At 43.3% G+C, this 70,031-nt stretch overlaps 3 protein-coding genes across 6 annotated transcripts; 1 reads left to right on the top strand and 2 right to left on the bottom strand.

The window, feature by feature from the left end:
- Window positions 1-4,709: 4,709 nt before the first annotated feature.
- On the bottom strand, window positions 4,710-5,962 carry EXOSC6 (exosome component 6). The gene has a single exon (XM_031949987.1). It carries the CDS (start codon window positions 5,823-5,825, stop codon window positions 4,872-4,874), a length of 954 nt encoding a protein of 317 aa, XP_031805847.1. The 5' UTR covers window positions 5,826-5,962; the 3' UTR covers window positions 4,710-4,871.
- A 4,059-nt stretch (window positions 5,963-10,021) lies between these two features.
- AARS1 (alanyl-tRNA synthetase 1) lies at window positions 10,022-29,720 on the bottom strand. Of its 2 annotated transcripts, none has more exons than XM_031949982.1 (21): window positions 29,643-29,720; window positions 28,330-28,493; window positions 26,563-26,751; window positions 26,130-26,275; window positions 23,278-23,469; window positions 22,299-22,443; window positions 21,270-21,415; window positions 20,481-20,589; window positions 20,231-20,381; window positions 19,785-19,909; window positions 19,477-19,621; window positions 18,786-18,964; window positions 18,458-18,571; window positions 15,578-15,784; window positions 15,124-15,308; window positions 13,069-13,177; window positions 11,766-11,879; window positions 11,534-11,653; window positions 11,362-11,448; window positions 10,781-10,894; window positions 10,022-10,566 (listed from the first exon to the last, which is right to left on the bottom strand). In XM_031949982.1, the coding sequence occupies exons 2-21, from the start codon at window positions 28,471-28,473 to the stop codon at window positions 10,381-10,383; spliced, it is 2,907 nt and encodes a 968-aa protein (XP_031805842.1). In that variant the 5' UTR covers window positions 28,474-28,493; window positions 29,643-29,720; the 3' UTR covers window positions 10,022-10,380. The 2 variants fall into 2 exon arrangements, with proteins under 2 accessions (XP_031805842.1, XP_031805843.1); XM_031949983.1 differs by lacking the exon at window positions 29,643-29,720 and adding an exon at window positions 29,524-29,606.
- Window positions 29,721-30,175: 455 nt separating this feature from the next.
- Window positions 30,176-68,116, top strand: LOC100934314 (ATP-dependent RNA helicase DDX19B). 3 transcript variants are annotated; one of them, XM_031949985.1, is made up of 12 exons: window positions 30,176-30,522; window positions 47,810-47,858; window positions 48,036-48,089; window positions 50,022-50,157; window positions 50,508-50,600; window positions 53,444-53,546; window positions 54,512-54,626; window positions 59,318-59,495; window positions 63,250-63,487; window positions 63,915-64,077; window positions 64,708-64,899; window positions 65,283-67,565. In XM_031949985.1, the coding sequence occupies exons 1-12, from the start codon at window positions 30,271-30,273 to the stop codon at window positions 65,342-65,344; spliced, it is 1,635 nt and encodes a 544-aa protein (XP_031805845.1). In that variant the 5' UTR covers window positions 30,176-30,270; the 3' UTR covers window positions 65,345-67,565. The 3 variants fall into 3 exon arrangements, with proteins under 3 accessions (XP_031805845.1, XP_031805844.1, XP_031805846.1); XM_031949984.1 differs by lacking the exon at window positions 30,176-30,522 and adding an exon at window positions 34,636-35,067 and having other exon boundaries at window positions 65,283-68,116; XM_031949986.1 differs by lacking the exon at window positions 30,176-30,522 and adding an exon at window positions 39,132-39,337 and having other exon boundaries at window positions 65,283-68,116.
- Window positions 68,117-70,031: the final 1,915 nt, after the last annotated feature.

The raw sequence follows: 70,031 nt of genomic DNA, 5'->3' as shown, positions 1-70,031 counted from the left end.
CAACTAGCCCCAATGCACAGGCCTTTCTCCTGGGCTTCCTTCCTTGCCCGTTAGCCTGCGCCCTCCTGCTGTGTCCCCCAAAGAGGGCAACAACCTGGCAGGGGCTGGGAGTACTAGGAACAAGGGGGCTCCTGCCCTGGGTGGGTGAGGAGGAATGGAAGGAAGCGCCCTTTTGGGACGGGAAAGAATTTGAATCAGAGCTGGTGACGTAGCCAGCCAGAACCAGAAGGCCAGGAGGAAGCTGGATGGCTCCGGTCAGAGCTGGGCCCTGTCCCACCGGTGGTCCCGGGGGTCCCTGACTTGGGGGCCGGCTCAGGGAGCCCCTTGGGGCCTGATGGTGACCTTGGTGTTTGCCATTTCCTCTGCAGCAGTAACTGTGACCTGAACTATGAGCTGTATCGGGAAGACTTCCCCTACAGGTGAGTGCTTCCCCCTGGGCTCAAGAGCCCCTTCCTGGGGCTCTGCTGGGAGGGGCACCTGCTGGGCCGGCCCCGAGGCTGTGCTGAAGCTTGACCTCCATTCAGGGCACCCCCTCTGTTTTTTAGGGTGTATGAATATCAGAGGATCCCCCCACTTATCAACCGAGCGCCTGTCAAGAGCAGACGGACTCACATGGGAACAGGGGGCAAGAGTGGCCTCAACCCCCACATCCCCCCACGAAGCAACAACCCACCCCCTGTCCGGACAAAGTGTGAGTGGGGAGACAAGGCCGAGGGGGGGGGGTGAACGTGCCAGGAGCCACGACCCAGACGGCCTTCCCCTCCCACCGGCCTGGGCCGGTCCGGGAGCTGGGGTGCTGAGCTCTGGGCCCCTGAACCCTCGTCCCCCTGTCCCTGCACAGTAAGAGCTGAGGAGCTGCACTCGATCAAGGGGGAGCTGAGCCAGATCAAAGCCCAGGTGGACAGTCTGCTCGAGAGTCTGGAGCGCATGGATCAGCGGCGAGACCGGCTGGGAGGTAAGGCTGCCCCGGGGCCCGGGGTGCGGAGGCCAGGTCCCCGGGAGGCTGCTCTCCAGACACGGCAGGACCGTGGAACGCCTTCAGGCTCATGGCGAGGGTCACCGGTGCCAGCTCCTTCTCCCCGCACAGCCTGGGGCAGGAGGGGCCCTCCTTATCCCCATTTTGCAGATGAGCAGACTGAGGCAGGCAGAGGGGACGGGAGTTGACCAGGGTCCTAGAGCCGGCCAGGTAAGAAGCTCCGTGTGCTGTCTGGGCTTTCTGGCACCGGTCTGACACTGCTTGCCCAGCTGCCCAGGTGGCAGCCAGCTCCAATCCTCTCCACTGTTTCTTCACAGCTTGAACCTACTTCAGGCAGAACTGGTTCCATTTTTCACCAGAAATGCCCCGTTCACTTTGGCCAGGGCCGTGGGGAAGGGGCCGGCCTGCCCTAGATGGACTTGGTGGGAGTGGCCGGAGCTGCCGTCGGACTGAAATAAGCTCCTTGGGGACAGGGAGGGGGCCGCCCCTCGGTATCCCCGCACTGAATGGGGACCCCCGTTTGTGACCTTGGGGGACAGTGAAGACGGGCCCCATGGGCCCTGGGGGTAGAGGTGGGGGTGGGGCCAGGTACCCTGGGGAGGCCCAGGCTTCCTCTCAGGGTGGCTCTTGTTGCACAGGGCCCCAAGACAGTGAGAAGAAGGTGGCCTCGGCCGGCGGGGAGTCCTCCAGTGCGGCCACGGAGGCCCAGCGGGAGCCCAGGGGCAAAGAGAGCCCGGAGGCCAGAGCTCGCAGCCGCAGGGAGGCCGACAGTGCTGAAGAGAGCACGGACACGGAGGAGGCGGTGAGGGTCCGTGTCTACGCCAGCCCCCCTTGCCCCTGCCCTCCTGCCCCTGCACCGGTTGGGGGAGACATCTCATTGCTGCTCCTAGAGGAGAGGGAGAAAGAAGTGAGCGCTGGACCCCCTCACTTATAAGCTGGAATTGGTGATGATTCCAACCTTCATTTTTTGTGAAACCTTGGGTTCCAAGTTTGAGTCAGCAAGCACTGTGATCTAGGTTAAATGCGCGCAGTTCTTGTAAATGTATCTCCATGTTGCCCTGTCTTACAAAAGAAATCAGACCAAAAAGGGAATAGACGGTGGAAAAGAAAAAATGAGCCAGTAGGTGGAGAAGCTGTGCTGTGGGGCACATTCGGGCTCTGTAGACCTCCCTGGGTGCGGACGGCTCCCTCCCTCACAAATGTGTTGGGATGGGCCCTAATCGCCTCCCAGGAAGAAGAGCCACATCCCTCCCAGTGGATCCTCATGTCACCTTGTTGATGTATGAGACTCTCTGGGTTCTGAGATCCACCCCCCCCCCCCCCCCCCCCCCCCCCCACTCCTCAGCTGAGAGATGAAGGAGCTGGAATCTCCTCCCTCCCAGCTGGCTCAGCTCCTTTTTTTGGGTGGGGGGAGGAAGAAATTGGACTGAGGTATTCTCCTTTGGCCCGGCCCTGGGTGCTGAGGTTCTCAGGCTCAGACACAACCGGGCACAGACCCCCACCTCCCACTGCATTCATTTTCTTGTGGTTCCCCATTTTCCTGTGGGACACACTTTGAGGGAGGCTCACAAGACCACTGTGGTCTCTTCAAAAACTCCTTTTAGATTGACCATAGATGGGGGTCTTCTTGGAAATGAGTCCATGGCTGACTTGGCCCCCTTCCCCCCACATTTGCCTCTAATAGCTCCTTCAAGCCCTTGACTCTGGTCCCCTGAGCAGCCCTGGGGAGGACTAAAGACATGTTTTTCTCCGTACAGATGAAAAACCACACATCGGACCCTGACGGGAGCCAGTAGAAGCACTGGGGCCCTTCCTGGGTCGGCCTCCCAGCCGGTGCCACGTGAGACCTGCCCTCCAGCCTCTCCTCCAGAAGCTGGGCACAAGTCCCTGAGGTGCAGGCCTAGAGAATGGGCCTGGGGAGGCAGGAAAATCCAGCAGGTCTAGAATTTCCCTTTGAAAAAACTCCACCCTCCTTTCCTCTGTGCTGTTTCCCCCACCTCATGAAAAAGGGGTTCCCTTGGTAGTAAGGCTTGGCAGGACGGGCATTTGGGGGAAGCATCTGGGCCAACAATTCCAAGTTCTTCCCAAATTGCTCAGTGATGATTTTCAGTTCCCCGTCCCCACCGGGTACCCACTCATTTCTTCTTGAAGAAACATTCCCAGGGGTAGAAACCCCCCCATCTCTTGGACAGTCAGTCCATTTACAACAGTATTGGCTCTCTTCCTGGCTCCAGCAGACACGACCCAGGTTTTGCTCTCAATATTAGCCATTCGACACAGAAACCCCCAGTGTTCCTTATGGGGCTCCCCCAGCTTTCTTTCTGCCCAGCCAGTGTTGGGGAGACATTGGCCGCATACCCCCTCATCCCCGCGATGTGAGGTGAGATCGATACCATTCTGTGCTTTCTCTGGTCCCCGAGAACCCCTACCAAGCCAGGCCAAGGGCAGCCGCCTCAGCTCCTGGTGGCTCATCAAGGTTCCCCCTTTTCCCAGCACCCCGTGGCTTCAATGTTTTGCACTATTAGCCTTCATGTGACCCCTTCTTCTCCCCCGGCCCCTGCAGAATTCCATACCCACAGTGGTGCATGGGAAATGAGTTCTGTTTCCGACAGGTGCGTTTCTGCTCCGTAGAAGATAAGTCAGGTCCTTGGTCGATGTTGCCCCGGTTAGCCCCGTTACTTCCTTGTCCCCCCTTCCCCCATGCTGTCCTTTCAGAACAGGTGTAGTTCATTCTTATGTCCAGTTTCTAGCTTGTCTTCTTGCTGGTATGATACTGTGTATTTCAAATCTGCTCTGGAAAAGTGTATTGTGTTGAAAGGAAAAAAAATTAAAAGTTTGTATTTCTTTTCTCTGGTTAAATCGATTCTGTATGAGTTCCTTCTCTGCTCTCCCCCAACCACGTTGCAGGCCCTGGGCCCTTCCAGGGTTCCTGGGACCGACCCTCCAGATCAAAACACCCAGACGGCCCTAGACCTCCTGGAAATGTCCACCCCGTGGCTTGTTGGGGGGATGGGGAACCCCCCCTTGGGCAGCTCAGCTCTGAATTCCTTACCCGTTTGTGTCCCAGCCACTGGCACCCAGGCCCCTTTAGGGCACCCATCCCCAGGATCCTCCCTCCCCGGGAGCCAGGATCCCACCCCTGGCCTTACTCCATGCTTGGGGTTCCAAGTAGACCAAATAAAGCCGCCCTTGGCAGGGCCCACTTGGGTTCCGTGGCAGAGTCCCCCGTGAGTGACCCCGCGCTTTCCGGCCTTTTTAGGTCCACCTGCCAGTAATTTCAGTAATGGCGACCCCCGCCCCGTGGGGAAAGGGCCCGGCCCTGCGGGCGGTCAGGTGCTTGCTCAGGTCCATCCAGGTATCGGAAACCCCGCCCCCCAACCCCGCGGTCTCCCCAGCAGGAGCACAGCTTGTGGGGCCCTCTGCCTTTCCCGGCTTGTCCCGGCTAACCCCTGGCTCTGGGGGCTCCCCAGAGAAATCGGGACAAACCCCGGATCTGCCAGCAAGGGAGGCCCAAGAAGCAACGGAGAGCAGCTCGTCAAACGCCAGACAATCTTTTAATCAACATATACAGAAATGGCTCCAGGGCTCAAAGGCAACTGTCCCCCCAAAGTCGGTCACGTGTAGGAAGGCACTTGTAGGGTCCCGAGGCCGCTGCAGGGGAGGGGGGGGCCGGTGCCGGCGGGTGCCGCCCCCAGGCTTCGGGGAGGAGAGACGGGCAGGCCGGAGGGGCTTGGCAGCGGTGCTGGCGGCCTCCAGTGGGCTGGGGCTGCAGCAGGTCAGGGGGAGGGGGAGGGGGGTGGGGCTCCTGAACGCCCAGGCCTTGGTCCATAGCCTGGGGCTGAGGGCAAGGAGGAGGGGGAGGGGGAGGGCTCCTCCGCCCTCCCGATGGCGGCTCTCAGGCCTCCGAGTCCTCAGGTGGGTCGCGGGCCACGGCGTCGGCCCCAGCAGCAGCAGCAGCGGCGGCGGCGGCGGCAGCATCGGCCTCGGAGGGCGTCCGGGCGGCGGCGGCTGCGGGCGTCGGGCCCGGGCCCGCCGCCTCCCCCCTGCGGCGCGCGGCGCGGAGCAGGCACTGCTGCAGCACCGGGTACAGCCGCTGGCAGCCCTCGAGGCCCAGGCGCACGGCGGCCGCCCAGCTCTCCGCCTCGCCCGCCTCGCCGCTGCCCAGCAGCCCCGCCACCTGGTTGAGCACGGGCAGCAGCGCCACCGTGATGCCGGCGGCGGCGCGCTCCTCCTCGCGGCGCGTGGGGTCCAGCAGCCAGGCGGCGTCGGGGCCCGCGCCGCGGCTCAGGGCGCAGCCCACCACCACGTCGTACATCTCCACGCCCGCGTCCGCCAGCGCCAGGGAGGCGGCCGTGAGCGCGGCGGCCAGGGCCGAGCCGCCGTCCTCCAGAAGCAGCGCCGACACCTCGAGCTGGGCGCGCGGGTAGCGGCCCAGGCGCACGGCGGGCTCCAGCGCCTCCTGCATGGCCAGCGCCAGCTCGCGCTCCTCCGTGCCGCCGCCCGCGCCCGCGCCGCCCGGCCGCCGCCGCCGCGGCCCCGAGAAGGGCGCCCGCCGGAAGTCGCACACCAGGCGGCCGCCCGCGCCGGCCGCCGCCGCCCCCGCGCGCTCCCCCTCGGCCGGCCGCGGCCCGGACACGGCGCACAGCACCTTGGTGCGGCCGGCCTCGAGGTAGGCCGAGCCCTTGGCCTGGCTCAGCAGCCCGGCGCGCGCGTACACCGGCCGCAGCCGCGCGGGATCGCGGGCCCCGGCCGCCCCCTCGTCGTCGTCGTCCTCCTGGCCCGGCAGCGCGTACAGCGAAGGCGGCTGCGATTCTTCGGGCCCGCGGATGCGCCGGTGATCCCCAGGCATGGTCGGGACCGCCGGCGCCGCGCCTGACGCCGCTGGCCGATTCCGGAGCTCCGCCTCCGGCGTGGGAGCCTCGCCGTTTCCGCCGAATGTGGGAGAGCGCTGCTCCGCGCTGCTTCCCCCTGCTGCCCGGGGTGGAGAACTGCGGCCGACCCGAGCGCGCATGCGCCCCGCACTCGGAACGCGGCCCGCGCCCCCGAGGGCGTGCACCGACCCCCGAGAGTGTCGGGAGGCACCTGCGGGCGTGGGAGCCCCTCGGAGGGCGGCGGCCGTCAGGCCGTGGGCACGTCTGTCTGGGGGGGGGCCCTCGCAGTGCCCCCGGAAGGGCTGCAGCCAGAACCCTGTGACCATGGGCCTCTGAGGAGGAAGGCAAAGGGCTCTCACGGGGCCCCCGCTATTTTGTGGGCGCCCCGTTCCACCCTTGTGCCGGATACTCCAGAGAGGGCCCAGGCACCCTGGGCAGAAGCATTATGTTCTTGGGTATCTGAGGAGGCCACAGGTCACCCTACAATTCTCCTGGGTCCTTTTTCAAGTGTGGTCCCAAGGTGAGTCTTCTCCAGCCTCCAGGGAGGACGGGGGCTGCTTTCCCCTTTCATACTCTCAAACCCCGTAACCTTGCAGCAATCTCCTCGAAGTACTTTGCAAACCTCCTTCTCAACCATGCTAAGTTCCACCTTTACCACTCCATCCACCCCTAGGGATGCTAACAGTCCTGCAAGAGGGGGGGTCGCTCTTCCCCCCGGAAGGATAGAACATTGTGGGCAGTGCAGAGTGAGATCCACTTGGCTGAACCGAGGAGATGGCAAGGTTGGTGAAGGGCACTCATTCCCCCGTGATGTGGACTTGGAGCTTATTCTCTTCCCTTGTCAGAAAGAAGCCCACCTGGCTATTACCAGGCATATCCAAATCCCAGACTGTCTCATTTGTAGTGACTGGGAATTCTTTATCAGCCTCCACTGTCTGTCCCTCCAATCTCTGGGCATCTTAAACAACCTTTGAGGTACTAATTAGCTCATCTTCAGACCAGTCTGGGACCAGGTTCCATCAGGTTTCCATCCATTGATCAAGGGCTCCTCCCTGTCCCTCCTTCTAAGTTATCAAGCTCCTCCCTTTAAGAACCTCCCTGGTTTTCCCCTATAAAAGGTTTATAAATTTCCCCTATAAAAGATGTGCTTATGATGATCTTCCATTATCAGGACTAGGAGGTTCTCTCTCATACTGCCTTCCCTTTAATGGTGTTTTCCTTACTACCTTAAATTAAATTAAAAGCCTTAATGGCTTTTCTCCTTACTATAGTCTGCCACACTCTTCTGTGGATTTAACCTGCCAGGTGATACTCACCTTTTAGTATATTTAATGGGTTCTTTCAAATCCCTGGTAACTCAATTGCTCTTTCAAATCTATTTCATATTTACCACTCCTGGTGCTATTTTATTTTTTTCTCTGTTAAACAATTTCTAAATTAATGTCCCTTTTGGCAGAGAATGGCCACTATGAATTCATGTTTATCTCAGACTAGAAACTGCTACCCTAACATTATCAAAATTTTATGCTGGCCCTTTGAGCATCTAATGGGAATATTGGGGCTTACTGAAAAGGCTATATAGCAAGACCTGTGCTTTAGGAAGGGGAAAGAGATGAAACAAAAAGCCACAAAAGAGGTCCTGCAATAGTCCAAGGAGGCCTTGAAAGGAGCTGAACCCAGGGTGAGAGGCTATTGAGTAGGGCGATGGGGTAGATACTGTGTGACCCCTGGCAACTCCCTTGACCTTGTTAATGTTTCCTCATCTGGCAGATGGGAATAATAAAAGCACCCTACTTCCCAGAATTGGGAGGATTAAATCAGATATTTGTAAAATGGTTTGCAAACCTTAATAAATGCTATCAGAATCAGACTGGAAAAGCAGGACTCGACTACTGTATGGTGCTGCTTTTCCCCATTTTTGTTGGGAGTATGTACTGAGAAGTCAGTACAGGAGAAGGCTGGAAGGATGTTGCCCACCCAGGGTGGTGATGGTGTTTGGAACAAGGGCCAGTGTCCTGTCTGGGTCACACTCTGTTGAAGTTCAGTTTTGCTGGTGCACCTGCTGTCTGCCCCTCACATGGATGCTTGTGTCCCATCTGATCAGTCAGTGTTTCTTTCCAGAGTCCAAGCACGAGCCGTGGAAAGCAGTCTTCCCATCCCAGGTCATTTTGTCTGACCTGGATGAATCACTAAAACCTGCTTCTCTCTCTGCATTCCCAGCCCCCAAAAGAGTTTGTGGGTTATTAAATGCTTGCTATTTGTTCAAGAGCATAAACTCCTTGAAGGTGCTATGTATAGTGCTTCCTACATAGTTGCTTAAAGTTTTTTTAGTTCATTTATTCACTTATTTATTATCCCTTCAATTGGGTTTGAATCTCATCTGATTTTTTTAGGCACGTCACTTGAAGAGCTTCCAACAGCTTCCTCCCTAAAAAGAGGATCCTGTTGTAGTTTCCTCACAACATTAATGTACAAGGGCAGTGATATGCAAAATTGAAAAGCATTCTATAAACAGCTTTTCCCCAAGAGACCTTACCTACTTAAAAAACCCCAGAAAAACATTTCGGAATACAAAGGATAGGAGGCTTACTACATAGAACATTGAGCCTCCTGCTTTCCTGGAGAAACAGGCTGTTCTTTGGGTGGGTAGACTTTCAAACCCTTTCATGACTTCACCCATCTTTGCTACTTTAGGTTGAGGAAACTGCTATCTTAATGCCATTTCCTCAGCAGTCAGTCCCTTTGGCTATGTTCTATCTTATTTTCTGTCTTTTCACGTCTATTAGCTCCATCAGTACAATCTCCAGTTTTTCCATCTTCCTAAAAAACCTGGATTTGACCAGAGAGTGAAGGGACAAGAATTGGGAGCAATCTTTACACCAATGATAAATTAACTAAAAGGAAAACCACATTGAAAGACCTTGGAACTCAGGGCAAGGCAATGACCCCTGTGGCTTCAGAGGGCTAGGATGAAGCCGGGGTCTCACCCTTTCCTTTTATCAAACAGGGATGTATTGGGGGGGGGGGAGGGGAAGAGAACATGCTTTGTATTGATGTGTTTTGCTAAAAGGAAGGGCTTCTATTTGAGGGGGAAGTAAAGGATAAAAATCTGGTTAGTCACGTATAACAGATATTGGATTGCTTGCCATCTAGGATGGGGTGGGGGCAAGTGGGGGAAAATCTGAAACACAAGGTTATGCAAGGGTCAATGTCAAAAAATTATCCATGTATATGCTTTGAAAATAAGCTTAAAAAAAAAAAAAAAAAAAGGCAGCATGGTGGTGTGGTGGATAGAGTACCAGCCCTGAAGTCAGGAAGACATGAGTTCAAATCTGGTCTCAGATACATAATGCTCCCTAGCTGTGTGACCCTGGTTAAGTCACTTAAAGGAAAAGAAAAAAAGAAAAGAAAGTTGGTTAGTGAGAGTAATGCAAAAAAAAAGTTCAGGACTGGAAACAATATTGTTACTATATTAAATTTAGTACACACTTTTCAATCATTTGGAAAGCCATGATCTCTCACAAAAACGCAAGAAATGTGTGATACCAACTGTGACAGACTTGGTTCTTCTCAGCAGTTCAAAGCAATCCCAATAGACTTTGGACAGAAAATGTATCCGCATCCAGAAAAAGAACTGAGAATGAATGTAAATCAACACATGCTATGTTCACTTCTTTTTTCTGTTGTTTTTTTTCCTTCCCTCTCTCTGGAGTTTTTTTCCTTTTGTTCCAATTTTTCTCTCCCAACAAGATTCATAAATGAGTCTTTACAATGTTAATATACATGTATAGCCATAAAAACAATAAAAAAGAAACTAAAAAAGAAAAAAGTTAAGCAAGGGGGGAAAAAGTTCCACTTCATCTTGAGCTCCCCACATGCACTTTCCTATCTCCTTTTTCTCCAACCAAATAGCTCTGGGGGCCCAGACTGTTCTGTAGGGGAGCCTTTATACCCAGAGATAAAGTATGTTCTAAAAGGCTAGGTTCAGGGGCAGCTGGGTGGCACAGTGGATAGAGCACCAGCCCTGAAGTCAGGAGGACCCGAGTTCAAATTTGACCTCAGACACTTAACCCTTGATCCTGGGGGCAAGTCACTTAACCCCAATTGCCTTAGCAAAATAAATAAAAAATTTAAAAAATAAATAAAAGGCCACCTTGAGACCATGACCACAAGATGCCAACATTCAACGCATGTGGTTCTTTAATTCTGGTACAGCCCTTTCCATACCTACTCCCCAAAGTAATGGGTCTCATGGGACGGATAATCAGGTTGGACAGCAGTCTCAGGGCCACAGAGATTGGGGGTGGAGGGCACTACAGCAGCAGCACAGCCCAGGCCACTACCACTAGGTAGTGGTTCCAGGCGGGTCCGGGGCCCAGGGGACTTCAGCCCTGAGTCAGGGACTCATGGGTCCCGGAGAATGCTACAGTTTTTGTTAGGGCGGATGGCCAAGAGGAAGGGATGACTTAAGATGTCGGCAGTGTTCCACTCACTGTGGCGAGGTAAGACACCTGCCAGCGGACAAAGCCACCCTCAGTTCTTCAGGTCTCCCAGCCGCAGATGGGCAAAGGACGTGGCGAGCCTCAGGGCCTCTTGCAGGCAGCCCACATTCTTGCCAGTGGCCTGTGCGGACACATCTTTGCCACCCCCCTTGCCATCCATCAGTCCCGACACCTGCTGCACCCACTCGCTGGCCTTCAGACCCCTGTTGGCTGCATTCTAGAAGAGAAAAAAAAGGGGATTCAGGGGACACGCTGCAGGAAGGGTCAAGAGGTTGTGGTCTCAGCCCAGTGCCCAGCCATGACTCCAGAGACCGCGCGCAAGTGGCAAACCCAGCCCTAACACTATCCGCTGCAGCCCAGGATGGGGGGCAGAGGATGGCGGGCCCTCCCATCCCCCGGCCAGAGCATGGCCTTCTGGCCCCAGGACCCACCTGGGGGACTTGGCACAAGCAGATGATCTTGTTGGCCTCGTTGTCAACAGTGAAGAGCATGGCGGAGGTCTCCGGGGAATGGGTCTTGAACAGCTTCAGCGCTTCATTCAGAGCCTGCAGGGACAGGCAGAGGTCAGGAGGCGGGAGGGTGAGATGTCCCGGGGGGGCCCCGCCACCCCAACGTAAGGATCCTTGGGCCTCAGCCCCTTGTCCTGTCCTGGGCTTTGCCACACAGACCAGGTGTCCTCCTCTGGGACTTTTAGGCTCTACCAGCTCTAGCTGGCGGAATGTCGAGACTGACTCCTTTAAATAAACAATTGATTAGTCTCCGAGAGTCTCCTACTGGGCCCGAGTGGCCCAGAGAGTTCTGAGATGGCAAGTTTGCAACCTTCAGTCTGGGAGGGACCAGGGCTATGGTGCCACACTCCTGCCCTCCCATGTGCCCTGGAGCTCAGCTGAGTAGCAGAGAAAGAACACCAGGTCAGGGGCTCTAGAGAGGGCTCTGTGTCCGAGGGAAGAAGGCTAACCTGAAGCCACAGCTGCCCAGCTTGGGCATTTGCCCCTGGACCTGAGTGAGTTACCTTGGCTGAAGCACCGCTCTCCATCTCCATGATGACCAGGGGCTGATTGGGCTGACTTTCGATGAGCTGTTTGGTCCTCTCCAGCACCTGCAGACCCAACAGCCCAGGCTCAGGACCCGCAGGGCAGAATCCTGTGTACCCTGTGAGACATGCGGTCCCTCCCCCGACTCACTCTTTTCTGAACATCTGCTTTGCTGGCTCGATCGAGGTCATCCATAATCTTCTTTAGAGCTTTGAGATTCTCTCTCAACTCATCCTTCTGCCACTGGGGAACCACTGTGGTGGCCAGCAGCTGAAACAAGAGCACTTGCGATCAAGACACCGCCCCCCCCCCCCCCCCCCCCCCCCCCCCCCCCCAAGTTTTCCTCAGCTGTAACTCGAGGGGAGGCCAGGCTGGTTCATACCTCACCAAAGTCAGAAATTTCCCTCTGGAGGTCCTTGTTTGGAGCTGTCTGGGCCTTCACTTTAGCTTCCAACTCAGACAAAGATGTCTTCAAGCTGTCTGCTTTCCTGAGGGCCTAGAATGAGCGAGGGAGACTTCAGGCAGGTAGACAACCGTGTCCAGCCCCACCAGCTTCTAAGATATGCCAACAGGGAGGCTGCCATTGTACACCATGAAGAGCCAGCCCAGAAGCCAAGAATACGTGGCCCATACTGAAGGGACCCCGAAACTCTAAAATCCTTAAAGGAGAAAATCTCCTTCAACTCTGCCTCAGTGAGAGACCCCGTCCCAGGGAAACAAGACAATTTCCTTCTGTTGTCTTCTGTTCGATTCTCTTCAAATTCCAGTTCAAGCCGAAACTCAGCCAACCTAGGACTCCACCCATGAGCCCCCTTCAGCTTGTAGCCAAAGCTCCTATTATAAAAGAGCCAATCTAAAATCCTCTCTGCAGAGGTTGTAAACATGCCACCCTATGCCATGCTATGCCAAGTAGGCCTCTGCCCACTGGATAACATTCTTTTCAGTGCCACCCTCTCTTTACCCTCACCTATTTCCCTAACCAGACTTCATAATTCTGTCAGGATTTCTAACCTTACTTCCCATTCTCCGTAATAAACCTTTTTATCAATTTTAGTTTTTGGGTCTGTAAATTCCTTTACAGAGAATCTCTGCACCGCCAGAAGGGAGTCCCCAAAACTCCCTAACCTTGGGCCGAATCCCAAGGGGGTGCAGGGGAGCCAAACCTCTCACATCTGGTTTCCTGAACCTCAAACTTGCCACTAGAACTTATCATTTAACTCCCTGACCACCAGAAACCCTAATCTCATTTTGGTTTCCTAAATCTAGACCTTATCATTTGGTTCCCTCCTAAAGGGAACCCCAAAACCTAAATCTTATCAATACCACTGGGCCACAGGCACCTCTTCAGACACTGGGCTGGTGTCAGAGGGGCCCCAAGAGCCTGAGAATTACAAGGGTTTTTAATCTGTGAATAGCTCCATCTTTGAAATTAATAATAGCTGCTAATATTCAGGATATTTTTAGGTTTTCAAAACTGTACATAGCTTAGTTTATTTGATCCTCACAACCCTATGAGGTCAGTGCTGTTATTATGCCCATTTTATGAATAAAGCTGAGGTAGAGTTCAATGACCTCTGCAGGGTCACACAGCCAGTAAACATCTGGGGCAGGATTTGAACTTTGGTCTTAAGGATTCCAGATCCAGGGTCCCGTGCCCCCAGATTCCTTTGGCCCCTCACGCTCACCTTTTGAGCCTCAGTGCCAGTGACAGCCACAATCCTCCGGATACCCTTGGCGATGGCTTCCTCACTCACAATCACTAAAGCTCCAGCATGACTTGAATTTTGCAAGTGCCTAAAAGAAACCACAGTCAGACATAAATGACCCCTAGCACCTGGCACAGTGGCCAGTACAGGCAGCTCTGCCCATACCTGCTGAACCAAGGCCCTGTGGCCAGGCATCAAACCCTAGGGGGCCAAAAATGAGGAAAAGCCGCCGCCCCACCCCCACCCCCACCCCAAGGTAATCATTCACAGCAACTGGGAAACTATCAGCAAATCGAGAAACACAAAGGAAACTGAGTATCGCTGTACCATAAGGAGTTCAGAGCCCTGCAAAGTCTCAGGCACTGATTCAGAAAACCATATAATGCAAGTGGAAAGGACCCCCAAAAAGAAATGGAACAATGAGTAATTATGACCATGCCCCTTTGGCCCAAAGAAGGGAGGAGCAAACGTCCTTCCCTGGTTCTCTGGCTCTGCTGGGGCAGATATGCTAATGATGCTTTACTCTCTCTTCCCCTGTGCTTTCCTCTGTATCAGGACAGGAGAGTGAAAACTCTGGAAACAAAAGTTACTGAGCACCAGAAGAAATCAGCTTTAAGGCACATGCTAGTTAAGCAGCAGCAGAGCTGGAAATGGGAACCGGGACAGCCAGCCTTCGGCAGGGAGAGTAGGGAACACCAGGTTCAGCACCATTAACTCTGGGAGTGCATTCTGGCTCTGCAGGCTAGTCTCTCTGTAGCCCTGGACTCCTCCTTCCTCCTCTGTGAAATATCAGGGCTGGTCACCAAGGGGCTTCCCAAGTGCCAGGGATAGGCAAAGTCCCTCGAGATGAGGGGCAGCTTGGCAAGACTGACTGTGACCCTCTAATTCTGGGCATCTTCCAATGTGTTTCTATAAAGTTCCCACTGTTTCAAACATGGCAATTCTCTGGCTATCGAAACCGTCATTTTGTGAGCTGCTCTGGGGATGTCTCTATTTTTCTGCTTTCTACATAATCCTAGAATACCGAAGCTGAAAGGGACCTGAGAAATAATCCTGTCCTACGTCCTTTCTTTACAGAAAACGCTGTGTCCAACGTAGAGCTAGTAAGGGGCAGAACTCAAATCCAATTCTAGATGTTCTAAATCTAAGACCCGGTTCAACATTCACTAACCAACATTTAAATGTTTGCCAGGGCATGGCCTGATCCAGCTCTTGAAAGTATACAAACATAGGTAGACCTCTGTACTTACTGTTCTGGATAAGGTTATCAGTCAGAAAAGTTCTGAGAATAATCATTCGGGCGGCCCTGCTAGGAAGGGCCAGCAGTCCTGCTGGGAGGGGGTGGGGTGGGGGGTGTTTTAGACTCTCTAAAGGACAGAGACTAGAACTCCTAAGAAGGCTCCAAGCTGCCTAAAGCAGAGACAGGTACAGAACAGAAGTCCCAGGGAGCTTGGGGCTCTGGCCAGGAGGCCTCACTGAGCCTTGACATCTGTTCTGTACCCGTTTCTTTTACTAACAGAGTTCCCAGTTAACTGAAATAGCCACGACATTTGAGCCCCGGTTGGTAGAACTAAGGAGCTGGCTCCACAGTGTACAATGGGGTCTCATTTAGGGATTTGGAGACCCCAATGCTGAAAGGTGGAGCTTTTTGGGGGAATTAGCTGGAGGTCAGGGAAGAGTACTACTTTCTTCAGGTGCCACCAAATACCTTTGGCCCCTCTGAAATTCAAATAAATATATAAAGCCACATGGTCAGAATCAGTCTAGAGATACCCATATTCAAATAACTGAATAATAATGAATCTCAAACTCTTCTAAAGAGTATCATTAGGTCTACTTTTACAGTCACAGACAAACAAGTAGCCAACAAACAGACAAAGTCTGGAAATGAGGCCTGTGAGCTCCTGCCTGCTCTCTTGGGGATGTTGGGGATGGGCCCCTCATGGCTCTCACCTCCCTCGGAGGTCCCTGAAACACGACAGGTTCGTGGCAGTTCCTCCCCACCCATCATCAGACTGCTCCCAGGCCACTCACGTTCCCCCACAGAACTCCACTGAAGTGAGGGAGCCAGCAGGGCCCGAAGGATCATCCAGCAGTTTGGTCACGGGGATGCCAATGGAGACGACACGCACGGGGTCAGGATAGGTTTCATCAAAAACAGCCCGCAAGCCTTGGATGGCTTTGGCCGCAGCCAGAGGGCAATCCTGGGCATACACAGGCTACATGGGGAAGATGAGGCAGAGAGGGAAGAGAAAATTAAAGGTTTCTGGGGGGTCAAAAATTTTCTGAAGGCCAAGCAAGGATGGCAGATGGGGCTACTCTCAGTCTCCAACCCCATCTCCCCGCTGGCCTTGCCTGTCTAAGCCAAAGAAAGTCATGGTGGTAGCTCTAGGGGAACAGGAAATCTTTGTGTGGGAAGAATTTAGGGCACCGGGGAATGGGAGATGGTGGTGGGAGTCGGGGCCGCAGCGAGTAGCAGTTCACAGACCTTGGCCGCCTCGATCATGCCATTAGCGATCTTCTCCGTCTCCTTGATCTGCTGGGTGGACATCGCTGCCTTGGCAGTGAAATCAAAGCGGAGGCGGTCTGGAGCCACCAGGGAGCCCCTCTGATCCGCCTCCCCGAGCACAGAGCGCAAGGCGAAGTTCAGGATGTGGGTGGCGGTGTGGTTGCTCATGACAGGCCTCCGTCGGGGCTGTGGGGAAAGGCCACAGGAAAGGCAGGGTCTGAGCCTTCCTCAAGGCTAAGCCAGATTAAAAGAATAAAAGCGTAGGGGTGCCAGTCTTCTCCCTCTCCCCCCAACACCAGGAGGAAGCCATCACTTAAAAGTTCAGATTTACAACAAAGCTGTGATCTAAGACAATGAACTTGGGATGAAAAATGTCATCTGCGTGCAGAGAGAGAATCACAGAGATTGACCACCTATTTTTTTTGGGGGGGGGGTTAGGGGGAGGGAAAGTAGGGGGTTATTTGCTTTTTCTCCTGGTTTTCTCCCTTTTGGTCTGATTTTTCTTGCACAGTATGGAAATATGTTTAAAACAATTGCATATAGTTAAGCTGTATCAGATTACTTGCTGTCTTGGGGAGGAGAAAGAAAAATCTGGAACACCAAGTCTTATAAAAATGAATGTTGAATGAGACGATTCAGGTCAGTTCCAATGATCTTGTGATGAAGAGAGCCAGCTGCCCCAGAGAGAGGACTGTGGAGACTGAGTGTGGATCACAATATAGCATCCTCACTCTTTTTGTTATTGTTTATCTGCATTTTGTTTTCTTTCTCATTTTTTCCTTTCTGCTCTGATTTTTCTTGTGCAGCAAGAGAATTGTATAAATACTTATGCCTATATTGGATTCAACATACATTGGATTACTTGTCATCTAGGGGAAGGGGGGGGAGGAAAAGGGGGAAAATTTGGAACACAAGGTTTTGCAAGGGTCAGTGTTGAAAAAATAGCCAAGGTTTTGCAAGGGTCAGTGTTGAAAAAATAGCCATGCATGTGTCTTAAAATTTAAAAAGCTAATTAAAAATGAATGTTGAAAACTATCTTTATGTGTATTTGGGAAAATGAAATACTCCTGAGAAAAAAAAATTGGAATTTAGTAAACTTCCATGTTAATGAAATAACATGGCAGTGAAATCATTATTTCATTAATTACAATTAGGTTATTGCAATTAATTACATCTAGTGTAACAGCATTTATAAAATAATTTATAATTCACTTGTAGCACAATAGAGGAATGGATCTGGAGTCAAGAGGACTTGAATTCAAATCCTCAGACACACAGCAGCTATGGCAATGGTTCTCAAAGTGTGGTGCAGTGAATTCTGGAGGGTCTCTGAAATCTTTTCAGAGGGTCTACAAATTCAAAATTAGGTTTTTTTCCTATTTATGATAAATATCTATTATGTAACCCATATAAACAAAAACTCTTTGGACATATTCTCAATAGTTGTTAATACTGCAAAGATAGAGAAAAAGAGATTGAGAACCACTGAGCTATGGGATGGTAAACAAGTTCTTTAATGTCTGCCTGAATCAGTTTCCTCACCTGAATGATGAAACAACAGCACCTACCTCTAGGGATTGTTATGAGGATCGAACAAAACAACATTTGAAAAAGCAAGCATTCTTGCTTTTATTTATTAGAATAGAAGGATCTTCTATTCTAATTGGGCAGACCACCTAGCTTTAGCTGGCATACAAGACAAACACACTATAGGCAGAAGAGAGCCTGGGGGTGGGAAGGCACTGGTAGTCAGGGGGGCCCTGGCAAAGTCCCACTGCAGATGACAGCCTGAGATCACAGAGGAGACACAGCTAATGCAGGAGTACAGAGATGGGAGATGAGAGGGAGCATCAGGTGTGAGGAGCATGGAGCAGGCCAGAAGGCTCTCTTCCAGGGTTGGAGGAGGGAATTAAAGTATTATAAAAGTGTAATGGCAAAAGGGTCAGAGTTAAAGAGCTTTAAATGCCCAAGAGAAAAGTACATCATTTACTAAGTGGCAAATAGGGAGGATGGGTGTGAAATAGTCAGGTTGATAATTTAGGAAAATGAATCTGAAATTATACAAATAAAAGCCTGTGCTCTAAGTTTTCATTGGCGGGAATATACCCAAGGATGTTGCCAATTACAAGAATGGCCTCCTATACATAAACCTATTTCTGGCAGCACTTTTTGAGGTATCAAAGATCAAAGAAAAAACAAATGCTCACTGACTGGGGAATGGCTAAAGAAACCCTGGCACTCCAATGCAAAGGCAAATTTCTCTGCTTTATGAAACAAGAAATATGATGAATACTGAGAATTGGGGAAAGACTTAACTGTACTGATAAAAAATGAAGAATGGAAAAACAATATAAATGAACAAGAACTATGACTGACTGCAAAAATACTGAATAGAATGGTGCAAAATTGTAATGACCAAATGTGTCTCCAAAGAAAAGACAGAAGACACCTTCACTTGATTTTTGGCGAGGTTGAGGGAAATACTGTATATAGTGACCACCTGAACCCATTATGTCCTTTTTTCCCCTTTTATTATAGCTTTTTATTTACAGAATATATGTATGGGTAATTTTTCAGCATTGACAATTGCAAAACCTTTTGTTCCAATTTTTTCCCTTCTTCCCCCACCCCTTCTCCTGATGGCAGATTGACCAATAAAGTTTAAATATGTTAAAGTGTAAGTTAAATACAACATATGTATACATGTCCAAACAGTTATTTTGCTGTACAAAAAAAAAATCAGTATGTCCCTTTTTTTCTTTATGATGAGGGGTGGCTCTTGGGGAGGGGACTGAGAGATGGATACCACAGGAAATGTAGGTGATGTAAAAAATAACTAAATTAGCTGATGTCACTTACCTCATCAATGAACAGCCTGACACGATCCCCAACTCTCAGGCTCCCATAGACTGTCCCTATGTGGAGCACATATCCCCCTCGAACCTGGGCATCTTTGACTGTGAATTCAGTTTTCTAAAAAGGTAAAGAGTGAGATTTAACAAAACAAACCAATAATTGATCAACAAACATCCATAATCAACCATCAGAAATGGAAAAAGGAATACGCCAGAACTGAGGATCCCAGCAGAGGGATTTGCTCTTGTGTCTAGGGCTGTGCCCCCCCCTTCCCCTCCCCCCCTCCAGCAGCCTCCTCCCCACTGCCACCTGTGGATGCAGTCACACTTACATCCTCACTGCTGTCATCCTCCTTCACCAGGAAGCCCTCATCATAGATCTGCCCTCCTTGCTCAGCATAGAAGCAGGTCTTATCTAGCACCACACCACACTCTTGGCCTGTGGACACTTCGTCCACAAACATCTTCTCCCTGCGCAAGGCCTGCACCGTGGCCATGGGATTCTCAAACTCTGTAGGACAAGAAGAGAAGGTCAAGAATAGGCCAGTGCACATAACAGCAGCAGCTCACTGGACTTGGCAGGAGTGCCCACCTTCCTCGTCCTGCCACATTTCTAAGCAGAAGGTAGTTAGGCAGACCAGCAAAGAGAAGAAAAGGCACTGGGAATCAGGCCTGCTGAGGGCCAACAAGTTTCGCCACCAACTAGCCAAGCAAGTCACTTTTCCTTTTCAGGTAAGAGATGGCTGGCTACAGATCCTCAGATTTCTTCCAAAGAGAATTCTATAATCGAGGGCTTTGGTCTTGTTTTAAAACTCCAGAAAGTGTAGATAAGTACAGAGATTCTCATTGCCACCTATATTCTTCAAATTGTGCTCATTATCATACTTGCTAAAATTAACCCACCCTGGTAACCTAACTCTGCCATATGAGAAACAAAGAAATGGGATCCAGTGCAGCCAGAACACCCCAAAAACTGGCAAATGAAATCAAAGGGATGGAAGGAGCATAAACACAGCAACATACCATAAGTGCCACTGGAATCTGACCGATAATTATACTTCAGGGAATCATCTGTAACCTTGAGACCCTTGACTCGAAGCTCTTCAATGGCATAAATGTCCAGCATGATGTGATCTTCCCCTCCAGCTCCCTTGCCTTGGGACTTTAGCTGGCAAAATAATAAATATGGGTCACATGGGACAAATACTAAGTCTGCATCACCCCTACAGCTGGCTAAACCTCTCCATCAGGAAGCCCCTAAAGAACAGGTTTGGTTTTGCAAAGGGAGGGAGGGACGGGGAGATGCCTCCTTGTCACCATTCAACCGCTACCTGAGCCAGTTTTCTCTCCTCCTCAAAGCCATTCATATCCACAACCAATCCTTTCTCCTCAGCAATCAGTCCAGTGAGATCCACTGGAAAACCATACGTATCATAGAGTAGCCATGCTGTGTCACCTGTGAGGAACATGGGCACAAAAAAGAGTGGGAGTCATGCCAGGAAAAATTTATGAGCAAACTCCTTTCCCCCCCAGAAGAAATGGAAAGTGATAAAAGGAATAAAAAAGACTGCCATGGAAAAGGGCTATCTATCTCTGAGTGTGATCCCCATCATATCCATTTAATTCTCTGGGATTTTTCTTTCTGGAAAGAAAACCCTACATTTATCTGGTGAGTACTTTAACCAAAGTGAGACCGATCTCTTAGTGGCCATAGAAGCCAACTGTCACTGGTCTAAAAGTGAAGCTTGGCTATCAGAAGAAGAAATTGTGTTCTCACCTGGGATTGTCTTACAATCTCCCAAACTTTGTATCTTCCTGTCCAGTATGCGCCGCCCTCTGCTCAGGGTCTTCAGAAACTGCACCTCTTCTTCGTTAATGATGTCCTTCACCATGTCTGGGTCCTTCTTTAGCTCAGGAAACGCGTCACCCTATCACAGGAGGAACAAAGGGTTGTTGTCAGGAGCCTGTGGTGGCCGCCGGCCAATGCGGCTCTGCTCAGAATACTTGCTTTAGGAGAATGAACGTACCAATGACTGGACAACCACATCCACAAGGGTAGCAAAGAAACCCCTTTTGGCGTTGAGTTTCTCATGGGAGTATCGAATCGCCCGCCGGAGTATCCGCCTTAGCACATAACTGGGAGAAGACAGAATTTGGTCAAGTACTTAGAGATGCTCTAAGCCAGATTCTTTCTAGAAGCTCTTCCGGAAACTCACCTCAACAATTAAGAGACCTTTTCATCCATTCTATGATATTTTCCCAGGTCATTCCCACTCCCTCTACCACTGAAACATTTATAAAGCACAACAGGTTCAAGGCAGGTAGTACAACAATGGCTATTCTGCCTGCAAACCAAGTAGAGTGCAGAGTATCAGAGAGTGCAGGCAATACCATCCATGATCCTGGACATGTCACTCCCCTACTCAGTCAACTCCAGTATCAACTCCCTATCACCACCTAGTATAGTATAGTGAAAGCATTTCTGATAAGAAAAACCATAGAAAACTTTTTCCTTTAATGCAGTTTTTGTCATTTACGTGAAATATAACTAAAAACCAAAATTGGGAAATCTAAAAATCAATTACTTATACCTTAAGTATATGCTGTGTGCCAGCACTGTGCTAAACCAAGGATTCAAAGACAGAGAAAAACAGGTTGGCAAGAAAAAAAAAAATAAAATCCTATCACTTTGTACTCAACAGGTACAGAGATTTAAATGGTAGGGACCTTTTGAGACTTGCTCAAATTCTTCTCCCTCCCCTTGGTGTCAAAGCACCAGCCTGGTAAAGAGCTGTTCAGGTCATCAATGGGCTTACCCTCGGCCTGTATTGTCAGGTCGGCCACCGTCGGCCAGGGCCACTGTGAGGGTACGTGCGTGGTCAGCCAGCACCCGGTACGCCATATCTATCCCGTCTACATCATCAGCTCCAACTTGCCCTGTGTACTGCCGAACACCAGTGCCCTGTAAGAAAAGCAGAGCAAAGTAGTTCTGGAAGGAAGGTGCCATTGAGAACACTTGGGAGGATTCATGGTTTCCTTCATGTAGCTGCTGGATTATGATGTAGAAGAGGGATGCGATTTGTTTGGTTCCAGAGAACAGAAGCAAGGCCAAGGTGGACACTGCAAAGAGGCCACTTATGATGGGAGGACAAACACCCAACAATTAGGGATGCCCCAGCATGGGGTGGTCTGCCCTCACTAGGAGTCCTCAAGTAGAGTAAGGATGGACATCTGTCCATTATGTTATGATAGGGATTTCTTTGGACTCTTTGTTCTGTCATTTTAGTTGTGTCCAACTCTGTGGACCCCGTTCTGGGGTTTTCTTGGCAAAGATGTTCGATTAGTTAGCCATTTCCCTCTTTCTTTACAGATGAGGAAACTGAGGCTAACATAAGTGACTTGCCCGGGGTCACCCAGCTAAGGAAGTGTCTGAGGCTGGACTTGAATTCAGCAAGATGAGTCTTCCTGACTCCCAGCCCAGGGCTCTCTGTGCCATGGGGCCCACTGGCTGCCTACTTTGGGTCAACTTGGATGAAATGGCTGCTAAAGAGCCCTTCAACCCAAACTGTAAATCCGGGACATGAGACAATTCACAAGCTAACATGCTAGATGATGCTCCTGACTCCTGCCCTAAGTCATCAGGCCCTGGCCTCTCTGGAGCTGGACAGGAAAGGGAACACACACAGGGAACCAAAAAGATGTCTTTCCCCTTTTCCACCTCTCAGCACAGGGGCTTGCACACAGTAGGAGCTTAATAATGATGTTGATGAATGAATGAATCTCTGGTTACACTGCTAAACCCTAGCTACTGTCCCAAGCAGTAGCTTTGGGACACAGGCTCATACCTTCTGAATGGCTTCAAAGTAGGGGACGAATAGGTCTGTATCGTAGTTGGACATCTTGTTCTGTAACACGGACACCAGGCGCTCCAGACCCATTCCTGTATCAATGCTTTTCTTGGGAAGGGGTTTCAGGCTGCCATCAGTTTCCCTGCATGATTCAGAGAAAATACAACATGAGTCAGGGGATCCAGGCTGGGGTCACCCAAGTCCTTGGCCTTTGAAAGACAAACTGTGATCACTTGTTTTTCCACAATAGAAACAGAACTGAGATAAAATGAGATTCTAAAAAGTTAGTTTTAAAATAGCAGGCTTAAGTCAAAAATGAGATCTCAGGGAAAACTTATGAACTTTTTTGGACCTAAAGCAGAATTTGATTCACATGATAAGGAGTCATCACTAAGATAAGAATATCCCAATTTAAAAAATTCAGACCTGACCTTTTTTTTTTTTTTTTGGGGGGGGGGAAGAGAGGAGGGAGGAAGGAGAGCAGAAAAACATAATAAAACGAAAATTCCCCCTCTTCCAAAAGGACAGTTCCATTCCTTTAGTGCTTTTCCCATTTTAGGGTCATCATTCACAAAGGGAAAGCTTCAGCTCATGAAAACTCCCCGATGGTAATAGCTACCATCCTTTTATTTCTGGGTCTGCTTTTCCCCTTCTTGATGAAGTATGAATGAAAGATCCTAAAGTAACTTGACTGTAGGGGCCAGGTTTTTTATTTTTTTGCTCCAGACACTTCCAGGGAGGAACCTCCCTTTCCCAATGCAGACTGCTTTCTGCTCTGCAACTTCCGAGCCTAGAGAACTGCCCTGGGCAGGGAGAAGTAAAGGGATTTTGCTGAGGGTTACACGTCCTGTATGTCAGAAGCAAGACTTGAACCCAGGTCTTCCCTGCCCTCTGTCTCTAACCCTGCCATGCTCTAGACTGCAAACACCTGGACTTCCTGACATGCTCCAATGAAACAAAGGAGGCAGCACATCACCTGTTGAATTGGATGAACACTAGATTCCAAATCTCCAGGACATTGGGGTCATCCTGATTGACGAGATGTGCAGCATCGCGGTCGCCAATCCGGTCATAGTGGATTTCGCTGCAAGGCCCGCAGGGGCCGGTGTCTCCCATTTCCCAGAAATTATCTTTCATGTTCCCAGGAAGAATTTTGCTGTCCTCAAGCCTGCCCAAAAAATCCAGAATCAGAGATGTAGGCACACCGACCTAACTCAGGTTTGGGCAGTAATTACTAAGAAGGGCCTCCGCTCCTCAGGAAGGCACAGGCTCCTGATGCCATTGCTGTAGTGGCCCCCCAAAGTCCCAATTAGGCAAGGTCCTAACGTGGGCCAAGTCCTGTGGGAGATGCTTCCTCATACTTGGGGTGGGCAGGTCTGGCTGATACCTGACTCCCTAAAGAGAGAAAGTTTGGACAGGCGAGGGGGTCAGGGAGCTGGATAGAGGCAGCCATATCTGAGTTAAATGCTGAATGAAGTGCTCTGAAAGCAGAGGTGAGGAGGAAGAGATTTCCAGGCCTGGAAAAGCTCGAGCTGGTGCTGTTGGGAGCTGGGTAAAAGTGAATGAGAGAGCGCTCAGCTGGGAAGCAAAAAGACCAGCTAGAAGCTGTTAAAATGGGTCAGAGGGCATGAAAGCCCAAACTTGCATTTTGATAGTGTAGTAAAGAGCAAAAGATACATTGATATATTTAAAGATGCTATGGAAATAGAATGAAGTGTGTAATGGAAGGTGTGAGGGAGAGAACGCAAATGCCTGTTAAATGAAAAATAAATATTTTTTAAAAAGACAATTAAGACATTGACTCTCTTTTTAATGACTTGGCCAACCTCCAGCTCTGATCTTACTATGCTTCACTTCTGCATTTCTGCTTACACATTACAGTCAAATTTAACATACCCAGAGCTAAAATAATCCCTCCTTAAATTAGTTATCCCTGTCAACCTCTCCATCAGACACACCATCATTCTTTAAATCTCTCAGGCTATAAAACTTCACAACTTTTCCCTTTTACACCACCTTCTATATTCTTAAAGCTCTGTATGACAGGGCAAGAATACCTGATAAAGTAGTTAAATACTTCATCCAAGTTCATGTAGCTCAGGATCAGAACTCGTCTATTGTGTCTTCATCTCATCACCCATAGGATATGACCCAATGAGACCATCCTCCCCTCACTGCCCTCCATTTGTTCAGGCTACTAACCATGTTTTCCTGTACAGGATGCCTTCTCTCTTCTTCAAATACTAATCAATGCTTCATAACCCAATTCAAATCACACCTATGCCACCATCACTTTCTCCTTTTCTGAGTCCACAAAGAGATCAGAGTCTGCATGACACAGTTTAACCCTCAATGTGCTATCTTCTCTGGTTCTCCAGCTGTTTCATGAATGCTAATTCTCTTCCCAACGTTGCTATCTCATCTCTTTCATCCCAATCCTGGGTTTGCTCAATGAATGCCTGTTGACTGAGTAAGACACTCTGATGATCGCTCTCCTTTCAGCATCAGCTCACTTTCACTTTCCTCCTAGAGAGCTTCAAATTCCCTCAAAATGGCCCTCAAGAGTTGCAACCTCACAGGGACCAGGAATCCTTTCCCCATCCTTTGTTTCTAATCGTAAAACTATGTGCTCACATTAAAGCAATCCTGTCAGTTGGAAATGGGGGTGGGATGGAGAGGTGTGGCAATTAAACAATTGTGTCATGTGAAATTTCCTAGTAAATGCTCCTATTGCTTTCCTGATGTTACCTTTCCCTTACCAGGGGCACTAAGGCTTGGGACAGAGGAGCTAATTTTCCACACCCTCCCACAGCCCTGGGTGAGACTGCTGGAGGCAGATTGAGGCAGCGTAGCTGACTTTCATCTGCTTTACTTCCCCAAACCTCTTCTGACTCCCTAAGGAATTGCTTCTCTCTGAAGGTATTGGAATGTTTTCAATAAAAGGACTGTTTGAACCCTTGGACTCTCTATCAGGTACTATTGTACCAAGAGTACAAGGCAGGATCCTACTGCCTTGGAGGCCATTGGAAAGCCTGAGGGGGATGAAGGGAAGAAAGAATGGGGATAGAGGGCAGCCTCTCCAAATCTCTTAATTTCTCACTACCTCTGTTTCTGTCTGTAAAACGAAAAAACAAAACAAACAGACAAACATTAAAACAGACACACAAAAAAGAAAATCCTCTCTCTTCTTACCAGGCCAATGTGAAGACAAAGGAGAATGTGATAGTCTTGAGAAGAATGAGAAAAACTGATATTGAGAAGCAGAAAATGGGATTTTAGGACTTCGAGAGAGAGAGAGACAGACAGACAAAGACAGAGAGAGAACCAGAACTGCTCTCTACTCTGGTCCCCACTTCAAAAGAAGTAACAATGAAATTAGAGGCCTAGAGAAAAAAAAAAAAATACAGACACACAAGATCTTCAAGTGTTTAGCCCTTCACAAACAGGCTGCTGACTGTCTAGATATACAGGATTACAAAGTAGGGAAAATACAGGATTTAATGGAAGTTATAGTGTTTTAATGAGTTTTTTTGGGGAGGAACGGGGGGGGTCCTTCTACTCTCTTTCCCTAGTCTTCCTTGATACCTTTATATTTTCAAACAGGACAAATTGATTTTGTATCAAAAACTAACAAGAAAGATTGAATAATAAGCAAGCAAGGTATGACCCAAGGGACAAAGATGGTGAATTCCCGACTCAAAGCATGAAATAAACTGACCAAGATGACACAAGAGAAATGGGATAAATACCAACACAAAATAGCAATTCTTTGGATGAAAAATCACCTTGAACTCATTTATATTCTGAATTACTTGCATATATTCCTACCCCAAATTCTGCCAGATCTGCTTGCATTCCAAGTCTGGTTCTAAACCAGCTGCTTCATTTCCTCCAAAGTAGGTGACATACAGTCTGTTTACTGGGATGCCAAACTCCTGGGTAAGAAGTTCCAAGGCCATCTTACAGGCAAGTTCCTGCATAAAGCACAAGGAGAGTTAATGGAACTATTCATTTTGTGTTGATAAAATAACATAACAATTCAAGTCAAGAGCCACACCGCCACCCCTGCCCCTTCCCCACATATATGGAGGCAGCCTGCATTCCAAAGACATTTATATTCAAGATGGACACTATGAGAAACCCATGTGGGAAACCAGAAGTTATGAAATACAGGCTTCTTAAGATGCTTTTTTCTATGGTAAAAACAAGGTGACTTTCAATCCAGATACATCATTTTGTTCAAAAGCATGACATGGTTTACCTTAAAATAATCCCCAAAAGACCAGGAGCCCAACATCTCAAAGAAGGTGTGGTGATAAACATCCTTTCCCACATCATCTAGATCGTTATGCTTGCCCCCAGCTCGGATACACTTCTGGGTGTTGGCAGCTCTGCTCAACTTGGCCATAGGGTGAGAGGGATCAATTGTATTAAGGAAGATGGGCTTGAACTAGAGAAAAAAAAAGGAAGAAATTTCAACTTCAGAAACTATGTAAGACCTGTACTTCAAAAGTAGAGTTACACATAGCAGGCTCACACACACACTTGAAAATGTTGCTCTTTATCCAGGGTCCCGAAGGCTATGGGAAAAGAATAAGTCAGCTGATAACAGGAAATATTTCTATAAGATTAGGGCAGAGAAACTGTCCCATTCCTCCAGATAGGGAATGGTCTGAGAAAAAAGAAAATTCAGGCAGCTAGGTAGCATAGTGGTTAGAATAACAATCCTGAAGTCAGGAGGGTCTGAGTTCAAAGCTAGCCTCAGACACTTACCCCGTCCTAGCTGTGTGACCTTGGGCAAGTCACCTGACCCAATTCCCTCAGCAAAAAGAAAAAAGAAAATTCCAGCTTATCCTTTGGCAAGGATGTCCGGAAACAATTTAACAAATTCTTTCCAGATAAAACCTACCCATCTGTCTTGAAGATATACAAGTATAAGAAATTATGGAATTCTTTGAAAACTCCTGGTAAGATAAACAGCAATTAAGGAAAATTTACTCTCAAAGATGTTACTTAAATGTATTCCTCAAAATAACTAGGCATAATTGAAGACCAAAGGACTCACAGAACTTTAAAGGTAAAGGGGAGATGGCCCATCCCCCCATCTAATGCTCAGAGAGGGAAAGGCATTAAGTTCCACACAAAGCAATCAAGCACAGAACTAGAAATTGAATTATAATTCTTCTTCAGTGGGGCAAATAACAATTTAAAAACACAAGATTAAGATGATATAGCAGAAAGAGCAGTGGGCTGTGTAGTCAGAGGGCCTAGGGCCAGATCCCATCTATATTTCTTGGCTGTTTGAGACTTTTGGGGACAGATAGATGGCACAGTGGTCAGAGCGCCATTCCTGGATTTGGGAGAACTGAGTTCAAATTCTGCCTTACTCACTTAGAATTACCAATTATATGACCCTGGGCAAGTGGCTTAATCCCAATTGCCTCTCCCAAAACAAAACAAAAACATGAGGGGGGGAAGAGGGAGGAGAAATGCTCTTGGCCAAATCACTTAACTTCTTCAGGTCTCAATTTTCTCAACTAAAATGAAGGTCCTGAACTAGATGGCCCAAATGGTGTCTGTAAGCTTTAAATATATGATCCCGTTCTCCTTTGGAGAAACAAAATCTTCAAATGTTGGTCATTTTCTTTAATGATCCAACTTCTCCAAATGGGAATTATAACGGAGACTGGGATTAGCAGCTGTTGCTGCGAAGGCACCGGCGTATGATTTGGAATGGTGGTAAAGCAGTTCTGGAGGGTCCAAATCAATGGAAAATGAAGTTTCTGAGTATCAAAGCAGTATTAACTGAAAGTGATTATCAGGATGTCTAGCACATAGGTAGTACTACATGAATACTAGCTGCTTCCATAAAAGAGATCTGGAAGGAAAAGTCTGTACTTCTCTCCCAAGAAACTGAATCATATCCTAGCTTTGAACATCTCTGTAGTAACCTTTCTCTTGCCTCTCATTATTTCCATCCTTTAAACATCTTATAAACAGCAGATCGCCATTCGGTGGGCGAGCCTACCTGGTTCATGCCAGCATTAGCAAAAAGAAGGGTGGGATCATCGAGTGGGATTGTGGCAGAGGAATGGACATAGGTGTGCTGGTTTCTCTTGAAGAAATCAATGAACCGCTGCCGGATTTCACTGGCAGTTAATGTTGACTCCATCTTGGACAAAACACTCAAAGCTGAGCAGGGATACAGAGAAACAGAATGTTAATGAAATCTGGAGCGATTAATTAAAAGACCTTTTTAGTCAATTAAAATTTAATTTATTATTTATTTTATTTAATAATAAATAAATTTAATTAATTAGGATCCCAAGATTCTGGGATCTCAAGCCAAGCCAAATCAGGCCGGAGGAAATGACATTATTCCATTTCAGAATTGATGATGATCCTCAAATTGCTGAGCAAGTACCTAAAAGTTCGGTGCCTCATCAATCAAGCATCCTTCTTGCACCCTCTCCCAATCTGCGATCAGCCACGGAGTGCGGCTGAATTTGAGAGCTACTTTCTAGTACCAAGAGCGCTATCGTTTCACTCTCCTTTCCCCCAAATAAGGTAAATGACGCAGACTAGGGGTTGGGAGCGACGAAAAGCCGGCTGACCGGTCTGCAAGCTTTGCCCCGGACACAGGGCACCGGAAGCTCGCAGAGCACCATCACGGGAGAGAAAGCAGGAGGGGGGCCCTGCACCAGTAGCCCATCCAAGCCCCGGCAGCCACGCAGCACCTCCTTCTGTAACAACGGCCCCCCTTGCTGGGAGGCAAGTCGGAGATAAATGGGGACTCCTGCGGCGTCACCCCGTTCTGTCTGCCCCCCCCCCCCCACGCTGCCCAAGCATGCGAGCCCAGGGTGAGCTTCCGGGGCTTTAACCCCACTTTGCGGCACGGCCACCACGTGAGCGTGCCTACAGAGGGGACGGCGAATCACAAAGCCCCCAACATAAAACCTGAGCAAGAGCTCCGCGTCGAGGCCGGCCTCCTCCGCTCGCTCCCCAGGGGTGCTTAAGCTCAGCGACGCGGGGGCAGGTGTGGACGGGGAGCCCTTCGCCCTCCCCCCCGCGCCCTCCTCCGGCCCTGGCAGAGACGGGAGCGCGGCCTCGGGGAGCGGCCGCAGAGTCCGGGAGGAAGCCTCCTGCCGCCCGCGGCCGACCTGCCCGGCCCCCGGAGGAGGCCCCGCGACCCCGGCCGCCGCCGCTCCCATTCCCGCCGTACCTCGCACCCAGCCCTCCGGGCTCGTCGGACACCGCAGGGTTCGCACCGCTCTCCGACCTCGGCCCGTCCCCCCTCCCCGGGCCCTCCGGCCGCTCCTCCGGCCGCCACGAGGCCGTTACCTGAGCCGGACCACGACGGTCGCGTCCGTCAGCAAAGACCAGCCGGACTCCGCACAAGCCTGGCCAGCTGTCCTGCCCGTGCTCCAATCGGAGCGAGAGGACGGAGCGCGAAGGTGCGGCCGCCGGGGCACGGCGAGCGCCGATTGGTCCTCTGCCCCGCCGATCAATCTCCGGCATCCGCAGCCGCCCCGTTCCGCGCCAAGGGCGGGGCGTCGCCAGCCGGCTGATGCAATGGCGCCGAAAGCGGAGGGGCGGGGTCTGTCACGTGACGCTGGCTCCAACTGGCCGGGCGATCCCGGCCGCCATTTTCTTTTGGCGAGAGACGAGACTCGCCGAGCTTTGAGCTCATTCGATGCGGGACGCTGGTGCTCCTAGTCCAGTGATTGGCCAGAATACGGCTGCCCTGACTTTGCGTGGTCATGCTTTGGGGACGTTGGCCAGAGGCAACGGATAAAGACCCTGAGCTGGGTCTGTGGAAAGGGTGGCAGTTTGAGGCCTCGGGCCAGGCCTTGGGGCCCAGGTCGGGGAAGGCCTCAGGGCCCTGGGGCGCGGGGCTGCGGATCTAGGTTGTGCCTGCTCCCCCAGCTCTCTCGGCCAGGGCCCTCGGGAAAGGGCCCAACCGTAGGGCATGCAGGGGAGCCCCAGAGAGGAGGGGGAGCCGGGTCGGGAGCAGGAGCACGCCAGGCCCGGGAGGCAGCAGGGGACGAGGCCCCGGGGCTGGCGCCACCGCTCGGGCGGCCGCAGAGTAGCGCTGATGCAGGGCGCCCAGAGCGGCGAGGCTGGACGGCAGAAGGTGGCCCCGTGGGGACAGTGGGCCGGAGTGCCGGAGAGGGTTCTCCGAGGAGCCGTGGCCGAAAATGCTGACTCACTTAGGAGAGAGGTGAGGGCAGGATCGGAGCTCTGGGCGGGGGCGCCCGCGGCTCCAGGCCCAGAAGCGGAGAGCAGAGGCCGCGAGGCCCGTGGTACGGGAGACCCCGGAAACTAGGAGGGCCTGGGCCCGCGGGCAGTCAGCCAGCAGCAGGCACCGGCTTGTGCCGAGTCGCGGAGGATTCAGCCAGTGTGTCTGAGGGGAACGGAGCTGTCAGCAGATTTAAAAGTGCAATATGCAGGAAGCACAAACCCGGGCACCGGGACGGAGGGCGGCCGAGGGCAGTGGGCTCCTCTGCGCGATAAGCACCGTTCCCTTAGTCCTGAAGGGAGTCCGGGGCGATGGGTAACAGGCAAAACACCGGAGGATATTGATTTATTAAGCACTTCCTGCCATTGCGTCACAGATCTGTGCCAGGCCTCCTCTGCTCAGGGCCGGATCCCAGGTACAGGGAGACACTTTCACACGTTAAAACAAGTTATTAAGTAAGGCCGGTTATCTAAAAGGAAAGAGCTAACCAAAATACAGAATTACTGATCTGATTCCTAACTGGACGGGAGGTTAGAGACCTTCCAGTTGGGAGAGGGAGTGCAGATAGGCTGCCCTGAAATCAGAACTAGAGTTGTCCTGCCACCCCCCCCCCCCCCAGGTGTCTGTGAGCAATCACAGGGACGCGAAACAATAACTGATCAATCCTGCCTCAGTTTCCAGATAAAGACATGTGGGTTACTCGAGATGTGTACTTATAAGAAAATTCATATCAATCTTTGGATCTGACCAGAAACTGAGGTCTTTAGTTAGGAGGTAAAGGACCAGGATGACATCACTACGTTAGAATCAGGTTGCAGTCTGATGACGGCTGCTAAAATCGGCATGAGTTTAGAAAGCACTGCCCACAGAACTTTTGGAGTGGAGTCTCTAAATATTCACATTCTTTTTTATTTTTTTTTTATTTTATTTTTTATTATAATAACTTTTTATTGACAGAACCTATGTCAGGGTAATTTTTTTTTTTACATTATCCCTTGCACTCACTTGAGTTCCGATTTTTCCCCTCCCTCCCTCCACCCCCTGCCCCAGATGGCAAGCAGTCCTATACATGTTAAAGAGGTTACAGTAGATACAATATATGTGTGCAGAACCGAACAGTTCTCTTGTTGCTCAGGGAGAATTGGATTCAGAAGGTATAAATAACCTGGGAAGAAGAACAAAAATGCAAGCAGTTTACATTCATTTCCCAGTGTTCTTTCTTTGGGCGTAGCTGCTTCTGTCCATCCTTGATCAATTGGAACTGAATTAGATCTTCTCTTTGTTGAAGAAATCCACTTCCATCAGAATACATCCTCATACAGTATCGTTGTTGACGTATATAATGATCTCCTGGTTCTGCTCATTTCACTCAGCATCAGTCTCTCCAAGCCTCTCTGTATTCGTCCTGCTGGTCATTTCTTACAGAACAATAATATTCCATAACATTCACATACCACAATTTACTCAACCATTCTCCCACTGATGAGCATCCATTCATTTTCCAGTTTCTGGCCACTACAGACAGGGCTGCCACAAACATTCTTGCACATACAGGTCCCTTTCCCTTCTTTAGTATCTCTTTGGGATATAATCCCAGTAATATCACTGCTGGGTCAAAGGGTATACACAGTTTGATAACTTTTGGGGCATATAAATATTCACATTCTTTCTGTTCTGAGCTGATTCAATTCTGCTTTGCTCATAGAGCACAGCACTTTTCTCTAAGGAGGGCATGCCATGCTGGGTGGTCTTGTGCCAGAATGTCCCCTGTCAGGTAGTCAGTTCTAAAGTTCTTTAGAGAGGTCTTTGAGAGCATCTTTGTATTGCTTTTTTTGACCACCGAGTGAATGCTTAACATAATTATATGGGTTTTTCATAAATAGTCTTTTAGGCAAGCATGTATTCAAACTACACAACTAGTCTCTTTTATTCTAATAACTCATTCCCAATGTCTATTTAATCAGCACATTTTGTCTTGAGTCCCAATTGAACTAGGAAGTTGTCTGGTCCTTGAATAACTTCTCTTGGATACAGGGAAATGGACCTTATTCCCAGGGCAGCTCTGCTTCTCTGATTCCTAAACTTCTGTAAGATACCTAGGAGTTTACCTTGTTAGGTAAATAGATTATTACATGCACGAAGTAGCTAAGTAACAAAACGAATTAGTATATAACAAATTTAAAGGAGTCTAATAAGTCTTATTCCAGAATTCATAGAATCCTAAAACAGAGCTAAAAGAGACTTGATAAGCTATCTTGGCCTCTCTCTTCAGGAAATCAGTGTGAAGTGAAGAGATAAAGGAAGTCTCTGTGGAGAAACTGAGAATAAAATTTCCCCTTAAATTGAAACTTTAAATGTAAATTGAAGGATGGTGGGATTTGCATAGGAATTTAGTAGCCTGGCTGGAGGGGAAAGTTCTTGTTGAATTAAGTTTAGAATCTAAGTTTAGAAAAGTAGTCCGGAAGGGAAACTGAAAGCCCTCAGTGGCCAGTCTTTTTTCTGCCAGTGTTTTCTAGGAGCAGATGATTCATGAGAAGCTAAACCTTTCAAACAGGTGTAGGATAGGTTCTTTGATAACTTTCACTTGGCAGCCTCTTGGCTCGGTTCATACATGGTTCATAAGAGCTGGGAGGCAGATTCCCAGAGGTCATCATTTGTCTGATTCATTGGTATCAAACCCAACTAGAAATGGATCCCTGGGGCTGCATGTGGAGTTAAAATAACAAATGAGCAAGGTCCATGTAAACTTTTAAATTTTTGTTCAAGTTTAATTTTGTTTCTGCAGTACTTAGCTCCATTTGGCAGTGAGTTTGGACACCTTAATTTTAAAGATGAGGAAATTGAGGCCTAAATGAAGATTAGGTGATAAGATCATAGAGCTAGTAAGAAATAAGATCTGGAATCAGCCTCACCTAAAGGAGGAGAAAAAATTGCTTGTGAAAAGTTAGAAAATTAATAGAAATTCTAAATTTAATGTTGACTAAAATGTTATGAGTTGATTTAGGGTAATATGGCCTACCTCACTCATTGACCTTGCACATGCATATGCTATCACTAAAAATAGTTTGATAGTGAGATACTGGCTGGTTGGAACATACAGTGCCTTTCTCTTAGGGAAGATGATTTTGGTCAATTAAACTGGCAGATCTTTTCATGCTGATTCTTTTTTTTTAAATTATAGTTTTTTTATTTACAAGATATATGCATGGGTAATTTTTCAGCATTGACAATTGCCAAACCTTTTGTTCCAGTTTTTCCCCTCCTTCCCTCTACCCCCTCCCCCAGATGGCAGGTAGACCAAAACATGTTAAATATGTTAAAGTATATGTTAAATACAATATATGTATACATGTCCATATAGTTATTTTGCTGCACAAAAAGAATCGGACTCTGAAATAGTGTACAATTAACTTGTGAAGGAAATAAAAAATGAAGGTGGACAAAAATAGAGGGATTGGGAATTCTATGTAGTGGTTCACACTCATTTCCCAGAGTTCTTTTGCTGGGTGTAGCTGATTCTATTCATTGCTGTTCTATTGGAGCTGATTTGTTTCATCTCAGTGTTGAAGAGGGTCACATCCATCAGAATCGATCATCATACAGTATTGTTGTTGAAGTATATAATGATCTCCTGGTCCTGCTCATGTCACTCAGCATCAGTCCATGTAAGTCTCTCCAGGCTTTTCTGAAATCATCCTCATCCTGATTCTTATTGGCTTCACTTAGAGAGGAGAATGGTTCTGGACTCCAGCTCTCCTTTCCTGCTTTGGCTGCCCGACCTTGTTCTTCCCCAGCCCTTTGAAGTGTGTCCTAGAGTTGACCAGGCCTTGTTTATGACCTTGTGGGCAGTTGATGTCATAGTATTGCCTAAGCTCATGACCCAGGTCTCAGAAGAAAGGTTCTCTCCTGCCTCAGGAGCAGGATGGGAGATACTCCCCTTGTTGATGTGCCCAGCTTGGAAAGCTTGTGCTAAGGGATCACCTCTCAGGCTGGACTGGCAGCTAGACTAGGAGCAGTCTGTTCCCTAACTGCTTTAAGGAAGGCTTCCGAGGACCCCCAAAGCGGGGTCCTTCAGGGATGGCAAGGGGTGCTTGGTAGCCTGGTCCCATGATGACTCCAGCTTCCAGGTGTTTAGAAGTGTGGTTGCCACCACCTGGGGGAGAAGGAATCTGCAGCCCTGGGGAGCAGGGTGGGGGTGGCCTTTGGGGGTCTGACTGGGCTCTGCCACCCATGGGCCTCTCTTGCTCCCCCAGGTCGGAGGCTGGCCAAGTCTCCTCAAGATGTCTACCCCAAGGACCAGCTGCTTTTGAGGGCCCTTCCCTGGTCCTGATTGGCTGTCCCAACCCATCCTCCATCTCCCCAGCCAATGACAGCCTCCTCCACAACTGGACCCTACCCAGGGTGACAGTTGGAGCTGCTGTAACTGCCACTGCCCAGGGGGGAACTGTGGAGGCCATGGCCGGCAGGAGTGGCCGAGCCCGGGGCCGTGCCCTGGGCCTCTTCTCTCTGGCCCTGCCTGTGGGGGACGTAAGTGTTGTTGGGGGTTGGGGGAGATTTATGTCGGGGGGAGATGAAGCAGGAAGAGGAGGCCCAGGCCTGTGGTTAGTCCATTCAGGCAGCCCCCCTCCCCAAGGGCCAGTCAGCTGCTCAGATGAGGAAGGAAGAGGATGTGGAATAATCCCTGGGATCAGTGCATCCAGCCATCTCATTTTATTGAAGGGTCATTAACTGGGTAAGGGCTGCACAGGCTGGTAAATGTTTGGGGTAGAATTTGAAGTAGGGTTGGGCTATCAAGTTGTTTAGTGCCCCAAACTGCAACAATGGGGAATAAGAAAAATGTCATCCTTAATTCCGACAAATCTCCAGGGCATTTGGAGATTGTGAAACTGAGTTAAGATGAAATCACAGTTTAGTAACTACAGGACCTGAGTTTAAAAGGAATTAAAAAGAACCAAAAAAATTTTGAACTCATTGAGGGAAAAAATAAGGAAATAAACCAGGTTCCTCTTCCTCCTCCTCCTCCTCCTCTTCTTCTTCTTCTTCTTCTTTTTTTTTTTTGGCTGAAGCAGTTGGGGTTAAGTGACTTGCCCAGGGTCACACAGCCAGGAAGTGTTAAGTGTCTGAGGCCAGATTGAGCTCAGGTCCTCCTGAATTCAGGGCAGGTGCTCTCTCCACCTAGCTGCCCCAGGCTCCCCTTCTTCTGAGGCTGAGTAGTTGCAGGGCTGTTCATTCTCCCTTTTTCTTTTGGTGAGTCTGAACCTTCTGGTAGTTAAAGTGTTTAAAGTGGAGTTGAAGAAGGAAAAGTTGGAGGGTAATTATTGCTCTTCAATTTTACTTCCATTAAAATGAACTGAACAGTAACGAGATTTCATTAGAATAATTCTAACAAGTACCAGAGAAAACATTTGTTGTGCAGATTTGTTAACTATAGAGAATAAAATAGTGTAACATTTCCCCTCCCCCCATTTGCCACAAAGAATCCTGCATTGGGGTGTTTAAGGTACCTAAGGGATCATCCAGATCTTCTTTTTCACTATACAGATAAGGAATTGGAATCCCAGAGAGACTGATATGTCCGTAGTAGGCAGAGCTCAGATCTGAGTGAGCCAAGTTCCTATAACTCCAAATGCAGAGCTAAGGAATTTGCAGTCAAGTTCTTTAATTCCAAATTCAGTGAGAGTTCTTGCAACTGTGTTTACTCTCATTAACATGGGAAGTTTTGAAGGTTGATGTTTTGATTTTATAAAAGTGTTAGTGTATATTAAAAATTGTAAGCTCCTTTCAGACTTTTTGTTGTTCAGTCATGCCCTGCTCCCTGTGATCCCATTTGGGATTTCCTTGGCAGAGATACTAGAGTGGTTGGTTTGCCATTTCCTTTTTCCAGCTCATTTTACAGGTGAAGGAACTGAGGGTTTAACTGGGATTAAATGGTTTTATCTTGTAATAGCTAATCTTTTAAAGAAAAACATTTTTTTAAAAAATTCTGAACCTTAAGCACTGAATAAAATGAGCATTTCCATAGTCCCATTAGAATGGAAGATAATGTCCATGAAATCAGAAATCTCTGTTTTGGTACAACTTTTCTTTTTAAGTATATAGGGTATCCTAAAGGTTTTAGTGATGTTTTAAACTTTTAATCTTTAACTTCAAAAGCATAAATGCTATAAATTATAAAAAATCGGTTGAAAGTTAAGTATTTAAATTTCTGTTATACTTTTGTGAATTTTGAATAAGCTTTAATGAGACAAGGCAATAATTTTGTTGGTTTTTTGGTAAGTTTGTATGTGGCATTTATACTTCAGAAATTATTGTTTAAAGCTGCATTTTGGGGAAATATATATATTAAATTCAACATGTAACTTTCAAAAGCTGCCCTGCTCTACTTTTGACTTTCCATTTGTGCATTTAAAAAACTTTTAATTCTTCCCATTTCTTTTCTCCCTTCCTTTCTTCCTCCCCTTCCTCTCTTCCTTTCCCTCCCTCCCTTCTGCCCTCCCTCCCTCCCTCCCTTCCTTCCTTCCTTCCAATTCTAGCCATAGATCCTTCTCTTCCTCCACTCCCATTGGAAAAATAAAATGTAACAAAAAATATTCATAATCAAGCAAAACATATTCCCAATGTCCAAAAAACTTTTATTTTGAGTCTTGAGTACCATCACTTTTCTTTTGGAAGGTAGGTAGCATATTTCATTATCAGCTCTCTGGAATCATGTTTAGTCATTACAAAGTTCAGAGTTCTTAAATCTAATTTTCTATTCAGCTCTGATATTTTTATTATTATTATTATTATTACGAATGCTTGAAAGTCCTCTATTTCATTGAATATCTATCTTTTCTCCTGAAGCATTACAGTTAGATGTGTAGGTGACTCTTGATTGTAATCCTAGCTCTATTGCTCTCCTGGAATACCATGTAATCCTGACTGTGACTCCATTATACTTGAATTGTTTGATTCTGGATGCTTTTGCAATATTTTCTCCTTGACCTGAAAGTTTCAGAAATTGGCTGTGATATTTGAGGTTGTTTGCATTGGGATCTTGGAGAAATTTTTTTTTTAAGAAAAATGGAAGGAGCCAAAAATCTGTAAAAATGATCAATAAATCAGAAATAATTCTTTGTAGTGTCACAACTTTCACTTTTGATTATAATGATTATTTACATTAACAGTATTGCTGTCCTAGTATGTATTGTTTACTTTATATCTCTTCATTTTGTATTAGTTCACATAAATCTTTATCATGTTTGCAGTTTCTTCAGCATAGTAATATTCCATTACTTATCACAGTTTGTTCTGACAATCTCCAATCATAGCTCCGCTCATTCACTCCACATTAGTTCATACAAGTATTCCAAGATTTTTCTGAAAACTGTCCCTTTCATCATGTCTCTTGATGTAGTAATATTCAAACATAATTGATTTGGCTGTTCAACAATTAGTTTTCAGTTCTTTGCTATAACCAAAAGGGCTTCTGTAAACATTTTTATATATACTAATTCCTTTCTCTCTTTCTTGATGTCTTTGAAGTATATGCCTAGTGGTTTTATCTATGGGGAGCTATGGGCAATTCATTGACTTCTGAAGCATAGTTTCAAATTGCTTAAGTACCTGGGATGAATGCAAGCTCCATTGGCAGTGTATTAATGAGCTTGTTTTCCCTCAGACCTCCTATGATTATTTTTTTCCTTTTGTGGAGTTGTTTCAGATGAATGTGAGCGAGTAGTTTTAATTTTTTTCCCTCTAATTATTAGTTGGATAATCTTTTCATATGTCTGTGGGCAGCTTGGATTCTTTCCTTTGAAAACTAAGTGTTAATATCTTGCCTTTAATCTACTAGGGAATGACTCGTTTGAATACAATTGAATTTGTTCTTTATGTATTGTGGATAGGATTTATCAGAGAAACTTTTGAGGATTCCCTTCCGTTCCCCCCTCCCATTGACTATTACCTTTCTAATCTCACTTGTATTGGTTTTGTTTGTGCAAAACTTTTTTATCTTATGTAATCAAAATGTCACCTTTGTTTGGTCCTGGACTCTTCCCTTATTGGCAATGGTGAAGGTATTTTCTCCTCTAATTAAAGATAACAGTCTTTCACATCAGTCCAGTATCCATTGGTATTGGTCGGTCGGCACCAAACATCTGCGAGATTGCTTTCTGCTTTTCCCGTGGTTTTTGGTGGGTGCGTTCTTTGCCTGGGATTGGGAAGCCCGGGAGTTCATTATCGGAGACTGTGTTGCTGTATTCGTTTGCTTCGGTGCGCGCTGATCAGTTTCTCTTTTTAAACCACACCAAAAGCGCCGCCTCGGTCCCTTCTTGGAGTATAACTGGAGATCGGGGGCTGCTGAACTTGTTTTAAAAGATTCGCCATTCTTGACTTTTACAGATGAGGAAACCGAGGCTTAGAAGAGCAGTTTATACGCGTCATGGCCAGAGTTGAGGTGGCACCAAGTTGCCGGGACTTACCTGTCCGTCTCTAGCTAACAGGGATTGGGATCCCTTTTCCAGAAGACTGCGGGTTTCTCTCCTCGCTGTGGATGCGCTGGAGGAGGCGGGCCGGGGCGGGCCGAGGGAGGGGCTCTGGAGTGACCGGGGCGGGGCTGGACGCCCCGGAAAGGAAGCTGTGGCCTCTGGTCCAGCCCAGCTTCTAAGCGACGCTCCGGCCCTCCGCCGCCCGGCCTTTGCTCATGGGGTCCTCCGTGCCAGCCTTGGATCCCTGCAGCCCGAGCCACCGGCCCGGAGCCATGGCCACCGACTCGTGGGCCCTGGCGGTGGACGAGCAGGAGGCGGCGGCCGAGTCGGTGAGCTGGCCCTACGGTCGCGGAGCCTGGGCCCCGGGAGAGCGGGGCGGGAGGCGGCGGGAGGCGGCGGGAGGCGGCCGGAGGCGGCCGGAGGCGGCCGGAGCTCTGAAATCGCGCACTGGCCTTTGTCTGCTTGTGTTGTGCATCGGGGGAAAAGAAAGGAGCCCTGACCGCTGGCGGGCTGTGCCTGCCGGTCCCCGGCCCTCGCCTCCGGCAGGACTGAGCTGCGTGGGAGCAGGAATGTCCCACCTAGGCCCGGGCTCTCGGAGGCGCTGCCCGTCCGCCCGCCCGGCCCCGGGGGCGGCCTCCGCGCTGCGGCCCGTGCGCTCTAGGGCCCGGTCCCCTCCTCCAGGGTGTTTGAGGACAGGCCCCGACTCGTTTTTGTTATCCCTGCGTGGGAGGTGCTCGGTAGACACTTGTGGATCGTTTGATTTCATCCCCTTTATGGGTAGGGTCGCTTGCCCTCTGGGCCCACGTCTATACTAAAACGCCCCTTTCCTCTCCCCCTCCCGACCTTCTCTTGGACACGGGCTTGTCATTGGTTCTAAGTGGAGAACGGGTAGATAACCCTGATTTGGGACCAATTCTCATGTAATTTGAAAAGCATTTTTATGGTAACATAACAGTACCTTTGGGACTGATAACCGGTTAAACCATCATCTATTATTTAATACTGTAATATCTGGTTTATAAGATTCTTTTGCTCTTGTAGGCTCTAATGGAAGGAGAGCCGTATAAAGGAGCAGTGTTGGTTGAGGACAGTTCCGGTTGGGTGGGCATTCTAAGGACCCGAGGCACTTAAGAATATGTACCTTCTAGGACAAAGGAGAAATATGGTTTAGAAAAAGCTAGTGAGGTGGGTGCTTAATGTTGCCACCCTTTCATTTTTGGCTGAGACTAGCACCATTCTGCCTTTCCTCTTTGGGAAAGTTCCATAGAATTAACGCTAAAGGTTCCTTTAGTAGTTGTTTAACAAGAAAGAAAATATAGATCTTCACTGATCTCTGAATTTTAGGATTTCTTAAGTGCTTGGATAAAGGCCAGTTGAAAATTTGTAGTTGTGATAATAGTGCTTTGATAGGTTTCAATTTGTTCTTTGGGTTTGCTGGTTAATTTCCAGAGGTAGAAAACGTTTCCAGGGAGATATATAACATTTAGTTCTTTTTCTTTGGGCAAAGTAAAGAGAGTTGTAGGGGGGAAACTTGTGCTTCTTTGCATCCTTTTGTTTTTTGAATTAAGTTTATTATCATTAGTGATGAAAAATAAGAATTGGAAAACAAAGGAATTAGGGAAGGAGTTGAAGGCTTTGCTTTATGGGTCTGTGAGATCGTGTTTTACATGTTCTAATCTAAGCTAATTTCCATAGAACTAGGTGGGCATTCTATGGTTGGGTTGTGCTGGGATCTTTACAAAATGCTAGAAAATTTATTTTATTAGTATATTTTTACCTGAAAATTATATTCTAATTGTTATAACTTGGTGGAAGTTTTTGTTGTTGTTGTTGTTTAATAGGAAGGATGATATATTAAATAACATACTTCTATTATTTTTTTTTAATAGCCTTTTATTTACAGGATATATACATGGGTAACTTTACAGCATTAACAATTGCCAAACCTCTTGTTCCAATTTTTCACCTCTTCCCCCCCCCCCACCCCCTCCCCTAAATGGCAGGATGACCAGTAGATGTTAAATATATTAAAATATAACTTAGATACACAATAAGTATACATGACCAAAACATTATTTTGCTGTACAAAAAGAATCAGACTCTGAATTATTGTACGATTAGCTTGTGATGGAAATCAAAAATGCAGGTGTGCATAAATATAGGGATTGGGAATTCAATGTAATGGTTTTTAGTCATCTCCCAGAGTTCTTTTTCTGGGCATAGCTAGTTCAGTTCATTACTGCTCCATTAGAAATGATTTGGTTGATCTCGTTGCTGAGGATGGCCTGATCCATCAGAACTGGTCATCATCTAGTATTGTTGTTGAAGTATATAATGATCTCCTGGTCCTGCTCATTTCACTCAGCATCAGTTCGTCTAAGTCTCTCCAGGCCTTTCTGAAATCATCCTGTTGGTCATTTCTTACAGAACAGTAATATTCCATAATTTTCATATACCACAATTTATTCAGGCATTCTCCAACTGATGGACATCCATTCAGTTTCCAGTTTCTAGCCACTACAAAGAGGGCTGCCACAAACATTCGTGCACATACAGGTCCCTTTCCCTTCTTTATAATCTCTTTGGGATATAATCCCAGTAGTAACACTGCTGGATCAAAGGGTATGCACAGTTTGATAACTTTTGAGCATAGATCCAAACTACTCTCCAAAATGGTTGGATTCGTTCACAACTCCACCAACAATGAATCAATGTCCCAGTTTTCCCACAAGCCCTCCAACAATCATCATTATTTTTTCCTGTCATCTTAGCCAATCTGACAGGTGTGTAGTGGTATCTTAGAGTTGTCTTAATTTGCATTTCTCTGATTAATAATGACTTGGAGCATCTTTTCATATGACTAGAAATAGTTTCAATTTCTTCATCTGAGAATTGTCTGTTCATATCCTTTGACCATTTTTCAATTGGAGAATGGCTTGATTTTTTATAAATTAGAGTTAATTCTCTATATATTTTGGAAATGAGGCCTTTATCAGAACCTTTGACTGTAAAAATATTTTCCCAGTTTATTGCTTCCCTTCTAATCTTGTCTGCATTAGTTTTGTTTGTACAAAAACTTTTCAGTTTGGTATAATCGAAATTTTCTATTTTGTGATCAGTAATGATCTCTAGTTCTGCTTTGGTCAACATACTTCTATTAAAAAGATCTTAAAATGCTGTATCCAACATTGTTAATGATATGTATGTGCAAAGGATTTAGACAACATCAGTGGTTTATTGAAAGAAATTGGAAATTCATGGTAAGATACGTCATTTATTTGGATAGTCATTCTCTGTAAACATTGTAATTATAAGTATTAAAATAATTATCCTCAAACATCTGTTGCAAAGAATAGTAATAGTTTAGAAAGGCTACCTTTTAAACTTATTTGTATGATTAGTTACAAAGATAGCCAAAATTCAGCCATATGTTTTGCCAGCATTAGTTCATTAGTATATAGTTTAGTACTTATTCCTGTCTTCCCAACAGTGATGAGACTAGATTCAGGGAACCAAAATGATGAGGTTAGGGTTCTTAATGGTCAGGTAATTAAATGATGAGGTTAGTGGCAGGCTTGGGTTTCAGGGAACCATGTGAAGAGGTTTGGCTCCCCTAAATCCTCTTAGTATTTGGCACATGGGTAGGGAATTCTGGGAAGGTTCGCCCTTCTGGCGGCACAGAGGTCCTTTGTAAAAGAATTTTTGAACCCGAAAAGCTAGACTGATAAAAAGAAGTTCATTATGGCGTCAGGAAGTCAGTCTTTGCTATACATGAATAGAAAGACTGAATTCCTTAGTGGCAAGGTCCCAACAGAGAGATATAAAGTCTTGTTAAGGAAATAAGTGAGTCAGATAAAGAGAGGATAATGCTGAAAGAGAATATTATTTCAGCGGGCAGAGGTTTCCTTGGCATAGCATGGCATGGTGTGACATGGTAGGTAGGTCCTCTGCAAGGATTGAGCCCCAAGTTGCCATTTTTATAAGGAAATCTGAGAGAGAAGTTTCAATCGAATGAGATTCCCTCAACGCTGTCATTGCCCCCAGTCCTAGATGAGACCCTTTACTGGGAGTGGTTATGAGCCAACTATGTAATATAATGGTCATTAGAAATCTAGATGTCCAGCTAAGTGAGATTACTTCAACTAGACCCACCAAGATAAACCACTTTATCTTGGTTCCTTGGGACAGGTCTCACATTTCTCTTTGAAGGAGTTTTGGGGTACCCCCCCTCAGTTTCAGGCTCCCCTCATCAACATGACTTCCCTTGTAGATTTTATTCTAGCAGATACCTGGAAGTGCTGTTATTAACTGTCTTTTTCCTTTGTTAGGGTTAGGATCTTCTCCTGGCATAACTGATCAACAAATGCAATTATTTTCTTGCCCTTCGTCTCCTTCAGACTTAACCTTTCATGAGTATTGAAAATACCTACTAGATCCTTTTTTTTTTTCTTTTCTGAGGCAATTGGAGTTAAGTGACTTGCCCAGGATCACACAGCTAGGAATTAAGTGTCTGAGGCCAGATTTGAAATCAGATCCTCTGGAATTCAGGGCTGGGTGCTCTTAAAAATATATCATTAACCTTGGCTTTTTCTGGAGAATGATTTAAATATTACTTAATGCTTTTAACTTTTAAAAATACTTGCTTTAGAGTAGAATGGTGCTCTATTTAATTTATTTTGGTGCTCTATTATTTTATTTTGGTGGTCTTTTTAATTCTTCAAAATATCTCTCAATAGAAGCTTTACCTTTCAGGCTCAGCTGAGGTGATATTTCTGTAAGAAGTCTTTCTTGAGCATTTGAGTTGTTAGTACTTTAAAAACTCAGATTATCTATAATATTTAACTTAATCTGTTTACAATAGACCCCAGTAGAAGGGAAGCTCCTTGAGGGCTGGGACTCTTTTTGATTTTCTATTTAGGTCCCTAGTGTGTCTCATAATGTCTGTTGACTTAGTCCTTTCCTTTTTTTTTTCCCCCACCCTGTCTTCCAAGACCTTTCTGCCTGTCCCGATGATCTGTAATGCTTTCCTTCTCCAACTACTGGCTTTCTTCAAGTCCCAATTAAAACCCTGTCTTATGACAGGGAGTCTTTGCCAATCCCTTAAGTCTCGTGCCTTCCCTCTTTGAGTTAGTTCCTTTTTTCATGTATACAGTTTGCACGTAAAAATTTGTCTACTTGTCTCCTTTATTAGATTATGAACTTAAGGTCAGAAACTTATTTAATAGGAAGGATGATATATTAAATAACATATCCTGCAACAAAAATATCCATTGCAAAGATCTGGAACTGTCTTGCACTAGTCTCTTTTCTGATGCTCCAATTGCTCTTTTAAATTTAGTTTACAAGCATAAAAACAAGAATCATTTTGTGTTGTCCTTTTGCCTATGTGACTAGCCTCAGTTCATTCTGATGATTAAAGATTCTGATATTCTTATAAGACAGAATTTTTATTAATCTGTTTGCATAGCTTTGTGTAATGTTTGGGCTAGTTTTCTGGAATACCTCGGGACCAGCCTTGATCTTAGTGCAGGAGTCAGGAGAACCACCAGTAGGATGGTCAAAGATAGAATGTCTCTCTTCCAGTCCTCCTTAGCCCTTGTATATACCTTAGTACAATTACATCATTACAGTATACTGAATATGTGTGAATTAGAAAGCCATTACATCACTATGCTAAATACTAGGTATATATGTGAACTAGAGAATCATCATCTCATCAGTTCCTCTGCGTTAACACCTTATTTCAAGTATACTTCTCCAGAGTTCTGGCCCTCTACAGCTTTGCTTTTGTCTTTTACATATAGCTTTTGCAAATTTGAGTTGGTTATTGAATAAACTCTGTACCTATTTCTTTTCCTATTTCCTTAATGTCTTTTTTGCTTCTATGCTTTGAATTATCATCCAGTTGTCCTGGATTGATTTCCCATGTATAATATTAGGCCAGTGGACATTATCTGTCCTTTGAGTCCTTTCTAATACTTTCCATTGTCTTTCTTGTATTAGGTTGGAGAGGAAACATAGAAGCATAAGTATTGAATTATAGGCTTTATGCTACATAAAGGAAATGTCATTTTTTTGATGGCAGAGGATAATAACTTTTTTTTTTTTTAATCTGCAGGTCCTACTAGCACAGTACAGTGGTTTGTATATAGGTAGAGACTTAGCAAATGCTTGTTGAATTGTAATATAGGATATTGGAACTATGACACTTAAATTTGACACTTCTGGATATCTGAAGTAAGTAGTTTACTTAGTGTCTCAGGATTGTGTCACATAGTTGATGATGGTAAAGGTATTGACTGTATTTTGACAGAGAAGAATCAGAAAAGGATTTGATAGACATGGAGGTATTTGGTGAAGTATATATTTTGGAACTAGCTCTTGTTAGAGGTTTTTGATTCTGAGAACCTTTTAAGTAAGGTCAGGATTATATTTCCTACCTCCTGCATAGTTTGCTGGCCTGGAGTTTAGAAAGACCCGAGTTCAAATGTGGCTTTAGACAGATTTGTGACTGACCAAATTTGCTTCAATTTCAAGTGAAAAAAGGGGATAACGAGATTATTTATGCTTCAGAGTTGTGAGAATTAAAAGAAATAATATTTGTAAAAGTGCTTACTTAGCACTGTGTTGTATCTGGCTTGTAGTAAGCCTTATATAAGTGTTAGTTATTATTATGATTATAATCTCAGACATGGCTCTGATGAATAATAGTTATATACCAGTTGCATTTTTATCTCTAGTTTTGGAATTTGGATGTCTCAGTACTGAGTATTACAACTGTTAACTGGAATTATTATTATTATTATTATTCCTTATAGATTATAGGTTATTATTATTATTCCTTATAGATTATAGGTTATTATTATTCCTTATAGATTATAGGTTCCTTAAGGGCAGGGACTTTTTTTTTTTAGATTAAATGTACTATTTTTTGAAAAAATTCCATATTTGTCATTCTGCTCAAGAAAAATCAGATCAAAAGATGAAAGAAGAAAAAACACTAGAAAAAAACAACCAATTAACAAAAGTGAAAATATTATGTTTTGATCCACATTCAGTCTCTACAGTTCTTTTTCTGGATGTAGATGACACTTTCCATTACAAATCTATTAGAATTGTCTTGAAATCACCTCATTGTTGAAAAGAGCCAAATACTGGGACTGTTTTGTTTTGTTTTGCCATTCTTTGTTTGCCCAGTAATTAGCATAGGGCCCAAAACATAGTTAAAACTTATTCAATCCTCACTGACTTGATCCACAGCATTATCATCACTCTCAGTTGCCTTTGTTCCTCTGATGAGAGAAGCAAAAAACTCCTCCCAGAGGTTTAAAGAGGGTTCCTGGGCCAGCCATATTGTCACTTCATTTTCTTACATTTGTGTGCCCAACACTTAGCATAGTACCTGACACATATTGGATGCTTAGTAATGTTTATTGACGGATTTGACTTAACTTTGTCAGGCTGCTATCCAACATTAGCTACCTTTTGGTATGTGATATTGGAGAAATGACAGCTTGGATCACATCAGATGAAATTTGGCAAATATTAAGCACTTGCTGTGTGGCTACAATGTTAGGCACTAGGGATACAAAAGTGGCAGTCTCTTCCCTCTTTTCCAGTTTATCATGGAAAGATAAAACATGTTCACAGTGAAATAGAAGATATATTCAAAACAGTTTTAGAGGTGAGAAGAGACTTAATAAATGAGAGAGTCAGGGGAAACTTCTTGTAGGAGCTGGCCCTTAAAGTCATATTTTGAAAGGAGGTAGAAGATTCTTGGAGAGAAGGAGAGAGAGCATTCCAGGCAAAATAGGGAAGATTGTGTCCAGGGAAGAGCAGGTAGGTCATTTTTGGAAAGATCGGACATCTGAGGGGAAATCACAGTGCTTGGGCTAGAGCCAGGCTGTGAAGAACATAAGTGTCAAATGTGGGAGGTTGAGTTAGATTGGATTTTTATTTATCCAAGAGTCACTGGGGATTCACTGTAACCTCTTACAGGGTCTGATATAGTTAGATCTGTGCTTTAGGAATAATAATTTGGTGTTTGAATGTACTGTTGGGCTTTGGAAACCAATATTGGACTGCAGGAGTTGTATTAATTATTTGTAGAATCATTTTTTAGAATCATTTATACCCATTTTATGAGTTAAGTGATATTTAGGTAATCTTAATAACTATATATTTGACAAACTATTAAAAATTTTTAGTAATGTTGTCCCCCCCTTTGGGATGGGATGGGAGTGGGGAGGAATTCTAACTTGGCAGCAATTTGAGAGGTAGATTAGATATGGGAGAGACTGGCTAAAGGGAGACCATTTAGATAATTGAAAAACGAAGAGTATCTAAATCATAATGTTTGTGTTATATGAAGACATATGTTAAGAGATGTTGAGAGAGAGAATGTACAAAACTTGACCACTGATTGGATATGAGGGGTAAGTGAGAATGAAGAGTTAAGGATGATTCCTATGTGAACCTGGGACAGTGGAATGCACTGATGTTGTAACTGATATTTTCTCATTATAAGAGAAGTGATTCAGAATAATTGACAAATTCATGAATTCTAATCCTGTTTAAGAAGCATTAGTCAAAAAAAGTTTTTGAGTTTGGATTGTTAAAAATCATTTTTCATCTTATTACTTGCTTTTAACCTTTGTTCCTCCAACTTTTAAACAAAGAAGTTACCCCAAATAGACGAATTACGTTGATATATTTGAGGGTTAAATTGTTTCAGTCTCAGAGCTAAAAATATTTGGGTGGATAATGGTTCTGATATGTTTTTCTTTTGTTTTCTCCTATAGTTGAGCAACTTACATCTGAAGGAAGACAGAGTCAAACCAGATACCAATGGTGAGTAACCTCATAATTATAAACAGAGCTAAAAATGAAATGTAGTTTCCTTCATGGTTTTTCTCAGATCTTATAGCAGTCATACATAGATTGTATTAACATAGCAAGTGATAATTAACTCTTGGGTGTAGGATATGTTTTTGAATAACAATTTTTTTTTTTTGTCTAATTCTTCAGGTACTATTGTGAAATCCAATGAAAATGTAGAAAAGACAGATGAGGAGGAGAAAGGTAACTATAATTTTAAAGTGGAGAATGTAAAATAAAGAATTGGACTTATTTATAAGGCTTCATTTTAACACATAATAATATGAATCACAGAATAGATAAAGAAGTCCTAGACTTTTAATATATTAGAGATTGTGCTAATGATCTGTATTTAAAGTGATCTTTAGCATCAAATATTTACTGAATCTCTGCCTTTGCCCTGCCAAGCCTTGGATGAAATTATGAAATTATTGCCTAGGTCCATTACAGATCTGTGTTACATAATCTCAACTGAGCCCTCATTGCAACAAGAAATCCTTTTATAGCTCCCTACTTGATTAATTATTCCTCATTGAATAATTACTTAGCTCATTGAATTTTAAAATTTTCTCATTCCAAACCACCATTTCCTCTACCTTTAAGGTTGATAACCTTGTCTCACATTTCACTGAAAAAATTGAGGCCATTCAGAGAGAGTCATCAGTTTTCTTGTCCTAAGATTCTTGCAGTACCCAGATGCCTTCTGTTACTAGGACAGTACTCTTCCTTCCCTTCTGTCTCACATGAAGATCAAGGGCTCTTCTCCTTGCCAGGAGAAGCTCCTGCACCTGTTGAGGAGATCCCATTCCGTACGGCCTTCTCTGTCATCTTCTCTCTTTGGCTAGTCCTCAGGGTTTTCCTGTGTCCCAGATGCTTCTCTGTTACCTATATACATGCCCTTCTCTAGCGCCTGAAAACCTCTCTTGATCTGTCCTCCCCATTAGCTGCCCTCCTATAGCTCTTCTTCCTTTTGGAGAAGATCAGGTGCACCTGACACCTCCACTTCCTTTTCTCTTTCTCTCCCTTCTTAACTATACAAGATATCCCGATTTCTTGGTAACACAGGCTTTTAACCTCTAGGTCATCCTTCACTGTTTATTCTGTCTTACCTCTATATCCAGCCAGTTGTCAGGTCCTGTTGATTTTTTGCTTCTTGGTTACACACACTTTTTTGACCAGCCACTACCCTTGTGCAGACCCTCATCACCTCACCCTGGATCTGTGGCTAGAGCTTGAGAGTGGTTTCTTCCCCTCAAGTCCCTTCCCCCATCTAGTTCATCCTTCACTCAGCTGTTAAATTGATCTTCCTAAAGCTCATGTCTGATCATGGCTCATATGCATATACACACACATCCCTCTCCCAATTTAGTAAACTCCCAGTAGCTCCTCCTTGCCTCCAGGATGAAATATAAGATCTTTGTCTTTTATAGCTTTTCATAACCTGGCTGCTACCTACCTTTGTAGTAGTCTTATACCCCTGAATTCTCTACCACATATTCTGCAAGCGAATGACATTGGCCTCCTTTGTCTTTCTTTTAACAGGACATTTTTATGTCTTGATTGAGTGCATATTTCCTGATCCCTTTTAATTGTAGTGCGTGTCTTTACTCTGTTGATTAATTTACTCTGTGTGTGTTTGTGTATTGTTTGTACTTGACTGTTTAACTCCTTGAGAATAGGGACCTTCTTTTGCCTTTCTTTGTTTGACTTGCACTTATCACTTATGTGTTTGTCACATAATAAAAAATTAATAAATCCTTTTTGACTGACTGGTAGGATACCAGACATTTTAAAAAATATTCCCACACTAAAAAAGTAAAGTTAAAAGTATCATAGAAAAAATTGTCCTTAAGACGAAGTAAGGGTAGACAAGACATTATTGCATCATCTGAATTTTACTTGTTCTTTGTAAGTTTTCTATTATGGTAGATGGGGTTTGTAGGGAAGACAAAGGAAAGAATAGATAATATGGATGGAGGTAGTAAGGGGAAAGGGTGGAAAAGAAAAGGTATTGATAATATGAACCAGTAATGTAGCTGTTACTACATTTAACCATACATGAATGGACTTTATTTTGATTTTCATGAATTGCTTTTCATCATTATTATAAAGCACTTTTTTTCCCCCCTACTACAGAGGATAGAGCTGCCCAGTCATTGCTAAATAAACTGATCAGAAGCAATCTTGTTGACAACACAAATCAAGTAGAAGTCCTACAACGGGATCCAAATTCCCCTCTCTATTCAGTGAAGTCTTTTGAAGAACTTCGACTGTAAGTCTTTCTAATTACTAGTCTATAATGGCCATAACAATACCTTCACCAAAAATATAGGCATTTCATTCAAAATACAGCATTCCATATAATCTAGGGAAGACTTTAAATGCCATATAGCTAGTTAGATATATGTATTCCTCTTATTACAGAAAAATGTTTTTTCCTATTATCTTAAAAATTAAGATAGGTTAGCATGGATACTTTTTCCTTTTCTTTTTTTTTAATAGTAAAGGTTTAATTAAATTGTAGGACTTTTTAGATGATGTATGTTCTTACTTGTTGAGCATAAATGTGACTTTTAGTATTGATAGTTACAAGTAAAATGTGTATCATTATCATTTTTATAGGAAACCTCAGCTTCTACAAGGAGTCTATGCTATGGGTTTCAACCGACCATCTAAAATACAAGAAAATGCATTACCTATGATGCTTGCTGAACCGTATGTATCCAACTGAAGTTTAGCCTTTTTATAATTTGCTTTTTTTTTTCAGCTCCTTTCATTAGTGTTAACTTTTCCATTGAACTGAAAAGGTTGTTGTGATTTAGAATGAATACAGTTTTGAATAGTATCTAAATCACTAATAGGCATTTTAAATGTCAAAACTTGATATACATAATCATTTAAGTTTTTGGTTGTCTCTTTTTACTTCTTTATTAATAGGTATTATGTTCCTATTTCACCTTCCACTCATGCCAAAACAGTGAAACTTTTATCAGAGAAACTTGCTGTAAAACAGTCTCTCACTTTCCTATTTTCCTTTTAATCTTGGCTGCATTGGTTTTGTTTGTGCATACCTTTTTTAATTTCATGTAATCAGAATTACTATTTTATTTCCTATGATCCCCTCTTATCTCATGTTTGATTATGAACTGTTCCCTTATCCATAAATCTGTCAGGTAAATTTTTCCATGCTTCACTAATTTGCTAATGCCATTACACCTTTATGTTTAAATCACATAGTCTTTTTTGATCTTATTTTAGTATATAATATGAGATATTGATTTTTTTTTTTCCTAGTTTCTACCACACTACTTTTAAATTTTCCAAGAAATTTTTGTGATAAAGTAAATTCTCAAACCAATGGGTTTATCAAACACTAGGATACTGTGGCCTTTTGCTTCTATATATTATGTATCTAATTTCTTCTACTCATCAATTACTATATTTCTTCACCAATACCATATTGTTTGATGATTACTTTTTTGTTGTATAATTTGAAATCTGGTAATTTGAAGCTGTTTTCCTTCACATTTTTTCCATTGTTTCCCTTAATGTTCTTGAACTTTTTTTCTTCTAGAGGAATTTTGTAATTTTTTTTTTTCTAGCTTTATCAAATAATCATTTAGTAATTTGGTTGGCACGGCACTGAATGAGTAAATTAAGTATTATCGTTTTTAGGCTTGGCCTACTAAGGAACAATCTGTATTCCTTATTTCAATCTGTATTTGTGTGAGAAATATTTTGTAATTGTGTTCCTGTAGTTCTGTATTTGTCTTAGCAGGTAGATTCCAAAGTATTTTACACCATATACAGTATTTATCTTTGTTTCCTACTGAAGGAAGGGACCCTGAAACTCTAAAACTCCTTGAAGGAGAAAATCTCCTTCAACTCTGCCTCAGTGAGGGAACCCTGCCTGAGGAAAACAAGACAGTTTCATTCTGTTATCTAGGTGGGGTTGGTTCAGTCCTGAGCAAAAGAATTCCAACCCTATTCATTTAAAGAAACTCATTAGATTCTATTCAAATTCCAGCCCAAGCTGAAACCCAGCTTGTAGATTGTTCCAAGTTGGAACTCCACCCACTAGCCCCCTTCCTCTTATAGCCAAAGCTCCTATTATAAAAGAGCCAATCTAAAATCTCTTCTTTGAAGAGGTTCTAAACATGCCAAGCTATGCCATGCTATGCCAAGGAAGCCTCTGCCCACTGGAATAATATTCTTTTCCAGTGCTATCCTCTCTTTACCCTCACCTATTTCCTTAAGGAGATTTTATGCCTCTCTCTCTGGATTTCTAACATTACTTAGCAATCCCTGTAATAAACCTCTTTTTATCAATCTAGGTTTTGGGGTTTGTAAATTCCTTTACAGAGAATCCCTGCGCCGCCAGAACGGGGTTCCCCAAAACTTCCTACCCTTGCACCAAATCCCAAGGGGGTATAGGGAAGCCAAACCTCTCCATTTGGTTCTCTGAACCCCAAACTTGATACTAGACCTTATCATTTAACTCCCTGATCACCAGAAACCCTAATCTCATTTTGGTTCTCTACTAAAGGGAACCCGCAAACCTAAAACATCCTATTTTTGGTTCCCATACCGGGAGCTCCCAAAACTAGACTTCACCTCATCACTACTACTGGATTTTGTTGATAATGTAGAAAAATGCCGATGAATTTCTGCGTGGTTACTTTACATCGTGCAACTTTGCTAAAGTTGTTAATTATTTCAAATAATGTTTTAGTTGATTTTTTAGCATTCTCTATCAAATCATTGGTAAAAAGTGATGACTTTTTCCTTCTTGCCTTTTCTTATTCCTTCAATTTCTTTTTCTTGTTTTATTTCTATAGTTAGCGTTTCTAGTACAATATTGAATAATGATATTAGTAATAGACAGCCTTGTTTTACCTCTGATCTTATTGGAAAAGCTTCTAATTTATCCCTGTAAAAGAGAATGCTTGTTCTTAGTTTCAGATAGATACTACTTATTTTTTTTTTTAAAGCTCCATTTCTGTGCTTTTTAATAAGAATGGATGTTGTATTTTTTCAGAAGCTTTCTCTATATCTGTTGATATACACATATGATTTTGATATAGTTAACTATGTGTATAGTTTTCCTAATATTGAACCAACTCTGAATTCCTGGTATGAATCCAACTTGTTCATAGTGTCTGATCTTTGTGATGTACTGCTATAATTGACTTGTTTTAGTATTTTATTAAGTTTTGTGTCACATGACTAATATGGAATGTTTTATATGATGATTTCTTGCACATAATTGATACCATATTGATTATCTTCTCAATAGGTGGGGGAGGAGCTACAGGGAAGGAGAATTTAGAATCCAAAATAAATAAATTTCTTATTTTAAGAAATAAAGCTTTTACTTCAAGATTTAGTAGGAAAATTGCTCTGCATTTTTCTTTTTCTGTTTTTGCACTCTCTGGTTTAGGTATCAAAACCATATTTGTCGTAGAAAGAATTTAAGACTCCTTTACCTATTTTTCCCAAAATAATTTTTTTGTTTGTTTTTTAATTTACTTGCTAATTTCTGCCCTGTCTTGACATAGCCCACAGAACTTGATCGCTCAGTCTCAGTCCGGTACTGGTAAAACAGCTGCATTTGTCCTGGCTATGCTTAGCCAAGTGGAACCTTTGAACAGATACCCCCAGGTAAGAGTTTGATGCTAAGTGTTCTGTTAAGTACTACACCTAAGTGCAAAATCCCCCACAGGGGAGAAACATCACACACTTGAAGGAATTGCAAATCAGTCTTCATTGACACAGATGTTGGTTGTGAATTGAGAATGAAGTAAATCAGAAGCCAGAGGGAAGAGAAGAGCGGTCTGCTTGTCAGTCTCCTTGTATTGTTAGCATCCTCTCACGTGGAGGGATCTATTCAGCTGGTCAGAAGTAGATCCCTCGCAACCACTAGCAGGTTGCTCCTGTAACAGTATTCCCTGACTAGCATGAATTGAGAGATGTTACCATATGATAAAGGACTGGTGTCTCAATTCCTTTAATAAGTAGATATAACAAGACTCCCTAAGAAGTGGATCATATTTTGCTAGTGTATCTTGAAAATCTTCCTGATTAGTTGCTAAACTTTTAAACATTCCCTTTTCTACTACTATGCCTTACAGAGAACAGTTATTAATAATGATATCTCTTACTTTCCCCAAAAGCCTTTGGAACAATGCAAAATAGTCTCTAAGGTTAAGGTAGAGAATTAAGGAAGTGAGCTTCTAAAATATGTCTCATGCTCTTATGACCCAGCTTAGGCAGGACCTTTATAATTCTTTGATTCCTACCTTAAATAGAACAGCTTGTAAAATAGGTAGGAATAAATAATCCCGTGAGTCAGAACTCTCATGCAGAAGTACTTTAGGGCTTTTAGTAGCCAGAAGAAGTGCAAATAGTATGTATTGTAATTTACAGTCTGAGAAAAATTCCTTCTTAATGCTATTTAACCTTGGTTGGTGGGGGTCACTGGGAGAGGTTAAAATCATTAAGTAACCTTACCTAACTAAAACAAAATGTCCAATTATTTCCTTAAACTATATACCTTAGTATTCTCTGATGCTAAATGACTTTGTTAAATTAAGGAGAGCATGTCTTATTTTATATTTTCTTTTCAGTGTTTGTGCCTCTCACCAACTTATGAGCTCGCACTTCAGACAGGAAAGGTGATTGAACAGATGGGCAAATTTTATCCAGAACTTAAACTTGCTTATGCTGTTCGAGGCAATAAATGTGAGTATACAAGGAGGATGATACAGTATTTAAGCTTAAAAAAAAAAGAACAAAAACTCCCTCTTATTGGAATATGTGCGATGTTGGACTTTTTAAATGCCTTGGTTAGTTTTGCCAAACTGATTACTCTTTTATTTTTTTCAGGTATGGCTTACCTGGGAGGGTAAAGAGCAAGGGCAATAAAGATAATGTAAAAATAAAAGATAATAAAAATCTTATTTAATAAATTGTAGAATTATAAGAAAACAGTGGAGAGATGTTCCTTCAATGCTATAAATAGCTTGAAGAACCATTAAGTTGTTAGTAGTGCAAATTTTAAGTTGACTTGCACTTGAGATGAAAAAAATACAAGTTACTTTATCAGTTTTAAATCTCTTCTACAAAGGATAATCATCAAAACTCCTTGGTACTGCTTCTAACAGATTTCATTAGTGGAACTGATGAGTTAACACAGAATACAGAAGTAAACAAAAACAAGTCCCCAAGTCCCAATTCCTGGGAAAAGGACTCAACTAGTTATAAAAATGGCTAGGAAACTGAACCAAATCTGAATCAAATAGAATTTACATTTAGGCTAATTAGCAAGGTAAATTCCAAGTATACACATGGCTTAGTTTCAATCCCGGATTTATGGATGGAAGAGAGGTCATGCTCCAATGATAACTAAGGAAGATCACTTGAAAGAAAAATGATTTTGATTCTGTAAAATCAAATCATTTTTGCACAGACAAATCAGTATAATAAAAACTATAAGGCAAATGAGTAATTGGGGAGAAAATCTTGAAGAAGTTTTTCTGATACTCTGGGAAATGAGTGTGAACCACTACATAGAATTCCCAATCCCTCTATTTTTGTCCGCCTGCATTTTTGATTTCCTTCACAGGTTAATTGTACATTATTTCAAAGTCCAATTCTTCTTGTACAGCAAAATAACTGTATAGATATGTATTCTTATATTGTATTTAACATATACTTTAACATATTTAACATGTATTGGTCTACCTGCCATCAGGGGAGGGGGTGGGTGGAAGGAGGGGAAAAATTGGAACAAAAGGTTTAGCAATTGTTAATGCTGTAAAATTGCCCATGTAATATCTTGTAAATAAAAAGCTATAATAAAAAAGAAAAAAGAAGTTTCTCTGATAAAGGTCTCATTTCTTTTTTTTTTTTTTTTCCTTTTTTCTTTTCTTTTCTTTTTTTTTTTTTTTTATTATTATAGCTTTTTATTTACAAGATATATGCATGGGTAATTTAAAGCATTGACAATTGCCAAATCTTTTGTTCCAATTTTTCCCCTCCTTCCCCCCCATCCCCTCGCCCCTATGGCAGGTAGACCAATACATGTTAAATATGTTAAAGTATATGTTAAATACAATATAAGCATACATGTCCTAACAGTTATTTTACTGTATAAAAAGAATCGGAGTTTGAAATAGTGCACTATTAGCCTGTGAAGGAAATAAAAAATGCAGGCGGACAAAAATAGAAGGATTGGGAATTCTATGTAATGGTTCAGTCATCTCCTGAGTTCTTTTGCTGGGTGTAGCTGGTTCAGTTCATTTCTGCTCCCTTGGAACTGATTTGTTTCGTCTCATTGTTGAAGAGAGGGCCAGTCCATCAGAACTGATCATGATATAGTATTGTTGTTGAAGTATATAATGATCTTCTGGTCCTGCTCATTTCACTCAGCATCAGTTTATGTAAGTCTCTCCAGGCCTTTCTGAAATCCTCCTGCTGGTCATTTCTTGCTGAACAATAATATTCCATAATATTCATATACCATAATTTATTCAGCCATTCTCCAACTGATGGGCATCCACTCAGTTTTCAGTTTGTAGCCACTACAAAGAGACCTGCCACAAACATTCTTGCACATACAGGTCCCTTTCCCTTCTTTATGATCTCTTTGGGATATAAGCCCAGTAGAAACACTGCTGGATCAAAGGGTATGTGCTCAGTTTGATAACTTTCTGAGCATAGTTCCAAATTGCTCTCCAGAATGGCTAGATGTATTCACAATTTCAAAAGGTCTCATTTCTAAGATATAGGAATAATGAATTGCCATTCCCCAGTAGAGAAATGGTTGAAGGGTAGAGAAATAGGTGTTTTTCAAAGGAGAAACTTTTAGCTTTCAGCAATAACACGAAAAAATTTTATAAATCTAGGTGCCCCGAGAAACATAATTTTGAATAATTTTAGAAATCTGATAAATACAAAATAAACCAAAAGGTAAACTACAAGTTTACCACAAGAGTATAAGGATAAAGATGAAACAGACCATATTCACCTTCTGGGAGAGGGGATGAATTCAAAATGCAGAAAGAGACTTAAGTTTTCAGACGTGGAAAGTGTAGAAATTTGTTTTGCTAAGCTATGTAAAATATATTTTAAAGGGATATGCTTTTACAAATTGCTTCATTGGGGGTGAAAGGAACAGTGAAAGATTAATTTTTAAAAATACGTGTTTGAATGAAAAAAAATACTTCTGAAACATTCAAACCATATCATAGCTTTTAAGTTGAAAAGGCAAAAAAACCAAACCAAAACAAAACAAAAAAAAGTTGGAAAGGCAGAAAATAACAGAGCAATTAATTTGATGTGACATTTTGCTTAAATATCGTTGGATTCTTATTAATATTTTATTGTTGAATTGTTTGGCTTTTGTCCCAACTTTTTGTTACCCTGTTTGGGATTTTCTTGGCATAGTGGTTTGCCATTTCCTTCTCCAGCTCATTTTAGGCATGAAGAAATTGAGGCAAACTAAGTAAAGTAATTGTCCAGGGACACACAGCTTGTAACATATCTGTGGCCAGATTTGAATTTGGGAAGCTGTGTCTCCCTGATTCTAGGCCCAGTACTCAATATACTGTACCACCTAACTACCTCTTGTTAAGATTAAACATTTTATTTTCTCATTTGAGCAAATTGTGGGTAAAACAGTGAGACTGGAAAAATATTTTTATCTTGTCAAGTTTATAGAATTGGAAAAAAAAAATCACTCATGAGATATAGTGCTTTATTTAAAAAAAAAAAAAGGAGAGAAAGCACTAATCCGAGTAATGCTTACTGCTTCATAAGGCATCTCTTTGAATTTGGGTTTTTTTTTTTTTGTTTGTTTGTTTGTTTGTTTGGTTTTTGGTATTTTGCTGAGGCAGTTGGGGTTAAGTGACTTGCCCAAGGTCACACAACTAAAGGGAGTGTTTTAAGTATAAGGGAAGGTTTGCTATAGGAGATGTAGCTGGCACTGAAAAGATGGATAGGATTTATAGAGGTGCACTTGATAACATGGAGGGCGTTTAGATAATAGAAATTTTATTGGCAAAAGAAAAAAACATGATCTGGATGTGGGGAATAAAGAGGAGGCATACCTGAAGGCCATGAAAGTTTATTTTAGGGCAGATGAAACTGAGGATGAAAAAGATGTGTGATGACAGAGGCCTCTGATAGGCTGAAAGTGAGGACTTGGCCAAAAAAAAAAATTCATGTCAACTTAGCTTTTAAGAGCCAAGGGGAACAATTTAATTTTTCCCCTCTTGTAGTTTTCTTCTTTTAGTGTTTGTTTTCTTAAACTATGTAGATCTGATTTTAATGTGGTGTTCTAGATTACTATGATTATAGAAAATTTGAGAAATACTTTTTTTTTTTTAAATCTGTATTTTGCTCTATATAAATTCTTGCTCTCATCTACTTTACTTTCTCTATTGAGGGCCATTATTAATATACTGGTCAAGAAAATCTAAAGCTTTAACTCGGATAATCTCAGATTCTGTCTCCCTTATTTTGTACTGAAGTTTTAAAAATATTTTTATTTTTTAGTTTTATATTTCTTTTATACTCAATTTGACAAACATTAGCAAATACGAATATTTATCCATTTGTATATCAAATTATAAGTCTGTTATAATCAGCTTGTTCCTGGACTGTGCTTTTGATAGTGACAGTGAAAAAGAGGTTAGAATATGAGCCATTGTAGTGAGGAAATGATAGGACTAGATATATGTATATAAAGAATGTGAAGAAAGAATGCAAACTTGCTTTTAGAATGACCTCTAATAAGTAGACAAACCACTTGGGTTTGATGGGACCCAGTTCCTCAGCTGTAAGTGGAAGAGTACTTTGGTACTTATCTCCAAGAGTGACTGAGGAAATGGAATTAAAGAACAACATAGATGTTTGCTGTTGTCACTGTAAATATAAAATATGAACAAAATCATATAAATAATATGAAATAAGAATTGTTATCTACCCCCTGGTTTGTTTCAGTTTTATTTCCTTTTTTTCTATGTATGTGGACTCTTAAACACTTAAAATCATTATTCATGATTGTGATAATCTGTCCTTCCATTTAAGAGAGCTATGTTCTTATGGGCATCAAAGCCTTCTCTCTTTAGAATCCTCTTTCTCCCTTAGAGTCCCTCCCCCTTTCTTAAACTTTTCCCCTCCTATTTCTGTATTCTCTTCTATTTAGCCTATCCCTTACCTTTTCTATTTTCCCCTCCCACTTTTCAATGAGGTTTGTGGGAGAAGTTTCTCTGTAAACCAGATATGTCTAATATTTTCTCTTTGAGGCAAATCTGATGAGAGTAAGATTCCAAGAGAGGTATGTTCAAATATGTCTGTGTAATGTTTTTGTCAATAATCATATGATTATGGAAACTGTCATGGAAAATTTATTGTTGTTGTTTCAACAGTAGAAAGAGGCCAGAAGATCAGTGAGCAGATTGTGATTGGTACTCCTGGCACCGTCCTGGATTGGTGCTCCAAGCTGAAATTCATTGACCCCAAGAAGATCAAGGTGTTTGTTCTGGATGAAGCTGACGTAATGATAGCCACGCAAGGCCATCAGGATCAGAGTATCCGTATCCAGAGGTATGGGGCGCTTGTGGGAATAAAGAGAGGAAATCTTTCTACAGGAAGCAAGCTCAGAATGTCAGACCACAGATCATTTTCTGTAATTTTTTTTTAATTCCAAAACCCATCCTTGTGCACAAGTGCCATTGTTTTTTGAGTCATTTAAATTATGTCTGATCTTTGTCACCTCATTTGGAGTTTTCTTGGCAGAGAAAGAGTGGCCTCTGACAGGCCGTTTCCTTCTTCATTTGAGAAAACTGAGGCAGATAGTGTGAAGTGACTTTCTCAGGGTTATTTAACTAGTAAGTATCTGAAGCCAGAATTGAACTCAGGTTTTCCTGACTCCAGGCCTGGTGCTCAATTCACTGCATCATTTAGTGCTTTTAACTCATTCACAGGATATCCAACCTTTAGATAGATTAACCAAAGGTGGTAGAGTCTTTGTATGTTTATAAATAAATGCAACTTCATTTGTTTGGAATAATTTAATTATGATGAAGTCTTAAACCTTGAGGAATGATACAGGGACTTCTCCCTAACTCTCCTATTTTTAAGTTCCTCAGAAGAGATGAAAAGAGGAATGCAGAGTATTGGAACAGTAAGTAATTATCCCCGGGTCATTTAAACAAATAACTAAAACAGTTATCTGGAATAATCTAGCACTAGATTGAAAGAAGCAATTAAAAAATTTTTTTGTATGTCAGTAACTGTTACCTAGCAATGTTTTCCTTTTGTTGCTGGTATGTTTTGGTGAACTTAGTAAGCTGTGTAATAAGTCAGATCGAAGACTGTTAGAAAAATGACATAGCATGCACCAGTATTATTCATGATTGTATTAGAAATGCTTGCAGTTTCAAAAAGAGAAGAAAGAGAAATCTGAGGAATCAAAATGGGCAATGAGGTAATAAAATGATTTTTTTTGCAGACAAGATGATATAGTTAGAAAATCTTACAGATTCAACTTTTCATTATTATTATAACTCTTCATTGACAGAACATACACATGGGTAATTTTTCAACATTGACCCTTGCAAATACTTCTGTTCCAACTTTTCCCTTCCTTCCCTCCACCTCCCTCCCCTAGATGGCAGGCAGTCTCATACATGTTAAACATGTTAAAGTGTATCTTAAATACAATTTATGTGTACATATTTATCCAGCTCTCTTGTTGCACAAGAAAAATCGGATTTAGAAAGGTAAAAATAATCTGGGAAGAAAAAAATGCAAGCAAACAACAAAAAGAGTGTAAATGTTATGTTATGGTCCACACTGATTTCCCATTGTTCTTTCGCTGGGTGTAACTGGTTCTGTTCATCATTGATCAATTGGAACTGAATTGGATTCTCTCATTGCCTAATATAAATACTTCTATCAGAATTGATCTTAGAGATTGAACTTAAAGGCTAGTTGATTAGCAGGATATAAAATAAATCCTCATAATTCATCAACATGTCTATATATCATTAACAAAATGAAATAGTAGAGATATCCCATGGAAAATAACCATAAGATTTGTGAGCGTATACCAGCCAAGACAAACCCAGAAATTACATGAACATAACTATAAGACACTTTAATCAAGCTAAGTTAAGATTTAAATGATTGGAGAAATAGTAATTGTTCACAATTGAGTCAAAACTAGTTTAATAAAAATGATAGTTATATCTATACTAATCTACTTCAATACCATACCAATTAAATTACCAAAAAATACTTTGAGTTACAAAAATTTTTAACAGTGCATTTGGGAAGGACAAAAAGTTGAACATATCAAAGGAATTAGTGAAAAAAAAGGGGGGCTTAGCAGTAGCCAATCTTAAACTGTATTCTGAGGGCAGTAATTAACAAAACTATCTGGTACTTACTAAGAAATAGAAAAATGGATCAGTAGAACAGGGTAGACATAAAACACAGTAGTAAATGATTATAGTAACCTTGTGTTTGACAGACAGATTTAAACTTATGGGATCAGAAATGACTGTTTGGTTTAAAAAAAATCGTCGAGAAAACTGGAAAACAGTCTGACAGAAACAAGGTATAGACCAATATTTTATATTATTTACGAATATAAGATCAAAATAAATATATGACCTTGATATAAGAACTAGTAGAACATGAAACACATTGCCTATCTGACTTGTAAGATATAGGAGAAGTTATTGTGAGATGTTAAATGAATAATTTTGATCACATTAAATTAAATGAGTTTGTACAAATAAAATCATTGTAGCTCAGATTAGAAGGAAAGCAGAAAATTGGAGAAATTTGTTGACAGTTTCTTGGATAAAGATCTCATATCTCAAATATATAGAGAACTTAGTTAAATTTATAATAACATGGATTATTTCCCATTGAAATATGGTCAAAGCATATAAACAGGCAGTTTTTGGATGATGAAATTAAAGCTATCTATAATCAAATTAAAAAAAAAGTTCTCCAAATCATTGTTGATTAGGAAGATGCAAAATAAAACAACTTTGAGAAATCATCTCATATTTTGCAAATTGATAAAATATTATAAGTGGAAAATGACAGTTGTTGAAGAGGATGTGAAAAAATTGGGATACTAAACACTGATGGTGGAATTGTGAACACAGTCTATCTTGTAGAGAAATGTGAAATTATGTGTGTTGTAAAATTGTATATAACCTTTTGGAGATGGGTGTGAGTATATATATCTTTTGACCCAGCAGTACCACTGTTAGGTCTCTCTTCCAACGTGATTAGGAAAAAATGAAAAGAATCTATGTATTTCAAAAATATTTACTGTAGCTCTCTTTGTAATAGCAAAAAAACTGGAAATTGAGAAGATGCCCATCATTTGGGGAAAAACTAAAAAAGTTGTGATAGATGATTGTGATGGAACACTAATATATTATAAGAAATGACAGACAGGGGTCAGCTAGGTGGCACAGTGGATAAAGCACTAGCCCTGAAATCAGAAGGATCCAAGTTCAAATGTGGTTTCAGACACATAACACTTCCTAGCTTTGTGATCCTGGCCAAGTCACTTAACTCCAATTGCCTCAGCAAAGAAAAAAAAGAGAGAGAAAATGACAGGCAGGTTGATGTTAGGAAAATACGGTAAGACTTTTCATGAAGTAATAGTGAAATTGAGCAGAATCAAGTGAATTTTATATATGTAGTAATCCTAATATTGTTTGAAAAATAATTGTGAACAAGTAAGCTATTTTGAGTATTGCAATTACTGCTATCTACCTCCAGAAAAAGAACTGATAAAATAGAAGCATGCAAAATATAGTTAAGACACCTTAGGACTTAAAATGGAACCAAAACCAAAACCAAAACCAAAAAAGGCTTAAACAGAACATGACAGATGAGTATCATTTAAATATGGAGAAAAATAAACGGAAAGGAGGAATTTTAGATAGGTCTAGATGGTGTGAAAAAATAAAAATCATGTACTGTATATATTAATTCATTTGGTCTGCCTGTTAAATGTTAAGGATTTGGGATAAATGCCTTTTGATTTCTATGTTGATGTAATTGTTTTGTTGACACTGGTTTATGTTCTGTTTTTTTTGTTGTTGTTGTTTTGTTTTTGTGTTTTTTTTTTTTTTTTTAATTAGAAGATTTTTGTCTTGTTTGAGTCCTGGGATGAAAGGAGAGACTTGGGGAATCTTTATTCTCTGCCACAACTCTACAACATTTTGGGACATAAGAGACAGACTAAGCTGTGAGGGCAGTACAATCTATATTCCTCCAATTCAAGACTTTAGTTAATGCTGAATAGCTTGGGCTTGCCTTTTAGGATGCTCCCTAAGGATTGTCAGATGCTGCTTTTCTCTGCTACCTTTGAAGATTCTGTGTGGAAATTTGCACGAAAAGTTGTCCCAGACCCAAATATCATCAAACTGAAACGAGAAGAAGAGACATTGGACACCATTAAACAGTATTATGTGATGTGCAATAATCGAGATGAGAAGTTTCAAGCCCTTTGTAATCTCTATGGGGCCATCACAATTGCTCAAGCCATGATCTTCTGTCATGTGAGTAGCATCCTGCTATAACATCAAGTAGGTAAAATTCAACTTGTGTTGTCAGCTTAGCCATTACTTTTTCAGCCTGAAATTCTTTTATTTACTAAAGAAAAAAAGGATTTCTGATTATTATACTAAGGAGATTACTGTTGTAAACTATTGAGCTCTAGAGTTTATCATTATCGTAAAGAAAAACTGGGGGAAAATTAAAGCACATGTGGTTTATCTTTTTTTGTAGTTACTCAAAAAAATCTCCAAAATATTAGATTCTTTCAAATTATTACTGAAACACTACAGAGGCATTTTAATAATTGCAACTCTTAGTTGCCTTCAGAGTTAGAGCCTTCATTTGTTTCAATGAGATGAAGCCATTTTTTGCAGGTGTCTTAATTTTTTTTGCAGGTATTTCCATTTAAAAAAATTCTTTTCACTCCAGACCCGCAAAACAGCTGGTTGGCTGGCAGCTGAACTGTCCAAAGAAGGCCACCAGGTGGCCCTCCTGAGTGGTGAAATGATGGTGGAACAGAGAGCTGCAGTGATTGAGCGTTTCCGAGAGGGCAAGGAAAAAGTGTTGGTGACCACCAACGTGTGTGCTCGAGGTGAGAAGAGGCTGCCCAGCAAGGAGGCCTGGGGGCCTAGGAAAGACTAGGAGGGGGGCTTGTTTGAGTTTTTGCAGAGCCCCAGTCAGCAGCTCCCTCTGCCTTTGCAGAAGTGGTCTGCCGGAGATGGATTTTGCCCCTCCATGTGCTGAGCCACGTGGTCATCCCTCTCCGGGTGACAAATATGACTCCTGAGCCTTGCGATGGGTCTGTCTCTTGGTGGTTTGTCTGCAGTCAGCAGCTAGATGATCCTCTAGGAATTTTCTGTTCTTGGACATTGTGGAGCTCTCCTGATCTTAAGCTGTAGGAGAAGAGCATTTCCTCAGCCCTGCCATCCAGGGTTCTGCCTTCTATTTGCTGCTTTTCATTTAAATAGCTCCAGTTTGTAGACAAATGTGACAAATGGCAAGCATCAGGCAGTTTGACCTAGAACTCCCTGGGAAAAAGCTTTGACTCCCTCCAAGGAAAGAATCATCTTGAGTGGATCTGATCCATTCAGGTTGTACTGTTTTTATGGCCCTTGGGCCTTTATCTTGTTTTGTGGGTACCAGCTGCTAGAACCAAGTTTGCCAGATGAGACGGCGGCTGTCGGCCACTTTTTGTGAGCTTTGCCATCTTCCTGCACTGCAGGTATCGATGTTGAACAGGTGTCTGTGGTTATCAACTTTGACCTGCCTGTGGACAAGGATGGGAATCCAGACAACGAGACATACCTTCATCGGATCGGGCGTACGGGGCGCTTTGGCAAGCGGGGCCTGGCCGTGAACATGGTGGACAGCAAGCACAGCATGAACATTCTCAACAGAATCCAAGAGCATTTCAGTGAGTGTCTCAGAGTATCTGCCCTCTGGGGCATTGAAGTGGGGAAGGCTAGGGCTCCTGGGCAGAGCCCTGGCTCTCTCCTCTGCCATCTCCCTTCTTGTTAGAGAACCAGAGAAGGGGGAGGGAGGAGTCCCACTGTTGTGTTGGAGGGCCAAAGCCCTCACACAAAAGTGTCCAGGGTGTGGCAGGTGGTGCTCGATGCCGTGCTCGGTTACATTAAGGTTTCATGAGTCAAATGAGGAAGGAGTCCTCTTTTGTCAGTAGTTGGATATTCCTTTGAAGTAAAGCAGAAGTTTGAGGGTTGTGCTCATGTTGCAGCAGTAGCTGAAATAGACTGTCCAGGTGCTCCTGTTTTGATTGTGTCTGGCTGAATTCCTTTGCAGATAAGAAGATTGACAGATTGGACACGGATGATTTGGATGAGATTGAGAAAATAGCCAACTGAAAAGCATTGGTTCGAGTTGACCTACGCCCTCTGGATGTGCATCATCAGTTCCATTTGGACTGTTTGGTTTTCAAATTGGCACAACTCTCGGCCAGTCACCAAAAAAAGGACTAAGGCGGGAATGCATAGAAATTACCTACCTCATTTCAAATTACGTTTGGATTTAACAAAAAAAAAAAAAAATTGTGCAAATAATGGGGGGAGGATAGAAAGAGAAAAAATGTTTACATGAGCTCTTAAGATTAGGCATGAATACACAGAAATTACCTTTTTGACAAATTTCTTTCTTTCTTATTTAAAGTTAATGTATACCAATCTTAAATGTAAACTAAGGACTTGTCAAAGCTTTGGTTAATTTCTGCCTCTTGACCTTCTTGTGGTAGTGTATAGATGTCTCTTCTTTTGCCTGGGATAGGCATATATTAGTGTATGTACCTGCTTGCATCTATCTGCAAAAGTGACATTGTAGAAATGAGGAGAAACTGAGTAGTAGAAGCTATATGGTGCTGGCCACCAGGGCCCTGAGGCATGCTGAACTATTAGATTGAGTGGAGTAGGGGAATCCGATGTATTTTATGAGTTAAAGATTTCCTAGACTAGCATGATGAAGCAAATTTGGGATACTTTTACCCTCTTGCTATTTCCAGCCAGGCAAAGCAATCAGGAATTGGCTGAAGAAAGGCAAGTATTTAAATTTGGAGCCTTTCTTGCATTTAGGTTTATATTCCAGAATCCTGTCTTAACCTCTCTGGCTGTTGTACTGACACGAGTCATTACAAACTGGTGTAGCATCATAGGTACCATTCCACTCCATGTGGCTGTTCTGATGCCTGGTAGGAAATATTTTTCCAGCATCCCTGTTATGCCCAGGATCAATCAGCAATAACCAGTGGAAAGTAGACAAATGTTTTTGGATCTTTTCCTCTTCAGCAAAACCAGATACTAAAAATCTCTGCTTTTGTGACTAGACTGGAAAAGACAGAAGGAAGTGTTTGAATGAGATTGGAAGAAACCCTGGACAACGTAGCCATCAATGGTCACATGTATTGTCACTCTGGCATTGCTGTCCAGATCCAAAAGAGAAGGCTAGGAGGAATCCCTTCCTTGGGTTATAAGAAATCCTTTTCAAATAGAGATTCTAACTCAGTGTCTGAGGTGGTTGGTATGCAAATGCCTGCAGTCATAATTAGAAGTGTACTAGAAATGCTCTATCTTTGACGTGTTTTATCTCTAGCTTTGATTTTTAAGCTCATTTATACCTTTATCAGTAGTGGTCACCAAAAAAATGTCATGGGACCATCTTACACTGAATATTTTTTCACTGGCAATAGTAATTTGTTCTTTCTGGCATTCAAACTGGACTGTTTAGCCTCTTTCAAAAAGGACAGAAAGAACAAGGATAAACCACAGCTATCTATGTGCTTTAGGACTGCTAGCCTTCTATCTTCCCAGGATAGGATATCTTAGTTTAGGTTTCTCTACAAGGTCCTTTAACAAGGACCAATTATTCTTTTGAATGGTTGTCCAGACCTGATGCCTCTCAAAATAGAATGGCCTTCCTAAGCTTCTCCTATCCAGAGAAAAAATGGGGGAGTATAGTTGTTCATTGGATACAAGGCAGTTGAGTAGTTCTGATTTCCTAAACTGGAGATGCTAAGGAAGGGGGAGGAGGAACCACGATAATTTCCCAGAAATGTTGCTTCTCTAACCCCACCATCTCAATCCCAAAGGACTAGTTTTTTTTTTTTTTTTTTTTTTTTTTTTTTTTTTATCATTGAACAATTGCTGTAGACCCCAGATAGACTCATTCTAAATGGATTCTGAGCTTCTCTAGTAAAATAGTTTATGGTGTCTACTAGGTGTGCTCATGGCACCAAGTTGCTTTATGCGTGTCCCTTCTCTTGGGTTATAAAGCTTCTTTCTCTTTTTTACATATTGTTAAAAAGAGGAAGAACTCATCAAATTCTTTCCTGACATCTCCATCTATCTCTGGATGGGCATATCTTAATAGCTGCTCTTATGTCATAATTAATGTAAGCTACACTTAAGAAAGCCGATTCATGATCTTCAGCCTTTTAGAATCTTTCTGAACTTTTCCCCTAAACTTCCTTGATGTTTTTGGTTCCATTTTCCTCCACCTTTTTGACCAACCCCAGCCTTAAACACAAGGAAATTTCAAACTAATTTTTACTTTTTTTCTTTAAAGATGAAAGTAAATGGACAGAAAGATGGTTTAGTTTAGTTGGGTTGAGATAATTGTGTAACCTCACAGAAATCTGATAAGAGATAGGGAGAGCAGGCTTCCTGCTAGGGTTTAGGCTGATTCTCCCAACATACAGTCAACTGCTATTTCCTCTGGTGGATTTAAGGGGGAAAACAGTAGCAGACCAGGGCCAGTGAACCTCCAAAGGATCCTCTAGCAAAAGGGACATTTGTCTAGGATGGGTGACTGGATAGAGTCTTTTTCCTCCTTTGAATGGCATGTTCTGTTCCTTTGTTGTTAGTTTCTTGTCTTTGTCTTTTCTGTCAAGCTTTTTAAGAGGGAGCAGTGGGCTATTGCTTCTTCCATATGGGTTATGGCTATCTTGATTAATTCTGCTAAGGAATGGAGGGCAAGGCTATGGATGCTGTGGAGCATATATGGCACAAAGGAGAGACGAATGACTACAGTATCTAGAACTGCTTTCCTAGGACCAATTTCTGGTTCTGACTTGTGCCTTTGAGCAGACTTGCTACTCAGGTCTGGTTAGAACTCTCTATTTTGCCTATTAATCGAAAAATGTCTTCATTGGCCACCTGAGCATCATATCTGACTGTATTGATGAGAAATGCCTAATTGTACATCCATTCCCTATTTTGTTATGTTAATAGATTTTAATCATTATGCTGTACCTTTAACTCTAGGGTGGTCACTGTATCGAAGACTAAATTCACAGAAACTCAAATCACAAGGACATTTTGGTCAGCTCCTTTTGGGAGCCTCATATTCCTGATCTCTGATTAAAAAATCAAAAGGATCTTGATGTGATGCAAGCTCTTCAAGAAAAAGGCATTGAAAGGAAAATGAAAGGTCATTAGGTTCTATCTTCTTAGTCAAGGGAATGGAGATGAATGAGGCTACAGGATTGTTTGATCATCACTTATTTGTTTTTTTTTTTTTTTTTTTTTAATTAACATCAAGATAGTGCTTATAATAACTCAGAAATTGAGAGATTTTTTTAAAATTGTAAGGTTAGGAGAGACTTGATGAATTTTGAATCTGGCCTTGAACGAGAGCAGCATGACTTTTGGAGAAACAGGAATTGGGAGGGCATGCGAGGTAGACAGATGCTGAGTCTGTACAGACTTAAAGAGGGGAGAATGAACATGGTATTTCTAGGGGGTAGGCCAAAGGGAAACTGAGTGAATCCTGAGGAGTAGATACATGAAGTATAAAAACCTTAAAGAAGAATTGGAACTTGGTGGTCAGTAGAAAAACACGAATCCTTAAAAGAGTGAAAAGGTGAGATTGGTCATCTTAAGATTAATATGGAGAAAATGAGGGTCAGCCCCACAGGTTCTGGTCTTACCCACACATATGTGCCCAATGTCTCACTGATACCTTGGCTTAAGCTCTCTGGATGCTGGGACCTACCAGAAAAAAATATGTAATTACACTAACTTTAGTTGCAGACGGTGAATAGAGGAGAAATTTGAGAATGCCTTTCAGGTACATTTTAGCTCTCAGATCCTTGGCTTAAATACTTAAACACTCATCCCCTTTACTTTCAACTGAAGGGACTTAAGTGGGAAGGAAGAGGTAGCCAAACTGGGACTTCCCCTTGTAAGCTGCCTTGTGTACAGCACTGAGTGAGAGTACAAGATTGTAAAAGGGGGAATTTCTGCATTCCCGAGAGTTGTTGGAGTTATTATTAGGACCCTGTCTAGAGATGAATACTTTGAGGTTTAATTGCCCTGCAGTGTGATAGATCTTTTTACTCCACCCAATTTATTGAAGTAGAAGAGTTAAGAGAATATCCAGTCTCTGGATTCTGTGGCCCCAGGAACTGCATGCCCATGCCCATTGTTGTATCTCTGAATCTGTTTATTATTACTCCCAAAACCCAGGAATGAATGAAAATCACATTTTTTCCTAATGCATAGAAACAATTTTGATTAAATCAAAAGCATATTTCTACATTAAATTCCTGGGAAAGATTACCCCAGGTCAAAAGAAACAATAGACATGTTTTTCTTAGCATTCAGCCATGCCAGCCCAATGGAATGAGGCCACTTCTCAATAATGTTTTGGTTGTTAATTTTATTAACCCATAAGCTAAACCGAATCATACTGTAACAAGTGTTTTTATTTTTTTGAACAACACAAGACTTGATTGATTTTTCGATTCTCTGGAAAACATTCCCTTTTTATTCATTGTTCCCTTTTTCTGAACACCTTGATCCTGGAGAGGGGATAGTTTCAGACAGACGGCAGGAAAACTGCTGACTCTACAAAATACAGAAAACTGACATAGTTACAAATGGGTCTAGCCTTAATGCACTATTAGTCCATCTCGGGGCAAGTCAATGCTAATGGTTTACTTAGACCATGTGTTCACTATGGCTCATATTTATGTGCCTGAATATATAATCAACTCATTAAAGACTTCCCAATTTGAAGCAACCCAGACCTTCCACTTTGGAGCAT

This window comes from Sarcophilus harrisii, chromosome 2, assembly GCF_902635505.1.
Source record: "Sarcophilus harrisii chromosome 2, mSarHar1.11, whole genome shotgun sequence".
NCBI classification, from domain to species: Eukaryota; Metazoa; Chordata; class Mammalia; order Dasyuromorphia; family Dasyuridae; genus Sarcophilus; species Sarcophilus harrisii.
This window is presented reverse-complemented; position numbering and strand designations above follow the sequence as displayed.

Coding starts and splice junctions, on each gene's coding strand:
- LOC100934314 (XM_031949984.1), top strand. CDS start 34,648: ATGATGACTCCAGCTTCCAGGTGTTTAGAAGTGTGGTTGCCACCACCT. Junction 50,601..53,443: donor CCTATGATGCTTGCTGAACC/GTATGTATCCAA, acceptor GTCTTGACATAG/CCCACAGAACTTGATCGCTC. Junction 64,078..64,707: donor CACCAACGTGTGTGCTCGAG/GTGAGAAGAGGC, acceptor CCTGCACTGCAG/GTATCGATGTTGAACAGGTG.
- EXOSC6 (XM_031949987.1), bottom strand. CDS start 5,825: ATGCCTGGGGATCACCGGCGCATCCGCGGGCCCGAAGAATCGCAGCCG.
- AARS1 (XM_031949982.1), bottom strand. CDS start 28,473: ATGGAGTCAACATTAACTGCCAGTGAAATCCGGCAGCGGTTCATTGAT. Junction 21,416..22,298: donor ACTTTGAAGCCATTCAGAAG/GTATGAGCCTGT, acceptor CTTTTCTTACAG/GGCACTGGTGTTCGGCAGTA. Junction 11,880..13,068: donor CTGGCACTGAGGCTCAAAAG/GTGAGCGTGAGG, acceptor CGCTCATTCTAG/GCCCTCAGGAAAGCAGACAG.